We start from the raw sequence: 60,948 nt of genomic DNA, 5'->3' as shown, positions 1-60,948 counted from the left end.
TTATTTATTCTAAATATTCAGCAAGTAGACCCCTTGAGAGAAATCATTATGGTACCATTATATAACTTTTTTTTTCTTCTGTTAGATGTGTGTTCTACTCGATATTTTTTTTGTCGATGTTCGTTGAAATTGTTAATATAAATACCTCATACTTGGAGTCGCTCGCGTGACAAAACAGAGCCGAGAAGAACGATCCGTGCATGGCCGCATGGTTCTCCCTCTCTTTCTTTTTTGAATCTTATCATCCTGTTTAAGTAGGAGAGATAAAGTTAAGTGCTCCTGGTTTTATCGAAGGAGGCTTTGTCGCGCGGGCGTTCCGCGGACAAACGATTCAACGAGCGCTTCGAGTTTCAGGCTGCAGCGAAGAGATGCAGTCCGACTTCACGCTCCCACGTCGCGAGGCCAGCTGGATTCGCGCGCGAGCGTGCCAAGGTTTCACCGCCAGGCGGCGCGAACGGAACTATCTTTAGAGAGGCTGCTATCGAAAACCTGTGTTGGAGGGGCGTCGAGTGTTTTGCGACTGCGGCGAGCGTCGGCAGGAGCGAGAGCGTCGCGCTGCGAGCATGGCACAGGGTCCTGTGATCGTTATCGGCGCTGGTGTAAGCGGTAGGTACCACCAACCCTCCCCTCGCGCGCGTTCTCCTCGCCGCCCGATGGAAACTTAAAATATCAAGCACTTCTCATTCGGCGTAATAATTAACTCTTCGCTTTCCTTCAAGGTTCCCGCCTCTATTGCCCTAAGTTCGGCATTACGAACTTTAATATAGCACTATGTGTAATCTCTGAGGAAGAGAGGCGTTTTGGGTGCGCTGCATTAGAAATGTATATTACTTTCAGAAGTACGCCGAAGTTGCTGGTTTTATTGCAAGCTCACATCACACTGTAAAATCAGAAAAACGAACTAATATCCGCTTGCCTACTTCCTATAAAAAAAAAGAAAGAAAGAAGAAAGGTACAGTTTAAGTAAATAACATGAAGTCAAAATAAGTTTTATTTGCCTCAAAATGTGATCTGATCTGGAACACTTTGAAAAACCTAAGCTGTGGAGTAACAAAATAAAGGTATCTAAGTTCTGGTATAGACTTTTGTATAATTGAATTCTTTGTAACTTAGAATAAAATTTATTAAAAGTACCTTAGTTACCTCTTATGAGCAATGTATAGCTGAGTTAAAAAGGCTCCGACTTCTCAAAATTGTTTCAATAAATTCACAAATTCACGCGTTTTCTCGAGTGATATTCCGCTTCAATGGTGTCACGTGATCGCCTTCTTGGCTATAGCTAAATAAAAAAATAAAAATGTAAGAACATCAGCACTATGTTTTTGTATTTGTTCCGGGCATTGATACGGAGAAGGGATATGGAGGAAACAGTCCTTGCCAAAGTGGATAACTATAATTGTCGACTACAACAAATTACAAAAACAATATCAATAAAACAATAATAACAAGAACAAAAATGAATGCATGGTTTGCTAGCCAGCCATTACTATGACGCCCCTTATGCGTATAAGGTTTGAAATTCTTTCTAGAACAATAATGTAAACGGGGTCACTGTGCATATCTATGCGGCAAAAAACAGCCCAGCTCTATGTACGACGTAGTGTAGTGTAAGGCTGCCAAGACTGCGAGCTTTCTTCTTTAAATGCTGGAACTCTCTCTCTCTCTTTCTCACTATGGTTTCGAGTGGCGCCGGCAGGTGACTCGTCGACCCGTGGGCACGCACAAGACGGCTCGTGCCACCTCATGCTCCACAGGCGCAGAGCTCCAGGGAGGTTGTGCACGCGCAGAAAGACCACGGTGTACCGCGGTGTCATGGCAACGAGATAATTTTTTTCGCTCTCATACAGTTTCGCCGTTCACATGCAGCGGTTTTGTCCCTAGAGCGGCGCGATTTCTGCCGTCACGGCGCTCTGGCCAGCACCAGCGGTTGAGCGGCACGAGCGCCGCGACGGCAGAAATCGCGCCGCTCTATGGCCGAAATCGCTGCATGTGAAACAGGCTTCACTGCGTGTGAACCAGGCTTGAAGCCGCGGGCACGGTGGCCGCGGAATGATGCAGCCTTTCGGATGTCCGTCGAACGAACGCTATCTGATTCGTCGCGCCGCGCGTTCAGCCATGCCATGTCCTCACCTAAAGAGTGTATCTTACACCCTGGCGCATGCTCAGAACGAGCTCACATTAATAGGCTTCTAAGACCGACAATCTTGACGGTGTGCAATGCAGGTCGTAAAATAACTCTGGAAGCTTGCAATCAGCACGCACCGAGCAGTCGCGCACACAGCTATGGCCGCCAGTGAATACGCCCTATTAGCCCCGAGAGCGAACACAAGCGTCGCTGCGGTCGCCGCGCCGGGATTGGATGAGGTATACCGTGACGTCAGGGGGAGAACTCCGCTCCGCGATCTGGCATCGGCTCGCTTCCCAGCACCGGTTTCCTGGTTTGGCGTTGTGTGCCGCATGCTCTTCGAGGAGCTGGACTTCGTTTACCCGGTGTACAGGACATTGAGTTAGGCCGATATTGACGTGCTTCCGTACATTTTATAAGCCTGCTTGTCCCTTTTACCTTTAAAATTGCGTTACAAATCCCGAAAGCTATCGACGGAGGCAATTCCGCCGATGAATCTCCCCGTCCGTCCACACGACACAAGGCAATCTTGCGAGGGGTCGGTGAAGCGGTGGCGCAAGTGTTTCGGACTCTGGAATTCTGTTTCCTGCATGTTCATGATTTAAGACGATATTACATCCCGCTTTCAAAGCATTTGAAGTGGCATTGATATCATGGGCCTTTGGGTGGTCGGCAAATTAGCTCGCGAACCCGACTCTGCGCTGCCACTCTGCATGCGCTGGTTCGCAGATGTTTTAAAGGCCCTGCGTCTGATAATCTTGGAATGCTCGTGGAACAGGGTTGTTACCCATAAATGTAGCTTCTTTGTGAATTAATGATATAGTTTATACACGTATGCGGGTACATTTCTTAGAATCTGCACAATTACTGGAAATTAGTTTGTATGGTGGCAGCAAAAACACCAGAATTGCCGCCAGTTGCCTGTATGATATGTGTTGAACTGCCAAAATATGCACGGCAATAGTGCCGTAATATAGAATGTTTATACATTGTCCTGTCATTCTTTATTCCAGCCTTGAATATTCCGAAAATACACCGTTTAGTCTGAATAGTCATTTCCAATTAAAAGACACACTGCTGCAGGTCCCCAAACGCCTCCTCAGCCTCCAAAGTCCATAGAGCTGGACTCTCTGACAACAGAGGAAAACAGGAGTAAAAGCAAGCATTCGAACGTCTGTCCAGTGGTAGATGCAGCACTAGCAGCAGAAAATGTGGAACCTGTGAAGGGCGACAGTCTGCGTGAGAAAACCTTCTGGTATTTTAGCATCAGGACAATTCGATTTAAGTAAAATCTCAATTTTAGGGCTTAAGGAACAAATAACGAGCTAGACACCTTCGCTTACGTTTGTTATACATTACTTGACGGTTGATATAAACAAGACTCAAATCCACAGATACCACCCGCGTAGTCTATTGAAATACTATCCGAATCTAGCAAAGGTCAAATGCGAGCAATGTATATAATAAATGTTCCTCGATTTTTTTTTCTTTGCCCCTGCACTTGGGCTGTCTTACTTGTGATTCTCTCTCCATGGCCCAGATTGTATTTAGCATGTTGCTCGAGCAGCATGCAGCTTTTCTGCGTCGGCGATCTTGTTTAAAAACAGAGATACAAAAAACAAATAGTAGACATAACCTGCCAATTCATTCAAACCATCAGCAGCATTTATTGTGCGAGATGTAAATCTATAGTGATGCTCCTGCAATTATGGCCATATTTCTTTATTTTCATATACCAGCTGTGATTCATGCGTTGCCTGCCTTGTTAACCATGCTTAAAATGTTGGTTGAAGTTTCGCTTGTAGCTACAGGCCATACCTCAATAAAGGCACATAAAAAAATTTAAACTTCCTACGAAAAACACGCAAAAAGAAAATTAAATAGAAACGAGCGCGCCGACAGCTAGCGTCGTCACAGCCTCCACAGGGCGAGCGGGCCGAGTCGGAGAAAAATTCTCTCCTCGCCGTGACGTTACCCCGGTTCGCCGTAAGGGGGCGCCACGCGAACTTCTCGGGGCTAATAGACCGACACGCCGATCGGGCGTCATGCTGCTGCGGTGGCGCTGCTGTCGGTACGGAGCATGCGCAGACGCTTCACCTCGCGGGAATCTGTTTTCTGCGCAGGCGTTTGCCCACACCCGGTATGGGCAAACGCGGCCCTGTTTGTGAACAGAGAGTCGTCCTATGCCAACGTTATGAGATTAGCTCAGTTACGGAACTGCTCATAGACGCTGCTTGCACGAGCAATAACCCCCTCTCTCACCATGGCTCGCCTCCCGTCGTTCGACGCGCTGGACGCTTGCTATGCTAACTGTAGTGTGTTCTATGGAATACGTAGGTTTTGGAAGCACATCGTCTAAATGACATTCCACCATACCCAATGTATGGTGGAATGCCATTATGGTAGACTGCTGACACAGTCTTGAAACGAAAATTTAGATGGCGCCTAAAACGACGGGAGGCGGATTGAAGTGAGTGCGGTACTCCTCGTCGCGAGAGTTCCACAGCTAAAGTAATCTATACCCATTTTCATACATGTAGGTGAAGTTTAGATTAGAGATATGTTATCTTATCAAGACGTATACGTTCCAAACGACTAAATCATCGCTTTTAAATGCGACAAAAAACTCTCGAAAGAACTGCTTCGCGCCGCGCATGAGCCATGCTCAAAACTTGCTTTTTTCTTTAGGTGAAAACTGGTGTAGTAATGTTGGCCTTTGCGGATCGCACGTTTGTCTGCTTCTTTTGCAGGGGTTGTGATGACGTCAAACGCCGAGTTCTGATTGGTTCTGATTGAAGTATAGTGGGTAGATCTCAAGGCAGCTTGCTTTGAGGCCTACCCACTATCCTTCAATCAGAGCCAATCAGAGTTTGGCGTTTTGACGTCACCATATCCCCTGCTCAAGAAGCAGACGAACTTGCGTTCTGCATAGGCAGCGTTGCACATAACTCGTGATATGAAGCAGACGGTTTTATAGGCATCTGTTTATGAACGCGGGCGTGAAGTCTGAAACACAGGTGCGAAAAGAAAACAACAACAACGACAAGGGAGAACTGCACGGAATTCGGAATATGCAAAAATAATTCCACACTAATTCTGTTGGAAAAAAATAATTAAGGAAACATTACGCGCGGGTTATTGCAGCACAGACATCGTAAATATGATTCTAATGAAACCACATTCGCAATGATTGTGCACCAATACCCTCGATTTCGAAAGAAAAAAAAAAGGAAAAAGCGAAGAACAATTTTAGGGCGTTCCAAATTTTGTGCATTGATGGGTTTGTTTTTTACACAAATGTTTCGCCTTTACAGTTCTATTTGTTTTTCTTTTTTTCATTTTGGGCGCAATGGGTTACACAGTAGGTTACTGACGCTGTACACTGCGGAGTTTTTGTCGAATCCTTTGTAGGGCTTGTGCGAATATGCCATTGTTAGTTTTGGAGAGTCGATATCTGTTGGCGAAATAAGCAAAGCAAAACCACGACCGGAAAAACAACAACAAACAAACATTTTTTTTTTCACGAAGTTCTTGGTGTGTGAGGTTTTGTTTGTTCAATTCGGCCGTGCTGACAGCACCCTCATTTTCTGGTGACAGCAGAGGGCCAGAAATGGTGGCTCAATTCATACGCATCAGAAGGGTAAATTATTGTAAGCAGTGAGAGAGTGCAGCCGAGCTGGTAATTAATCGACATCTTGTGAACCCTCAGATGGGGAACGATAAAAGATTGAGATTTTGTTGTGTTCGTCCGTTTTTTTTATCGTTCCCCATCTCAGGGTTTACAAGATGCAAATTATTGCTTCACGCTAAAATGCAATATAATTTTTTTTACGCGCGCAGAAATGTTATAGGCACGTCGCCATTTCATAGAATTCAAACAATATTTTTGTATGGCGCTGTGAATTCTTGAGTCCACTATTTCTCATCCGTTAAGAAAATTATGAAACGAAAAATTCAAAAAAGGATAAATACACTCACAGAACCCGAGATAATTTTTAGAACCATGACTAAACATTAAAACACTAAATTAAAAAAAAAAACACGTTGATTACTGAGTTTCAGGTAAGTCGTCCCAAGTACACTTTGACCTATTTTAGCTTGTAATGCCCCCCCCCCCCCCCCTCGGTCCCAAGATATATTGAAAAGAAAAAAAAAGCATTTTCCATACATGCGATGATCCTATAGCCAAAATCACTTTCGAACTAAGCCATTTTAACAGAATCTGAACGCGCACTTCGAATCCTGTGTTTCCGGCCTTCCCTCGTATATTTTACTCGCCTACCGGGCATTTACAATTCAAGTTATTGAGGAAATATCACTTTAGATATGTTAAATAACTGGTTTGGCGGTGTGTTTTGATTCGTGCTGATTGCAACGAGTCTGTCGGCGTTCCCGCAGTTTTCCTGCGTTTTATATTTTTGTCTTGGTGTTTATATATTAAATTCTAAGTCGAATATTAATTGTTACCGAAATGATATAAATGTGAAAATACAGATTGCCAATGCACATAATGCGGGTGACTGGAATTTCATAAGCAATTGAGAGGCAGTTTGCGCGGCGGAATTTTCAAACCCGCTCTACCTCAAGTGATTGAAACTATTGCGAACTCCCCAATTAGTTGAAATATAGTTAATCACATTTGAATACTTTACATTTGTAATATGCCCCTTTAATTCATTTTTAATGTAATCAATTCAAAGTATTTGTTTATAATGCAGTAGGTATTATTATTATGATGTAATAAATTTGAATATAATGTAACTTTCAATTTATTAAAACCATGAATAAGGACATTTGTATTTTGATAAAAACCCGTTCGGGCTATCACAAAAAAAAAAAATTAAGATGAAAACAAATGGAACCTTAATACAATCCAGAAATAACCTGTTCGCTTTGTTGGCTGGTCACAGAAAGAATAAAACAAACTAGGGACAACATCTTTTCGTATTCTAATGTCGTAGCTCGCAGGTGCTACATATGTGTCAGGGTATGATCGGACACGAGTCGCAATGAAGTTTCTCATCAAGGTGTTACCAGGTGTTTGCTACCACACCTACCGAAGTACATTTCCATCGTTCTGATCTGAAGTGCATATATTGTGGCAGTTGAAAGTTTCAATGGCCAAGACAGGTTACCGGAAGTTTCAAGCGACATTAGGTGAATTAGTTATTCTGGAAGAATAAATATATATATATATATATATATATATATATATATATATAGATATAGATATATTTCCAGGATATCTAATTCGCATAATGTCGCTCGAAGGTTCCGGTAACCGTCTTGAATCTTAAAATTCCATTACCACCCATGTTTTCTGAATTTTCGTGCATAGCACATGAGCTCATTTTATCTTACAGACTTGAAAAACAAATTCATACATTCAAGCAAGAATTTGTTGAAGGCATGATTCGAGGTTTGTCACTCTAATGTCTCAATGTCGTCGTAAGGATTAATCTCAATGAGAACAATTTTGCTTCCAGTGAGCAAAAATGACGTCACTTTAACTTACCACAGAAATTAATTTAATCATGATTCATAAATGTAAATTCGAGAACAGCCAAAACCGCCAGAAAAAACAACAACAAAAAAGGCGCTAACATGAATGGAAAATCGATGAAAATCCCGACGCCAGCAGAATTGCCATATTTCCCGCTAGACTACTCAAAACCCCGGAACATTTAACTGGAAAACCACTAAAAGAACACACTGGATAACCAGCTACTTTCTTTTCTTCCTCATGAGTCACCGTCGCCGTGTGTTCGCGCCGGATCGATAACTAAACTGGCACCGCGACGAGGTCAGCATGTGTTGACTTTGGCCTGGCCGCCGGCGCGCGGGCTGTGTGTACGCGACGCGACGTGAATATTTCAGGCTCGCAGACTGCTTCGATGCCCTGAATTTTGCACGGCGACGGCGGAAGAGAGGAAAAAAAATGTTTCGACTCGTATCGGTGCCATTGTCGGCGTTCGCGCGCGTACGGTGCGTGTACTGTGTTCGTTTTCCAAAGCGGCAAACCGGCGCGTGTGGATTCGTAAACGTTGGAAAGTCCGTAACAGGAAGCCGAAGCGTTTCACCATAAAACATCCCATCAAAAGACGCGGTGGTCCCCTCAGACATGACGATAGAAATATCTGTAGAAGAATCTGGAGTTCCTTCTATTCCTTCTGTTGTCCTTTTTTTCTGGCGCTTTTGGAATCTAAGAAATATCTGATGGAACGCCTCAAGAGTGTTCGAGGCACGCTTCTTTCGTACGTATGTGTGGTTCGGACATGTCTGTGGAAAGGTGTTGTACGACTAATGTGGAAGGAGACCGTCATGGGCAAGGGACAAGCACGCCTGTTTCTGCAGACTGTCTTTTGCGCGATGTATTCACAATGTGACCACGCACTTTAATATTTCGCTAGACGCGCCTTGTTTGACCACACGGCGCATGCTCGGAACGAGTGTGCGCGCCGAGAACGCAGATCTTGGGGACATCCTTTTGGCAATATCGCTATACAAATGTATGGTTATACTATTTCAGAAGTTCATTCTGCATTTTCAAAACTGTACTGCTGCGGTACAGTGTTTCGAGAGTATTTTGATTTCTCTATCAAAGTACATTAATTGTCGGTGGTGCTCCGGTTGTAGCGACATTATCGGGCGTTTATAACTCTCTTGTTACGCATTCGAGTACTCGTTGCCCTACAAAGAAAATTTAAAGTCTAGCATATACATAAAAGAGCAAAAAAAAAAAAAAAAAAACTGAGACAAGAGGACAAACACAACTCGAAACTTCGCCGTAGATTTTATTTTACGGCAGCCTTCTTTATGTGCAACGGAACACCCCAGCCTGCCAGCGTCGGTCAAGCCCACAACCTGTGGAGTGGGCTTGACTTTCTGGTGCAGCTTCATTGAATTAGTTTGTTGTTGACGCTATCTGCGTGCTTCCATTGACGCTAAGTGTGCGTTTCAGTCGATACCTTCTTCTCATTTACGGCCATAATAAAATTTTATGTACTCTGCCTATTTACACATCTTCTATATCCCTAAGACACCGATCACTCTGATTTCACATACAGAGTCAAATAACACTGAGACTCGTGCGATGCAGGATCCCGAATCTTAGTTTTGAGTCACACGAGATTGGCTTTTCTTGGCCGTACTGCAGAACTCATGAAACTATAGAACGCTCATCTTTAATTCGCCGCGGATTGATGTGCCAGCGTCAGCGATATTGGGCATAAGTTATAACCATTGCCAGTGTTTGATATTCCCCTAACAATGCGAAATATCATTTTGTATTAAAGCAACCTCTTTTGGCCCCTCATTCGACGCCCTGCGCGGGACAGTACATCCGAGGCTGCACTGTCAGATACAAGCAATTAAATTCTGAGGTTTTTTTAGTTTAACAGAGTAACCGTTTCATGACCATATAGTTATACATCACAAATGCAACCTAGAGTTAGGTTTTTATACATATACGAGTGTTAGAAATGTCAACAGTACTTCTGCTCGGAGAGATTTGTACGTATTGAAGGGACACCGAAACGCCAGAAAGTGATGCTTCAAAGGGCCATTACAAGACATACATGTCGCAGGCTCATCTCTACCTGAGAAAGCAACAACATCTGGGTGCAATCCTTACGTCGCCAGACCAATTTGAGTGATTCCTAGATATGCTTCACAGCGTGCCTCCGCCCCCTCCCCCTTAAACGTTTTCCCCCTGCCCCCCTCCCTAAAAAAATATGAGAAATGTGTTTTTTATTGCAAAAATAAAATACTCATCGTCGGACGCTCATTCTCTTCCAAATGTACCCTTAGTAGTGTCAGCCAAATGCTAAAGTTTAGGAACTAACCGTTAACTCAATCAGAAGTCGTAGTAAGTGATTTTCTGAAAATCTCAGTGGTAAAAAGGGGCTCGTTTTCGCCCGTTCTCGGCAGCTGGATCCATCCAGCTCTACGTATCGAGAGCTCCGTCGGCCATCATTTTTGCATTAAAGATTTCAGAAACTCACTTCAAACAAATGAAAAAGATGACGGTTAGTTTTGAAACTTTAGCGTCTAGTTCGGACCGCTAGCGATATGGTTGGGCGGAAAATGTACGTTCGGCAACACGTATTTTTATTTTCGCAAAAAAAAAAAAAAAAAAAAAAAAAGCTCTAAATTTTGTTTGAGCAGTTTGTTTTCGAAATATTTCGTTGACGCAATCTGCTTACTTCCATCCACGCAGAGCGTGGGTTACTTCGTAGTTGACGTTCCGAAATAGGAGCATGTTTTAAGGTCGCTCCTAACTCAAAATGTGCTAACAATGTTGTTTTTTTGTTGGGGACAATTCATTTTGTGACCCAGGTGCCCTATTTATGTCGCATATATAACATGTCTGACACATATGTCAATGCCTCTTAGAAAGGTTTTTGATACAGGTTACGTCCCACTAGGCATACACACACAAAAAAAAAAAAGACTGTCCACAAACATCTCTAGCACAGCTTGTCAGCAACAGTCCTCTTTTATTTGTTAGGCTGAAGCGTCCCCAGCTGGCGATAGAAGAATTCTTGCTTGGGAAAGGGATGTGCTCATAAAAATCGCTAAAAAAACTAGAATTTTTTTTTTTGGTGGTTGGAGAGCAGCGTTGATAATTTATTCACAGACAAGGCCCTACAAATTTCATTCGGTGTTCCTATCGCTTAGCAGCCAATCAGATTGATGCTGTAGTTGCGAGTTACTACAGGTACGGTATATTCTTTTACAGCAATAATATAATGGTACACCGGTTTTGTGCGACGCGTGTAGTTTTGCGATTTGCACTACAAAGCTGCGTTCGACCCAAGCTGTGAGCGCCCCAGCTGCTCTGAGTCATTTCAGTGTGAGCTCTTTTACGAACTACCAGAGAGTGCCTCCATCGCACTGTTCCTAAAGCCTGTAGGTGTACTTTCATAAAACGACGCGCTCACCAAAGCCAGTGCACGATACGCCATAAAAAAGAAAAAAAAAGAATTGAATTACACTTTTTAGTGCATTCTTGCGAAACGACTAGAACGAGCCTTCAATCTCACATATGATGGAAATCCTCCCACGCAGCAAAGGAAATTACAGACACACGTACAACCACAGACACAACCACACACACAGACACACACACGCACACACACGCATACGCACACGCAGACAGACACGCACACACACGCGCGAATACACACACACAGGCAGACAGACAAACATACAGGAACACACACATACAGGCAGATAGACAAACATAAACAGGGGTATACGAAAATAGGGGTTTCGAGTTGGATTCAAATAATGATTTGCCCAAATAATTCAATTCGCGGCTTTCAGATTCCTGGTATTCGGGATTTTTGAATAATTCGATACATCAAATTCAGGGACGCTTTTTATATGGTAACATAGCCCTCACAGGCCTCTGCTTGGTCTAAATCAAGCCTGCACTAGCAAGCTTTGACTGACGAGTTATATCCACCGAAAGTAGTTCGTTTCGTGTCCTCGAACGAATCAGTCAAGCTCCCAGTTTCTTGGATGCGCTGGATGAAACCCCGCAAACCACACACCTCGGGATTTCCATTTCCATGCTCTTGTGTCCACTGCAGCCAGCTTGGTGCACTACAAACCTATTCCCGGTTGTCACTTGCATAATAATATAAATTATTCACGAAATACAAATAGCAGCAATACTTGAACCAATCGCTTCGCTAACCCGTGGCTCCGCTCTCGCACCCGGCGTCGAGCGAGTTGCAGGACTAGGTGACGCAAGACAATTAAGCGGTTCAGCCATATCCGTTCACTCATCCAGCACGCTGAGTATCCACAGGTGAATGGGTGTGCATATGCGTCAGCTCTGTATTAAGACCCTCGATAAACTAGAGTAATTAACACCGTTCTTATTCGTGCTAACCACTCTAGTTCCCGCGTCCTTAAGGAGAATAAACAAGGTTTTTTTCACACCTATCGGCTTTCTTTTTAATTTTGCGAATATTCCGAAAAAAATATTCGGTATTCGTATTCAATTCGATATTTGAACTTTTGGCAACTCTTCAACACTATTCAAGTTCGAGTTCGGTTGGAGTTTGAAATTTCAATATTTGAACACCTCTAGCGAATATATTCATGCACAGATTTATTCGGCAGGTAACAGAGGCAGATGGACAGATATGACTCCCAATTCGTAGCACCATTTAAATACTTGGAAGCATCTCTTTGCAAGTGGAAAAAAGGGGGAGGAAGACGATCTACTCAGACGCGACGCTTTCTCTTCGTGTTTTCGTTGTTCTTTCGTCTTGTTCAGTGTAGGCGTTCCTGTTGAATAAATCCACCGTGTTCAAGCGTAGCAGATGGTGCTAAGCTTATCGCCTTCAAAGTCTCTCACCAAGATTTTTTTTTTCTTTTTACACCCGAGGAATAATAACGTAAATAAAACCGAGAGGAAGTCTTGCATTCTGTAACATTTTTTTGCTTTGGTGATAATAAGGCACGCTAACGGTACATAGTTTTACTGGTAAACTGTTTCAATACGGGAGATAATAAACACGTTTTAATGTAAAGTTGGAGAGTTGTAGTACACTCACGGATTGTCTGCATTGTGGTAAATAGTTTGCGGCACTCTGAAGAGGAAGTGGCAAAGTCTCCGCGGTGCGCCAATTTTTCGGAAGTTTCGAACTTAAAAATGCTGAACGTGCGATATTACAAAAGACTAATCCTCTGACTAATCTGCGAAAGTTCTGTAATTCACTGAACTCATGTTTATGTCGAGATTAGAAGAGCCATTTCTGGACAATATAGCAATTTCTCAAAGAGTAAGTCATTCACTTTATAGCTTGTAACAGTATTTTATGTGACCCTCGGTAGGCATCGACAGATTGCTGCGGTAGAAAAATACCTTGCCGTCTAGAAAGCGGTGTGAATCCCCCAGAAAAGCTCACCGAAAAAAATCTCACTGAAGAAAAGCTCACCCACCTTTGTACGTGTTCGGAGAAAAGCGCAGCAGTCTTCTGACAGAACCGGAGAAAAGCTCTCCTTGAATAAATTATTATGTAAAATGGTCGTTGTCATTTAATAGCCATAGTGATACTAAGGATTCAGGCGTCTCTCACGCAGGCGGTACACCGTGCAACAAAGTTAGCTCTAGGCGTTTTTTTTTTTTTTTTTTTTGGGGGGGGGGGGGGGATTTTACTTAGAGGAGGGGTTGATCAGGGTCAAACTTTTATCGCATAAGTTTGTGTCCCGAATGAGCAATCTCTACAGCACCGTCCAAAGGCCGGTGAACATTTTTTTTCGGCGAGCTTATCTACGATGAGCTCTTTTCCGCTAAGCGTTTCTCCACTGAGCTCTTCTCCGCTAAGCTTTTCACCCCTGAGCTTTTCTCCGCCACACACGCGGTGTGCACTGTTACGACAATGTTTTTGAGATATGGACGGCTGTCAGTCAACCAAGGCTTCGTAGTATAAATAAAAAAAAAACGTCTTCATGTCTAGTTCTTACACTGACTTAAAAAAACAAATATTTTTTCGGCATAACCAAGACAATTAAGGCGCCAAATAACATTGCCTAAAATGTTCGTCCAACCTTTTACTCAAAACCAAAATTACTTGTACTTTTGTACGGTTGTCCGGATAGTTAAAGGCTACTTATGGCACAGCGTTAATAAATTTTGTTCATGCGCGACTGTTTTTATCGCGTGAGGTTGTGATCTATCAGAACGAACATCGTGATGAGGGATCTTAACTCGTCACAAGCAAACTCGTCACAGCCAACTCGTCATAGGTGAACCCGTCAAATCGGGCAAGTCGTCATGGGCAATCTCGTACACAAGGAGAGTCGTAACAGAGGTCAACTGGATCCACTTTGTCGTAATTTATCTTTCTCTCCAATCATGCGTATGCAATTTGACTTCGATAACTAATGATAAATAATAATTTACACTTTTTTTTTAAACACGACATGATCCTATTGTCGGCAAGGAGTTAGAAAGCGGTAGAAGTTCTGCTTCCATTACGCGCCCGCAAGCCTCCACCGTGCTTTGGTGTCACAGATGATATTACGCGACTCGTCAATCAAAGGACTCTTGAGATAACGGAAGCATCCAGTGTTGCCAGATGGTCCCACCAAGAAACCGCCGAGCGACTGGGAGGTATAGCTCAAATATGGCCAAAGCCGTAAAAAAAAATATAGCCCAAAATAGCCAAGACTAAAAACAATGGGTTTTAAACCTTATATTGATGATTTCTCACACTCATACAATACACGTTACAATCTTTGTTTCAACCCTCAGATGCACCTCCTTTTGTGTACATTATGTTACTTGTGAATTTGTCAAGAAAAGCTTCGATAGAATGAAAATCCGTACAAAACTGGACCTTCCCTCGTAGGTTTTCAGAAATACAAAACACACAGGCAGCTTTATTGTGAAGCCCGGGAGATATGATCATACAGTAAAAGAGCAAAACACAGACGCAGAACAGTCAGAGCACTGTTCTGCGTCTGTATTTTGATAAACCAGAAACCCCAATATCTGAGGTCCTTACGATATCCCACCCGTCTCTTTTTCTTTGTGAAGAAAATTGGTGTCACCCATTCATGTTCACTCTAGTTTTATTTGTGTGTCCTTTCTTGGGGTGGACAACGACTGGAAGGTAGTGAATTGTTTCGCGGTAAAACTGCGGACATCTCATTTTTACAAACTTGGGTGCCTAAAAATTCTCACAATGGGCGCCAAAGCAGCATTTGGAGAGTGCAGTCTACGTCCGGGCAGAGCCATATGCGCCCGGGTTGAAGGGACGCTACCGGGCCTGAGGTAATAGTGCAATCTGTTTGGCTTGCTCCACTGCACTGTAGAGAGACCGCATGAACTCTGCAAGCATTGCTTCACTGCGCATTGTGAAAAGACCAAAATTTGTTGAAGTTTGAAGCCTTTCTCCTTCCTATCTCTCCTCTCGACTAGTCAAAAGAGAAACAAATTTTTTTTTTTCGAAACTGTACAAAAGTTTGAAAATTAACTAGCCGAACTTCAAAGTTCGGCGTCGAACTCGAGGTTCGACAAAAGTTCGCCGCATTCTTAGAAATAGCCCAAATAGCCACATAGCCAAACACAAAATTTTGACGCCAACTAGAAAAAAATGTAGCCCAATTTGGCTATATATAGCCCAATCTGGCAACACTGGAAGCATCCCTTATTACACTGTACGAGAAAGGTACGCGTATAAGGGCACCGTCGATTGCGTTATATAAAAAAGAGATCGGAAATTTTGTATAGACTGAAGCCATTAGATGCTGTTAGCAATGTAGTGGCACGTTTAAGCTGACGCAGGTTAATTAATGTTTTATTCATAGTAAAACCAGCTGTAAACCAGCGCTTGGCTTGCCCAGTTTCTTTGACTCGGCTTTAGTTTATATTTTCGAGCTGTATTTATACACCTTGCAGAAACAAACTACTTGGAAAATGTTCGCTCTACTAGAATTGCGGAACACCTCGAACAATGAAGAACAGAGACGCCACCAAAGACGATACTTAACGACTGCTACGCTTCCACGTTTGCACATCAAAGAGTGTTCCATGTTTCCCTATTGTGCAGGAAGTGGCGACCTTGCAAAGCTTACAAAAAGGGGATAATAACAAATAAACAGCGAAACTAACGATCAGACCGAAAGGCCGTTCAAAACCGCCGCCTGCGAACAAACAAAAGGAGAGGCCAGTTGTCAAACTGCAACAAAGCCACTCAACCCCCGGGAAAAAAAAAGAGCAAAAAAAAAAGTACCACCACTTTTCCTATTATGGAATCATTCAGAGCGAGATGCCCTCTTCGACCAGTTCACCTAGGACCAGTTATCCTATGACGAGTTGGCTGTGACAGGTCGGCCTGTTCCCTATGATCGGATTCCTACGTGCACCTTTTACTTTCCATACCCTTGAAGGGTATCTATGCTGATAGTGGTCAGCGATGGCGAGACGAGCGTGTGGGCTATGACCGACAAAGGATATCGTCCACTTGAAGTGACTGGTCGCTTGCGGCGAGAGGGAAACAATAGAAAAGACTTATCCACGGTCTATTCTTGAGACGGTTCGTCACTCGAAGCGGCCGGGAGTGTCTCGGCAGCTCAGTTGTACACAAGGCGAAGAAAAACCGGCCGGAAACGCTCTCGTCGTTTGTTGAACGCTCGCCAATCAGGAAGAGGAAACGACCCGAATGACATTCGTAGAGCCATGTGATAGATGTCCTGACAGTTCCTGTTCTCCGTCATCAAGGCCTTCAAAGTTAGCGAAAAACAAACAAACAAACAAACAAAGCCAGTGAGCGTGGCCTTCTGGACTACGAATATATCGTATTTCGTCGCATGCATTGAAAACTAGTTCTTGCTTTTGCTGGCGTAGATTTTATGTAGGACCGTGTGCACCAGAGGCGTTCTTTAGATTGTGTAAATTTACCTTAAAGAATTGCCAGTAACCTTCATTTCCAAAGTCCCATAATGAAGAGAATGCAGTATGAAAGTAGCGATCGTTTGAAATTGTTCAGAAGACTTTAAACAGTCGTGTCGGGAGTGTGAAGAACACATAATTTAATAATTCCACGTCACATTGTCACGTAACGTCAATTACCTCTTCAAATTTAAATTTAATCATTGTATAACTAAACGCGAATTCAGGTGACGTCACGCGTCACTGGTCACGCAGGAAGCGTTTTCCCGCTAATTGTAGGTTTAAAATCGACATCACATGACCTTACGTCACGAAGTCAAGTCGTGGTATGTCGTATGATACCATGACATCAGGTGGCGTCAATGTTCTCGTTAAATGTTTACCCGCTGAATTGAGGAATCCCGGACAAAAGCTCACCGGACAAAAGCTCACCGGACAGAGGCTCACCGGACAAAAGCTCACCGGACAAAAGCTCACCCATTTTTTCACAGACCCGGACAAAAGCTCACCAGGAGAAAATTTCATGTTGGTCTTAACAAGTGTGCGGACAACTTAGGTGCATGCGTACGACACTAAAATACAACGATAACTTTTAAAGAAAACCCATGCATTCGTAATGAAGAGACATTGTGTCTAATCTTTATGTGCGCGTTTAGCGCGACATAAGCGCAATGAAAAAGCGACGTCAAAAAAGGGTGACTTCGTTTCTTCGGTCACTCTTCGGGTTCCAAAACTTCGGTTCACGAAGTTTCTTGGGCGTGGCACACGGGTGCTCCGACATACCTTGAGTCAAGCAAGCTTGAACTTATCAGCTCCATTCTGTTTCAATGACCTAAATGTTGGTCCCAAATCGTTGCTTCTCAGCCTGTAATGGCTTATCGTCGACACCCTTGCATGGGATGGGATGCCAGTTCTCATAAAAATGGTGGAATGTCCATCGCGTCCGTACTTTATTCCAACCCGTGTTTCACCCGGGGTAGCAAAAAAAAAAAAAATGAGGTGAGCTTCTGTCCGGGTCAGTGAAAAAACGGGTGAGCTTTTGTCCGGTGAGCTTTTGTCCGGTGAGCTTCTGTCCGGTGAGCTTTTGTCCGGTGAGCTTTTGTCCGGTTACCGAATTGAGGACGAGGGGAATGCACGGAAGGGACGACGGACAGACCGGCGCCAACTTTCTGGGTGTAAGGTATTTTCTTGTGAAGCATTTTCTGCTTTTCCAACAAAGGGCACCATCCATCACAGCAGCCATCCGGTCTAGCAGATGCGCGGGTTCACAACCTCAAAACTGGTGACCTGGTTAGAAGAGATAGCTGTTGTCGTCTCTCCGAATGACAGAGTGACACGTTTTATAGGTCACTGTTCCAACGAGCGGTGTTCTTCGAACTAGAACGGATATTTCATTAACGGAGCTATCGCCGTATAAACCACATGAGGATGTTTCGGTGAATTCTTTGTATACGTGTTGCAAACGCTCGCGGAAGGTCATTTTGCGGCTGTGGGGAGTTTCATTCATTCATTATAGATTAAGGGCCCCGGTAGGGGCATTACGTAAGATGACCACATTCCAGTTACTCCTGATACTAATAAACTCAGTATCACATATTTGAGCATGGCGAAAGCCATGTGGTGCTGGGATAATAGTGTACATGCGCCTTGGTGATTTTGCAGAGACTTTCTGTGCGCCTTACGGATTCTGTAAACGACGGCTGTTGTAGAAATGAATCTACTCCAGATCGTTCGCTTTTTCTGTTTTCCTTCTTGTAGGGGTGTGGAGCAGAAGGGAAAATTTGAGATCGTATGTGCCTCGTACGGCCGTCGTCAAAAGATTCGTCATTTCGTGTTAAAAATTCTGAGTTCGAACGAGGCAAAGACACTGCCAAGCTGCCAAGACCCCTCTGCAGCGTCAATTCGTGCGTGTTCTATGTGAACGTTTGACTATATTAATTTAAATGTCGATGGCATTTCAAAGACTTATCAATTATCTGCAAAATAGTTCATTTTATCGCAACTGCGGGCCCGTAGATTTTTTGTTTCTTGTTTTTCATTACCATTACCGCAATGGCAGCAATGACATTTTAAAGCTCGCCATTTTTTATATCTTCCGTTCGTATCAACTCTTTGCAGCTGCCTAGTTTCCGCTAGAGCTTCGATGTATTCTTATATTTCCTGTTGTGCACGTGCTTCGGGCGTGCATGGGTCGACAGTATTGATATTCAGGTATCCGCGAAGGGCTCCACATTGTATCTGAGGCTGTGTACCTGCTGTGTTACTGACCACGCATCCCGATTAGGATTAGGCGGCTTCACGTCAGAAATAGAAGATTCCGTACTATGTTCTACTTTCAGGTATAGGAAAGCAAGCTGAAGTATTTGACATTTTTATTTTGGGAAATTTTGAGACTTGCAGTGCGAAATCTAGACTTCTTTTTTCCCCCCTTATCTCGAGAAGGACACGTGTATTCTTCCGTTATCGTCGAAATATGGCGGACAGAAGAAGCTGGACGCGGGTACTCGAAAGATCTTTCTCCTTATGTCGAAAAATCCTATAAGCGCCAGCTTCGCCAAGTAACTGGGGACATTCTCACTAATGCCTTTGCCTGGACTGCTCCTAAATTCACTCGAGCTGCCGATCACTAAGTGATACCTCGCTTCAAGGATGAGGTAAAGTTCTACATGGTGCAAATGCTGCTTCGCAATTTTCGGTTTCGTAAAACTTCAACTGCTGCTCGCGGTTTTTTTTGTTTTTTTTTTTTTGTCCTGGCGACCGATGTCGCAATTGAGAATAAAAAAACTCGCAAACAAAATCTAACCATGTGAGACAGGCTTCGGTGGAAAACAACGCGTTTAACCCTTTTGCTACTGAGGCTGCCCGACCATTGGAGTGCGTTAAAACCAGACATGTGCTCGTTACTGAAATAAAGTAACCAAATGTTCAAACTCACTCGAAAAGTAACTAAGTACGTACGTTAATCGTTACTGCGATCAAAAGGATTGCGTTACCTGAGACTGAAAGTAACACATTATTTCCTAGTTACTCAGAATGTGTCTTTTTTATCAAGCAGTAGTCGCTTTCAATATTTGTCGTCGTTAATAAATTCTTGCTTTTAACGAGTTCATTCAGGGTTCATTTTGGCTATACTGACATACCTTGTGCACATCGGTTTATGGTCTGTCAGCGTTCCCTCATCAGGTAAATGACAGGCGCGAGCTAAGGTAACAACAAGGCATGGGTACTTGTGTTGTAGACGTTCCTCTCCAGAAGTAACTAAACACTGTTACTCGTTACTGCATCAAAGAGTAACAAAAATACGTTACTCATTCTTTCTCTTTCAAAAGTAACGAGGTCGTTACTTGGTTACCGAAAAAGGTAATTAGGTACAAGGGGTGGCTGGTTCATACATCCGCGACCGGCGATGAACGCCTCCGAAACAACCGGTTTTTAAGCCGCCTTTTCCCGCTTACGGCGGGCTGCGCAGCGGTAGTGGCGGTCGTAAGAGACTTAAAACCGGATTGTGTCGGGGTCGGTCGTAATCGGTCGCAAAAGTGTGAACCAGCTGTAAAGGCGCGTTCACACACTTGGTCTTGACCACGACAGACTTCGACACGACCGGTTTGTAAGCCACTTAGGCTTAAAAACCGGTTTTTAGCCATTAGGCGGCTTCACGCAAGAAATAGAATATACCGTATTATGTTCTGCTTTCAGGCATAGGAAAGCAATGCTTTCCAGCCTAAGATGTCACAAGCCTGTGACCGAACTTTTAAGGCACGCTCACACACTTGCAACTGCTTTGATCGTGCGCATTGAAACTTCTTAAACTCTGTTTGGACGAGGGAAGACACCGTCACCACTTTTTGGGTAGCCGTGGAACACTTAGCCCGTCCTGTATGTTTCCTATCTATTCGTGCATCATTCTTTTCTTTAATTTTTTGGTGATCGAAGAATTTTTGTAAATGTCTTAAACGATAATTTTTTTAATTTTTTTTATAAATAGTACGTACATTTAATCTCGCAAATACCGAAAAAACTTCGTTCTAGTGAAAAGCAGTTCCAGCAGAGTCACCGCATAGGTGGCGCCAGCGTGCCTGTCTGTCACAATTGTGTGAACGCTCTTTAACGCGTTACGGACAAGTCTGGTTATCAGTCGCCCTCATTCCTGGGTATGTTGATTAATTAACGCCATTGGCGTTTAACTCGATCGCGATGGGCACGTGTCCGCGCACGTTTTTCTGAGAGGTTCTTTATATCAAGAAACAAATGTCTGGGCTGAAAAACAGGCAATGGGTGGTTCCATATATGATTTACGGAGCGCGTACAGGGAAGTTCCGTCCCTATCAAGCAAAACTGAGCCAACACTGAAGGGGGCTGTTGCAGCAGTGACCATCTTGGGCCTTACGTCGGCGGCGTTCGTTGCGCCATCTCTCGTCTCCCGTCCGAAACGGCGCCGTGTTGTTAAGAAGACCGGTGGCTTCGCCGCGTTTCCATAGGAGCTAAGCCTTTTTTTTTCTTTACTTTTTCCTCAAGTAAGTTCGCTCTTTGCAAATTTTACAAAAACAAATGCGCCATCTGTGGGCAACGCTGCACAAAGTCGTAGCGCGATAGGTTAAGAGACCGAATTTTGCGGTCAATTTAAAGAGCCTGGCGTCTTTTTGAATCACCCTGTAGAAACTGAAGCCTCGTAGCGACGTATTGTGCGACGCAAGATATATGGTGTTTCTCTTTTTCCTTTAAGTGAGATCTTACTCCGAATATTCGGACTTGAAGCTTAGGCTACGGACCTTATTTTGCAGAAGGCAGTATGTGCAAAATACTGTTTACTTTTAAAACGCGCTCTACGCAGGTACGATGAGAAAGCAACAGCAGAAGGCAAGCCCATAAAAAAAGAGAAAGTATGTGAGTGAGTTAATATCTTTGCAGGGCGAGGAGTCAGTCAATTACGCCGTGAAAACAAGCATCCCAGTAAAAGACACAGTTCAGAAAACGATTAGATCTGAAAAAATGCGATGTGCACCGGGACTATAAAAACGTGAAATGTAAACCTCATTGTACCTACGCAAATCGTCTTTTGTTTTTTAGCCTAATCGTATTTTGATGCTTCTTCATTCGCTGGGATCTTTCTGCAACATGGTGGGAGAGACTTTTTAGTGTTGTGTCGTTTACCCGCAGTCTCGGGGTTTTTTCAACCATGTGCAATGTACACCAGCTCGTTTGCGCCCTTACTTTTTGGGATTAACTCGCTGCGTGGTCTGCATTCTTAAAAGGAAAATTAATTCTTGAAACGTTCTTTGGCGCATCAAGAGAACCTTCAGCTCATTAAGAACGGTCCGACACTTGCAGTATCGCTTTCTGGCGCACTAGAGCGGCGACTGGGCGATTAAGAACTCTTTCGCATCAAAAAAAGAGCTTAAAATAACCCCTTATAGGTTTTTCACGAAGAACCCTTTTAGGGGGTACTGAAAATAACTTTTTAGGGTGAAAAATATGAACATACCGAAGAATCTCTAATTACGTTCTTTTAAGCACCCCCTAAAAAGGGTCTTTGTGAAAAACCTGTAAGAGCTTCTTGTAACCTCCTTTTTTTATGCGAAAGAGTTCTTCATCGCTCAGTTGCCGTTCTAGTGCTCCAGGGGGCGATTGTGCTTGGCGCGAAACCGTTCTTTTAACTAGCTGAAAGAGTTCCTGGGGTGTCAACAAATACTTCAAGAACTGTGCTCTTGTTTAGCGTGTGCAAGAAAGTGAAATTCAATATTATTTTTTGAGTTCATATGTTGTAATTTAATAAATCGCTTTAGAAGAGAAAAATTATTTTTTCTTCTTCATTTGGCCTTCATCATTGGCCGTGTGAACTTCGAAAAATTGCCGTGAATGGCAGTTCGCGTCCTATATGGGGAGCTACACACGCAGGCATGCTTTAGAGCTCAGTATGCGGAAGACACACACTTCTGTTGAGGAGTCTATTCGTGGCTAGAAGTTTGGGTCCCGTCGCCTGGTGAAATTTTTTCACAACCCAGAGCGAGGATACTACAACTTCCTCTGCTGTTGCAAGCAAGTGCAAGGCCAAGCTTCTCTGCACCATGAAAATTAAAACATAACCGTGTCGGAAGCACGTGCACTTCGCATACGCGCGCTTCACACCGCGAATAAAGTATCCAATAAAAAACATAATTTCTCACGCTGCTGAGATTTAGCTTAAACATTCTAAGCTGCGAACAAAATAAAACAAAAAAAGAAATGGATTACGCATTTGCGATAGCTATAGTCACTGACAGCTTAAGAAAGGTGGGGCGTGTCTTATTATCTTTACGCATCTGATTGTTTTTTTTTACATTACTTATCGGCTAATGCCAGACTCTCATTGGTCACGAAGAGATAATGATATGCAGGAGAACCGGCACTCTCCGGATTTCTTAAGTTGATTACGGCAATAAGTGCGTCTCTGTCCAAATACCGAAAGCAAAAACGGGGTTGTATGTATGTATGTCTTGCGCTCTTGTTGCAGGGCTGGCAGCGGCCCGACTGCTTCGAAAAGAAGGCGTCGAGGTGATCGTCCTCGAAGCCCGGGATCGCGTTGGTGGACGGACCTACACGGTTCAGGTGAGCGCTTCTTTTTTTACCTCTTAGGAGGGTTTAAACGCACACGGACATCCGACACAAGCCATGTTCCAAAAAAACAAAAACAAAACAACAACAAGCAAACATAAAATTTTGTATTTTTACGTGACAAACCCGCGAAGGGCTTCTGGGCCGGCTTGCTAGATACAGCGTGCTCGAGCATTTCAAGATGCTCGGGCATTTCAGCCTTTGCAGTGAGTGCTTTCTTTTACCCAGTCTCAGCTGAGACGCTGTTCTGGCAAGCCGGCCCTGGCATACGCTCCAACGAAGGACTGAGGATTACTTTTGATCACCCGGAGTTCTTTTCACTTGTAACCGACATTTCCGTTACACGGCGGCTCTTCTCCGCAACAAGCGTCTGTAAGAATGCAGGCACCTCAGCCTAGAGAGTCGAACCCGCCACCTGGGAATCCGTGGGCCGCCGTTTTGTCTCGGAGCCACCGAGGCGAAATTCGAGATAAATTGAAATATGAGCGCCCCGCGGGGGGGCGTGTATTATGAGAAAAGGCGAAGTTGAATTAACGATTCCTCAATTGGTCAGGACCCTCTTGTATACATTGTGTAAAACTGAAACTGAACCGTACATGGAGAAAGCTAGGTTAATAAAAAAAATAAGCCGTGGTCACTGCGACGTCCACGCCGCGACCAGAAACACACATTGCCCCCGCGTTTTATTGTGGTGGCTGATGCGTTGCCTCCACTTTCAGCTGATGTGCTAGTGGCTATACACTAGGACAAAGGATTGGGCGTTTTTTTTTCCTTCTTGTTAACTACGGAGGAATTTAATAAATTCCATCGTAAGATGGAGCCTCGTGGTGAACAAGGTACAGATCGCGCTTTCATTCAAAACACGAGACTCCTGCCTTGTTTATTCAACGTAGTATACAAACTCGATTCACCCTTCAAAAGTCTCCTACTTTACTTTTCTGTAAAGCACGGAGACAGCCTATCACGGTAAGAATAAAATACCAGCGAATGACAATGCTCAAAATACTGCTCGAGAAAAAGAAATGCGATGTGCGGAGGAACAATCGATATGACGTTTCACTTACTCATTGTCCCATTTAATTCATACCTAATGGCATTCTGAACCCCATTCGCTCTGTGCTTCGAAGGAAAGTGAACTGTTGAACCTTTCCTTTTTCTTAGGGTGTTGATAAGTTAATGACAAGGCGAGATAAATACCTGCGTTGTTTGCATAAATACTGGGGATTAGGAAAATGCAACGACATTGTCGACCACTACGTGGTGTGGAAGGGAACCGACCAGAAGAGTGTGTTGTGTGTATGTACAGCCGGGAGTTAGCGCCAATGAATGTCTGGTGTCTCATTTGTAGATGAGCAATTCAGCCAATGCAGTGCAATCTCTAGCCTGCGGTATTTTACATGCACCACGCAGTAGCGAAACACGATAGCATGCTGGTACGATGTTCATCTATATTGAAACGGGCAGGGGTGGGGTTTGAACCCAGAATCCCTGGGTTGTGCAGCGCGATCTTGTTTTTCCACGTGCTCCCAGTTGGTGTGCGCTCTCGGCCATCGATCGTCCCAATCAAAAATAAGAAGAATCAAGAAAACGAAGACACCCAATGACCGCGTTCACGATTGCTGTATCATACGCGGAGAATCAGGCACTCCTTGCAACAATAAATCTTTTCGTCCCGAGGCAGATGAAGGCAAAAGTATCCAATCACCCAAAGCATCTGGTACTGGAACCAAGCTTAAATTGCTTTACTGTAGGCCGAAACACCTTGATCTATCTTTCTCCAGCGGGTGGTAAACCTAATACACCTTCAAGATGTGAGTTTACGAGTCTGATCGCCGCCCCTGACCGTTCTGGCTTGGACGAGCATCGTAACGTGCACGGTCCTGTAATCAGTCACCACCTCGTTACAGACTCCAGGTTAGCCGTCGCACCGCCCGGCCTACCTTGACCATTTTCAGCGAAGCAACCCCAAGAAATTTCAAGGCAGACAAAATTACACCCGTGCTTCTATAGGTCTTCTAACCGTCATGCAACGAACCTGACCGTTTTTTTATTTGTTTTTTCAAAACGGTACCTGGGCCATTTTTTATGATTTGCGAGCTTTTTTGACGAACCTGCATATTTTGCAACGATTCACGTGAAAGCGAAAAGAAAGTTTTGCCTCGCATTCCACATTCATTGCTTGTCTCACACTTCTTATCCAGTGCCGCCGCAATGTTACACTGGTTTTCTATTCTCGTCAAGTTATCTCCTGGCGAAAGTCCGCTCCGAGCAGTGCTCAGCGACCGCCCTCCCTCTGGGCCTTCTACACTGTTATCTTTTTACGAGACGACTGTGAGAGATTACAAAAAAAAAAAAAAAGTACCGGATAGTGTTAGGTCCCCACTCAGTTTTACTTGAAGTTCGATCGCAGCCGACGCTGTAAACTCCGATGGAGCCGATCGTGGAGCACCAAAAGTGCGTCGGCACGAAGCTCGTGCTCCTTTGTGTGTTTCTTATCCCCGACCCGGCCAATCACGCAGAGTGAATGCTCTGCAATCCTGCGATTTGTTTTTCTCTGCGTGATTTACTTAGCTGTTGATGGCAAAGCCATAACGATAACGATCGCCGTGATGATGCACTCTAAGTGCTGTTTGATTGGCTCTTCACGGGGTCTTATAGCGCCCGCTGTGGTCGTACTTAAAGTAAAACGTAGTATGGCGACGCATATCCGCGCTTTGTATTTCCCCCGTAAAACATGCGGGAATATATATCAATGGCCCTCGAGACTCCGGAACTGCTTTCCACTAGGCAATGCAGTGAAAGATATGGACGCGCATTCTTTCCTTTATGGGCACTGCTACGGAAAGTTCCCCCTTTTGAAACCGCAGTCACGCTTTATTCGTTTATGTCATACAGAAAACGCAGTGTTCGCTGCAGTCACGATGACCGAATTAGGGAGTTTTAGGGAACCGTTTTTGCGCTTATCCGATACGGTATGAAGGGTCGTCCTGGTACAAACTGCGCATGGGAGAGTTTTTTTTTTTTTTTTTTTTTCTGGCAGGGTTGGGCATTATTGCGATAAAAATGTACTGCAAGAGAATTTCAGAAATACATTTTGTATCTGTATTTTTGTCCTGTATACTTCTTGGCCTTGTCTTTTTTGCGCTATTTTATATGTTTTACTGAACATAGGTTTCGGCATCGTCATTCGCTGAGCTGCCTCATTGGCTCTCCGAGGTGTGCGGGAAAGCGGATGCACGGGCTCTTTTTTTAGAGTGTAGTTTGCTAATCGATGCTTTGGCGCAAGCACGTGTCTTCTCACGCGGAGTTGGTGAGCCCACTGTCCTGACGTCTGAAGGGTCTTTCCAGTCATCACAGGTTTAAAAATATGCCTTTGGATTTAGCAGCGAGAAGAATTGTTGAATAAAAACAAAACGAAACAACGTAATCTCGTCATTAGTGGTTTGGCAAAAGTCTTAACATTTCATTTGGTGAATGTGGGTCATGAAGAGGTTTCAAGGGTGTATGAGTCTAAACGAGTCATACTGAAACGAGCATTATTTGCTAGGTTTTGTGCATTGGCGAAAGCCCTTTGTTATGTTTGAAATAATTATTTTCCGGCAATATTGATCGAATTAAATCTTAAAAAAAGGAAATTTATTGGAACAGCGTGCCTTCACGTGACGTAACTTCAGCGTCCATGTACTCATGATGGGTTCGCTACTCTTCCGACCCTTACGTTCGTTATGTTTCGGTAACACAGGGAGAACACTTTGGCTACTTGGACATCGGAGGCGCCTACATCGGAGGAACTCAAGACCATGTCCTCCGCGTTCTCCGAGAAGTTGGCCTGGCAGACAAGCTGTACTGCGTCTACTACGAGAACAAATGCGTCTTCACGATCCTGGTATGGCATCGTGCACTCTTAAAAAATATGAAGCGTCTACCTACAAGCAATACAATTAGGAGGGTGAATAGCTGCAATCTATGAAGGAAGTTAGCTGAATGACGGGGCTGAAAATGTGTCATACTCATAACTAAACCAATAGTCATCGCGCTAGAAGTGAGCATGAGGTCTTAGTATCTTGAGTGTCATACGGCGGGCAAGTGTTCCAAAATGCGTTTTTGGCGCATCGGACCGAAAGGAGAGGCGCACCAATCAAAGGGCAGCGTAACGAACGCGAAAGGAACGCGCCGTGAAGAGGCAGCCAAGAGCGCGGCCATCATTGGCTGAGGTCGGGGGGAAACAAAAGCACAATGGCGCTTCTAGAGGGAAAAAACACGCACGAAGTGCGCAAGGAGCAGGCGAACTTGCACTCCGTCATGCGAGGACTGCATTTTTTGGGGTCTGAAAATTGATGTCAAATTGCTAGGCAATCGTGTTGCATACGTGAAACAATCAAGCATTACAAACGTTTAGCGATACCCTGAGTTTCCAGACGCCTACATTCACGGTGCCCTTTATGAGATGGTTTAACATGTACTACGTTGTTTCTAGAATAAGGCGATACTACGGCTAATCGGGCTGATACACATGGCGATCTTCCAGAGCTTTCCAAACCCTCGAGCTCCTTTCCTTCGGTGTGCTCAGATTGTCGAGCTCCTTCTCGCCTACATCACTCTTCCTCGCCTACCCTTCTGGTCACACGACCTGCCCTTTAATGAATCAGCGTCGAGCACCTCACGCCTCCTCTCCCGCCTATACACCAATGAGTTTAGAGCCCCGCGGCCACGCTTTTACTAAAGGCTTCACTTTTGGGGGCTTCACGATATGCCGAACACCTAGCCCAAGGAACAACCTCAATAATCGTCGCGCTTCCTCCTGAAGGTTGAAGCGATTGGCTACTCTCCCGAGTGCTTTGCGGTGAAGTAGACCCTCGAGATTTTGTAGAGTGTAGTGAGAACATCTGTGACGTGCACACGCTTGATTTATTTTATAAGAATTGAACTCACATTGCGAGGCTAAAAAGAAAAGGAAAAAAAATGGCGTTATTTTTCTTTTCTTCTGTCGGGTGGTTCGGGATGCTCAGAGCGTGCACAGAGAAAGTTTGGTCAATGGGAGGGGCGGGCAGTGCGAGGGCGTGCACCAGACGCAGATAAAGGGCTTGGCACGCTCTCCTGGCCAACCAGAAGCCGGAAAGTATCCCCTAGCAATGGCAGCGAGAAACAGTTTTAATAAGAGCGTAACTCATCATAGCTGAAAGTGTGGTGCCCGTGATGTTTTGATTATGATCATGCAAAAAGATGTAAGAAACGAATCTGCCGTTCGAACCCTGTTTTGCTCGGGCAGTATGTGACCGCTCGGACGGCAGATTCCCGGCCTTCGGCGCCTGGCCGAAGGCCGGGAATCGTTCCGCCAGTCGCACTCTTCCACCATGATTTCGGATGACTGTGGTTGAAACGTCACCTGCACGATATTTTCAGTTACCGGGAGCTACTCCCACCACCGGTATTGACCGGCTTCTGGTTGGTCACATTCGAGTTTGAGAAGACGCCCTGAAACGCTCCCAGCCCGTTTTTGGCCAATGGCGCCTTCTCATTTGCCTCCTATACTTCAAAATGAATTGCCAAACTCCCTTTATATACGGCTCTGGGGATGTTCTATAACTCCTTTCTGCTTCAGGTCCAATTGTAGCCGATACTACGATTCAATGTAACCAATGAAGCAACGCCAAAAAATGCATCGTCATGGCGCCGCTCGTCGTCTCTGAGCGTTTGTCATCCTCATCTAAGCCAGTCACGCAGTATAAACAATCCGCGATCCTGCGCTTTTTTTTTTCTCTGCATGATCGGTTTTGGTTTTTGTGCGTGAGCCGACGATAGGAAGCCCAGTATAGGACAACAAGCGCCGTGATTATGCTCTTTTGCCGTTGCGTGATTGATTCCATTGGATCGCCTAGCGTTGGCTGCGGTCGGGCTTGGCGTGAAACGGGTAAAAATAAGGCGTTTAGTTTCATTTCTTTGAGGGCGCCAGGTGTCGGTCATTCCAGGGAACGCGTTCGCTCACCCTGAGTCCTGACTCGCGCTTTCCTGAAGCGTAGACTTCCCTGAATATGCACTCAACGTTCGTTCGGCTTTCTCTTTCTTTTGGGCGCGTAGTCTTTACATATAGTCGGTATCGTGGGTTCTGTGTACTGGCCAGTGTCCACACCACCAGCGGCGAGGGGACCGGTTCGTGCGAGCCATTGGGGAGCTTTCGTAAATGGTTTCCACTGTCCCGCAACACCCTCTGCGATCCGCTACGATACCCGGAACTCTACAACCAAAGCCATCAGCGCGCAGGCGCAGTAGCGGACTCTTCGTAGCGGAGGGCTTAGCGGAGTGGGAAACGCGGTCTACGAAAACTCCCTATTGACGTCGTGTGCGAAGAAAGGGCGAAAAGGGGCGAGACATTGAAGCCCGAGGCGCCACACACTCGTGAAACCTAAAGTTTGGGGCCGAAGTTTACCGAGCGTGCCGATTGGACTCTCGCGACGTTGATTGCGCTTTTTCTCGTCGAAGTCCAGTTGGCCCGCTGCATGAACGTTACGCTTCAACTTGGTGCTTTACCATTCCAGAGCTCATGTACCGTAAAAAAATGATAAATAAAGAAATCGGTGCGTTTATTTTCTCACAATGCACAATAGAAGAGCCATTCTAACGAAAGTTATTTTAAGCCTAAAAACAAAAATTACGGTGACTTAGCTCGGCTATGCCAGGATATACGTCGCGTGAGCTTATGCGCACAAAATGAAAGGCGCTATCAAGCGGCTCCGGTGCAGCGTCAGACTTGGCTACTGCGCAACGGAGGCGCACAGCTGGGCGCGCGGCGGCGCCAGCGCGTCTGCCGCGGCATGACGTCACTCCTCTGGAATTCGCATACCGGCGAGGCGCGCGCGGTGGCGGCGGAGTGCGCGGCGGCCGCGGCTCCGGCGCGCCAGCTGTGCACCGTGTGACGTCACTGCTTCTCGCGCCTGCGCAGCACGGCTCTTTGGGAGCCACGCGAAACTGCTCAACCTCGGTCAGTGTAACTCACGCTACAAAAAACCACCGCAGTTTAGAAAGCTCCCGAGAATCATGTTGCGTGCACATCGTGCGAAGGTCCAAACTCTATGCGCCGAAGAGCTGAGGGAGAAGAGGAGACAAGGACGCGCGGGGGACGCCAGAACACCGAGCTCTGAATGGGATGATTATTGCGCAGACTCAGAGCTAGCTGCCTTTGTCTCTAGTCACACTTAGAACGCGTTCGATTGCCAAACTCCGGCGTTCAGTGTTCCTGCGTTGGCATTCGAACGCGTTTGAAGAGCGAGGAAAGACAGCTTGACGCCTGCCCAATAATTATTTCAGTCAGAATCGGTGTTCTCACTTCCCCCGGCCGCTCTCGTCTCGCCCTCTCCTTCAATTTCTCGGCGCATACCCAACGGGCCGACACCTCCCATGGATAGGAAAGCCAAAGTGCCAAATTTTCCCGCGTCACTAAACAAGGCCACCCTAGGCTAGGAATGGGACACGACTACGGCGTCAGCATTTGACTATGGGTCGTGTCCAATCAGTGAAAACACGACTCCATAGCCGAACGCTGACGCCGCAGTCGTGTGCAATCTCTGGCCTACAGTGGCCTTCTTTAGGGATGCAGGAAAATTCAGCGCAGGCTCTCTTATCTATAGGAGGTGTTGGCGTACCGCTATCCATCATACGATAGACCCCAGCGGACGCTACGAAACATCCCAGGCAATCCAATCTAGTACTATATGAACTAACACGCGCCTATGCGCGCCCCTCCCAAAGGTCACGTGACACTCACATGGCCCTGACGTCACGCCACTGCTTTGTGGCGCCGTTGTCGACACGGCGCATGCGCAGACGCTTCACTTTACGCGGATCTGGTTTCTGCGCACGCGCACTGCTCACGCCTTGTGAGGGCGAACGGTGACTTGTTTGTAAACAGGGGGTTCAGCTCATTGGGACTTTTAGAAAACTGTCATCGCTTACCGCGTACCCGCGTACCGCACTACCGGAGACTTTGAAGCATGCTTTTAAGTGCACTCCCCGCGGTCACGGCATCACCCTGGCGCGCGCTTAAAAGCATGCTTTAAAGGCTTCAGTACTGCGGTACGTGGAACACGGTAGCGGTTTGCTAAAAGACCCTATTGGCGAAGCCCCCAAAAGCGTTTGAACTTAAAAGTGCGGTGTTAGAAGGAACCAAGAGGGTCTGAGACGTCACGCGCTCATTATCCTAGCACATTTGGCATTTTAGTTCAAAATGTTACTTTTGCCTCTTTGTTTTCTTGATGTGTTACATATACTAGAGTGAATGGCCCACAGCGTGCATGCAAGTAGACGCGCAGCCATTCTTAAAATGCACGTCTTTGTAAAAAATCAATTTTTTTTTTGGCTTTTGATGCATTACTTGTGAGTATACCTCGTAAGCAAAGGCAGACAAAATAAGAAAGAGAGAGTAAATTATACTTTCAAAGAATGCCGCGATCTCCTAAATAACAAAATAAAAAAAAGAGAAGACAACTAAATGCGTAGAGGCAATTATGAAACAAGCGAACATTCGCAAACTAGGAACATTTGCGGTTGAACGATCACGAAAGAAATATATTTCTAGCAAACAGAAACGTGCTTGAGGAATACTCTGCACGAAACAACAAGAAGTACATGACAAAGTTCTGTACAAGCCTTGTTTGCAGTTCTTGAAAGAAACCACGTAAAGCGGATAATGACAATTGAGCGTAGTCCCGACTTCTTCTTGCAACTCTTAAAATAAAAAAAAGCACATTGCCTATTGACCGTTCAGCGCAGTTTCGGTGTGGTACAATCCTTGGAAAACGCAAATGGCACCGCGTATAAAACCGATTATTTCCTGAATGTTTCAGGGAAGGCGGTACGTGACCCGCGACGGCGATTTCCCCACATTCTGGAACCCGTTCGTGAACATGGACACCAACAACTTCTTCAGAAAGCTGGATCAGATGGGAGAAGAGGTGCGCACATCATCCAAATATCCTCCAGAAACTCTTGCACAGCGCCCGACACCGTTACCCTGAACGCGACGTCGGCCCTTTTTTAACTTTTCGTTAGAGTACTGATAAGCAGCGAACATTACTGTTTAGGATACTGCTCTGAATGACGCCTTTCCGGCTAACTGTATTTTTGTAAAAAAAAAAAAAAAGTAAAATAAAAAAAAAACTGATTTTTTTTTTTTAAGAGTGTAGCGCTGTAAACATTAAGTTGGCCCTAAATTTTTCTAAAAAACGAGCTTGCGCCAGGGTTTCTTTTTTAGCTCTGGGGCCAAGTTAGGGTCATGGCGGCCACTAGGAAAGAGGCGAAATGGGTTATTAGCTAGCTAATCAACTGAAATAAAGTTTGAGTTAACCTTCTAAGTTTTATTTTTGGGAACATATTGTATTCGGAGAATCGATGTGTTCGATGAGAATCGAACACATAAGGTTTAGTCGTGCCGTGAAATACAGGCTAAAGAAACTCGCAATGCACGTGTACCGGAAATGTCAGCGTTGTATTCACTGCTTTAAACCAAAACTAAGCGCGAAAAGAGCACCAGTGATGTCGATTCCTCAACTCTTCACATAAAAGGTGCTAAAGTGCCTACTCCTTCTGAACTTGCTAATTGATTTTTTTTCAGAAAAATGAAAAAAGAAAAAAAGGAACGGTGTCCAGACAATTCTTGTCTAAGGTACTTTTTAGAAAGAGTGCTGCAGTGCTGTGTCTGATTCTACATGAAGGTTTTTGCGAGTTCTATAAACTTCTTAAAAAATAAATAAATATATATATATACATATATACATGCAAGGTGACGGTAGAAAACAAACCAGGAGGATTTTATTCGACGTTTCGACCTGAGGCAGGTCTTCGTCAGAATAGGGTTACAAGAAAAATGTCGTTCTATTTATACAGTTTTGAGAAGGGAGAGAGTACGCATACAACGAAAGTGCATAGGGAGAACAGATAAGAAGTACACCACTTAGAATCTCACACAAAAGGAAATAAGGGATGAGCTCTAAGTCAGAAGCAACCGCACAAAGTCGAAAAAAAAAAGTTTTTTCGACTTTGTGCGGTTGCTTCCGACTTAGAGCTCATCCCTTATCTCTTTTTGACTGAGATTCTAAGTGGTGTACTTCTTATATATATATATATATATATATATATATATATATATATATATATATATATATATATATATATATATATATATATATATAGGGTGTTCTTTTATTCTGACACATTTGTTTAAAAAAAACGTGAAAGCTACACAAATGCGGTTTGTGCAGGTGAGTTATACGGCCAGGCGGACATTATTTGGGTGGCTAATCTTTGCAATAACTCGGCTAATTAATTAAAATTCGTTAATTAACTTTTTAATTATTGAAAATAAACATATGGTTCCAATTAGAAACTTGCTGAGCATCATCGAAATCCCCTAAATCAACTATTTTTAGCAGGATATAACGCCGGGGCAGCATTTTACGGCAATCTGTAAAAACGCTCCTTTTGGATGCGGTTCTAGATTTCGGTTTCTTATCGGAGCGCATCTACGCGCCCGCGATCCTGCTCCCCGGTGGTCGCGGCGCGAAGCCATCTCTTCGCCTCCCTCGTAGAATGGAGGGAAGTACGGCGCACGTCTGTTGCGCGTCTCAGCCACTGGGGAGCAGGACCGCGGGCGCGGTTATGCGCTCCGATAAGAAACCGAAATCTAGAAACGCGTCCAAATGAAACGCTTTTACAGAACGCCGTAAAATGCTTCCCCGGCGTCATATCTTTCCAGTAACAGACGATTTAGTGGTTTTCGATGATGCTCTAAAAGTTTCTAATTGAAACTATATGTCTATTTCCACTAATTAAAAAGTTAATTAACGAATTTTAATTAATTAGCCGACTTATCGCAAAGATTAGTCACCCACATGATGTCCGCCTGATTGTATAACCCACCTGCACAAACCGCGTTAGTGTAGCTTTCATGGATTTTTTTAAACAAATGTGTAAGAATAAAAAAAAAACACCCTATATATATATATATATATATATATATATATATATATATATATATATATATATAACTTATAAAATGGCAATCGCGAAACTTCCTTTTTATCGAATTTCTTTTCTTCTAAGCACGTATACCGTTAAACTATTTTTGCAGGTGCCATTAATCACTCCTAATACGCACTGTTTTTAAGATCTCGCCAGCGGCGCAGCATTTACAAACAGGGGACGTTCGTCAGATACCATTTAGTTGAGAAACGAAAATGCATCATCATTGAATATTGATATCGATCGCATTTCTAATTGGTTGAGCTGATTAAGCACCGACCACTGATTGATATTTGAAGTGCATCACAGTGCAGTATTCAAAGAATTCGAAAGTTCGATGTTCGTCAAGTGAGATATGGCCCCGTACAGTAACTTGTCATCCGGAACGGCTTCGAAGGGTGTTTTTGTATATCTTTAAAACATAATCGATTTTCTTGAACAGTTTTATCCGGAATTAGACAATTACAAAGAAGAAATATATTCTATTTTTGTTTTGCTTATATTTTAAGAATTCTCAGTCGTCGATTCGGCTGCGCTCTTCTGTATCTTTTTTTTCTTAGTTATTGGAAGCCATTGCACTGGGATGCATCTATAAGCGGCTATATTGGAACTTTGAAGCTCACCCTCAGGTAGATGTTTGCTTACGCTTCATAGGCCTGACGCTCAGGCACCTTTCGCTTTTCCAAACAAGCAAGGCGGATGTGCGAGGCCCAACTCCGAGGCGCTGAGACAACGAAAACATCATCGCACAGAAGGCATGGGTGCACATCTCGAAAGTGAGCCTTCGGTTAACCACATAGAGGATAGGTTTAAATACGAGAGTATTCGTCCCTTTCCGGTGGGTTGCTGAACAAGACTAATAAACAACAGTGCCTTTATCGGAGGGCGCCCACCATAGGAACAGTAGCAACTGGGGGGGGGGGGGGGGGGGCCTTTTTGCAAAGAGCGTTTGTACCGACTTACTACGAATATCTTGACTAAATAGAATTATAGTCACTGAGAGCTTAAGCAACGCATACTGTGGCGAATCCCCAGCTTCTTACTATTGCAACGCCGCCAATGAAATTGCGACACCAATCGATAACAACACCGAAGGACCAAGCACGAGTCAAGAAGGCTGAACATATTAGGCCATGCCCTGCGCTTCTCAAGCTGTGAGTGACTATAACCAGTATTACGTTTGTGGTGGGGCAAAGTAGCGACAAAATGTTTCATGTCACTAAAGTTTATCTGTCTTATTATTCTCAGATTCCTGCCGATGCTCCCTGGGACGCGCCTCACGCTGAGGAGTGGGACCGAATGACGTTCCAAGACTTCATTGACAAAACCTGCTGGACAAGGTGAGCTTCGTTTGGAATCATAACGTACGAAGAGCTCCCGTTCCCAGGTGTGTTCCTTAGCAATTCAATGAGCTTCATCATTGTACACTTTAAAGAAAGTCTGCGAGTTTATTATCTTTCGGAATGCGAAAACAGCCCACCATGGCGAACAACAAGAATATACAACTTAAAACGAAGCCCAGCATACGATTATATTTGAACGGTGCGATGTCTTGAGAAACAGTTAACGTTACATTCCACTTACTCAACGTCATTCGCTGGAATTCTTCTCTTGCCCGCAGTCATTTGCTGTCTCCTTGTTCTACCGAAAAGTGAACCCACATACGTTTTTAGAATATAAAGGCTCGTTCACACAGTTGCGTTGGAGTGCGACTGCAACCACTTCCATCTGGTTAAGACTGCGCTTGCGTCGAGCTGTTGCTATGGCTGCCCTTACGACGAGCCAATGAGGAGGCGCTGCATGTGCTACACGACGCAACGCAGCGGAACACGGTCAACGCTACTGTGAAAACGAGCATTAAGGGTTTGCCATTTCTTGAATTTCACAGATTGTGCAGATGTGCTTATGGTCAGAAATCAATGAGGAAAATAACCCCTGGAGTAGGGGAACAAGGGAGATAAAGGACAAACCGAGATCTCCATACACAGCTAGGTGACTGATGTGCGACGGAAAAAGTCCGCCTACTCCAGGTATCGAGCCAGGGACCTCTTCATTTCCAGTTGAGCGCTCTACCAACTGAGCTAACCAGGGGTTAGACGTCAGTAGAGCAAACGGGTTTTATCAGCTGCCACCAGTCTACACCAACACAAATAAACAGCCTGCATTTTAAGGTTATGGTTATGATGCAATTAATGCAAAGGTGCAAGCGAGCTGTATGAGAATGACGAAAATAATTCCTGGAGAGGGAGAACAAGGGAGACAAGAGAGAAACACAAATCTTCAAACACAGCTAAATGGCGGGTGCACGGTCAAAAAAAAAAAAAAAAAAAAAAGTCCGCCTGGTCCTGGTATCGAACCAGGGGCCTCTCCATTGCCAACGGAGCTCTACGGGTTTTATGAGCTGCCACCAATCTAACCTGACTGGTGGCAGCTGACAAAACCCGTTGGCTCTACTGACGTCTAAACCCTGGTTAGCTTAGTTGGTAGAGCACTCCACTGAAGAAAGAGAGGCCCCTGGTTCGATACCAGGAGAAGGTGGATCTTTTCGGTAGCGCACCAGTCACCTAGCTGTGTTTGGAGATTTGTGCTTGCCCTTTGTACCCCTTGCTCCACTTCTCCAGTGCTTATTTTGATCATACTGTCTTGCTCGCTTGCACCTTCATATTAACTGCATTATCATCAGAAATCAAAGCTTATTTTATTGACTAATTCATTTAGATTGCTATGATAATATATATATATATATATATATATATGAAAAAGTAAAATCATGAGAAAATACGCGTTCAAGACGATCCCATGTTTATGCCCTCCGAGTCAATTGTAGGTTTGGTTGACCAGCGCTGAGAATGAAATTTTTCGCGTAATGTGGGGGACGGAGGCATAGGCTGAGGAAACTTAACGGGTGCATTCACCTAACTTTTCCATGCATGCACATTGGAGACATCCACTTATAGTGATAACGAGAAAACCTAAAATTCCCATCGTTATAACTGATTATCGTTGCATCTGGATTAGAAACTGATCGTTTCTAGTTTAGTAACTCTAGAAACGGATCGCTATAAGAAATTTATCGTTATATGTGGTATCGTTATAAGTGGATTGCACGTATGCCAATGGAATATAGTCTCATACGATTTATAATAATGGCTGGAAAAAAGAACCTGCCCTGTAGGCTTTAGTAATTAGAATAATGATCAAAAAATTTACAAACATCTAACGGAAAAAAGCTTGCATTGGAACACGCGGTTTTAGCCGTATTTTCTTTGGTTGAAGAAATGTTTCTATGAAAAACTAGAAATTGTTCAAATGGTGAAACAAGGTTTCAAATACGTCTTGATTGATCGAATGCCTAAAAATCTTAGGGGATATACAAATTAGCCATTCAATTCCTAATCTTCAAGCTCAATTTCGCCTCAAACATTCTGGATTGCGAAATTCGTCTAGATATACTTGGTTAGAAAGTATTTACGGAACTATTTAGCTGACGTCATACAAAACCAAAAAACGCTATTTTGTTCCAGCCATATCTGGTTGTAGTGATTGATTAACTACATGCCTTTCTGTTTTGTGTTTTTTCAGGGTCGGCAAAGTGTTTGCCCAGTTCTTCATTGCTATCAATGTGACTTCAGAGGCCTACGAATCATCTTTACTCTGGTTCCTGTGGTACGTGAAGCAGTGCGGTGGGGTCAAGAGGATCATTTCCGTAAAGAACGGAGGCCAGGTGAGATATTAAAGTCACCATAGAAACAATATGGACGAAGACAATTCCGACACGCCCGTATTGACTATGAGATTAATGTTGAGATTCAGAAGCTATAGTGACAACCACCATTGAGCCTGTTACCTACACCGTGGTAACGAACATCACATTGGTGTCGATGTGACATGGAAATTTGGAAACCCCCTATGGTCCGTTTCATCTTACGATGGGCGACAAACAATGAAGCGCAGACCGCATGGCGCGTTTTTGCTCGCAATTCAGGCGTGTCGGCGTCAAACTGACGTAATTTCCTGCGCGCGGGCGCGCGTTTTCGCGGGAGCGTTGGTTTCTAGCCGACCCAGAACAAGACGCGCGCCGAGGCGTTGAAGCGGCTCTCGCCCAATGAGGGACGGTCAAACTATCACGTGATCCTGCACAGTACGCTGTTTCGTATACAGCATATTTCAAAGTGTTCAAAAGCATTTATATTTTCCACATAAAAATTTAAAAGGTGTTTCTTCTGACACACAAACCCGTTTTATTTACTTATTTGTTCATTGAATTCTCATTTTGTAGTATTTGCGTCAACAGTTAAATCGCGTGTTGAGAATTCTGTTATCTGGCAACGCTGATAACGCACGGCCGGCGGTGCCTGGCTTTGTCTGCATGCGGGTGCCCCCGCGTCAGCCTCCGCGAGAGCGTTCATAGCGCGTCGCGTTTTCGCGTGTAGAAAAACGCGCCATGCGGTCTGCGCTTGACAGGAGCCATCAAATCTAATACCATATGCCTTATGAGCGTCACCTGACCTTCAGGAGATGCGCAGCGACGCGCCTAGTCACATGATATTTTCAGGGCCTGTAATTGGCTTAGAAGAGCCACTCCGGACTAATTAAAATTTGACTTGGAAAAATTTGGCGGCACGCAGTCCTAGCCACGCCACGAAAGCGTTCAAACGAAATTATGGGAACAGTAATCTCGAAATTATCCCACCTTTTAATTCATTATGTTTTTTATTTCGTCACCAACCGGCTACCGTGATGTTGGTGGTTGACAGACCACGGGACGTTTTTAGCGCTTTCTTCGCTGCTGCAGGGAGGACAGAACACACACAAAAAAAAAAAAAAAATCGCGTGGACGATGCATGGAAAATGAAGGCACACTGAAAAGCTTGCGGATACCTGTAGGGAAAATAACAATTCTAGAAGGTATTTTGAAGCCCTCTTTTTTTCTGGAAACGATTTATATACTTTATTCTCAAGGTAATGGACTCAAACTGCATTAAAAAAACTATTCCTTTGTAGGAAACGCTACTCCATATTCTTGAAATTAAGAAAACTATTACCGTTCAGTTGTTGTTGGACTTCATGGGATACAATTTTCTAAGGTTTACATGCATTGCGGTGTATTTTTGTTTCTTTTCATTCCAGGAACGAAAACTCAAGGGAGGCATGATGCAAGTCAGTCTGAGGATGGCGGAAAGCTTGGGAGGTTTGTGGAACAAAGTTTACTTTAACGCTTCTGAAGCACACGAAATCGTCACGGCCTTTTAACGAGCCCGGACGATTGCTTAGGCCCTCCCAAAATAGCGAAAAAATCGAACACTTGCTCTAAACGAAGGGTATCCAGAATCGTAATACTTGGCCTCACGAATGTAACCAATGTATTTCACTAAAAACAAGAGCGAAAACAAAAGGCGAGTGAATGAGCAGGTCTGCATCCAATGGAGGGACAGCACTTTTACGTGGTGTTGAGAGAACAGCTGGAGGGCAAAAACTAGAGCGTTGACGTTTGCATGTTCCAGCTTCCCTCGCCCGAGACTGTATACGTTTGGTACCGCATTTGGATTGTTGTAGTGAGAAAATCTAAACAATGTTTCTGCACATTCGTACATTTAGGTTACCTCCAGCTAAGACATGAATGACTCGCGACCTTTACTATTAACTGCTATTTATAACCCATGGAACGCAATATTTAAAGGAGCTGTGCAACGATATTCAATTGGAATGTTTTTCTCTCTACACTAGCTTACTGGCACACCTCGGACTCAAGGATACTCACACGCAACACCATTGTCCAAGAAACTCCTTTGTTGTGGTGTAATTTCAAGGACAAAAGCGATCATTTTCATTCAATCTCTCCTTTGCAAAATTTGATGACGTAACTCGGGGATCGCAGTACACCCAAGTGACGATATTTGAATGCGGTTCACAGATTGGACCCGAGCATTGCGTGGGCACTCGACTTGGGCTCGTGACAATTGCTAGCTCGAGAAGCATTCGGGTTGTGACCCGTGTCCAATCGCTGCAACGACGACAACAGCCGAGCCATAACAATGTCTGGAACTCAGCGCGTGTCCTGCGCTTTGCCAACCCCTGCGCGTGGCTATGATCAACACTGGCGGCATATAATCGGCTCCAGATCACGTGGCCGCTTGTTCTGGCTGCGAGTTGAGGGGGTGAACGCTGCTCGTTTTTCTTAAATTTTTTTCTGGGACTTCTATTGCGTGGGGTGAAAAACGAACGCGTGTTTCATAGGTCATTAACGTTAGGGATCCGATTTAAGCGGTATTTGTGCACAGTACAAAAATTGTTGCATCGCTCCTTTAACGGTCGTTTAAGCTTGTTATGTCTAATTCCGGTGGTCATTTTCCGTCAAAATATGTATCATATTTTCGGCACGGGCGTCCGCGTGGTCAAAGGCTTTCGAGTGGGCGCCGTATGGGTGGCGCTTTCAGGTGCATGCCGGCAAATTGCCGGCACAATTTTTGCCCGCGCCCTCGAACTGGTCGGGCAGCTAGTCTGCCGGACTGGGTGTCGTCATATCCGAATCGGGAAAGGGACCCAAATGAAACCAAGTTTGCAGATGGCAGTTTCGAGCCGCAAATCTGCAAATGAAGCCATCGAGCCAGACGCCCTTTTGTCTTCGGAGAAATGACAGCAAAAATAACGAAGAAAAAAAAGAAAAAAAGAATGGATATGGTTTGAGTCAACGAGCAGAAAAAAAAATCATAAATTAGGTAGTCCTTAAAGGAGTCCGTTTTTTTTTTTCAATGTTTCTGTAAGCTTACGTAAGATCAGTGTGCACTGGGACACGGCGTGCCCTACCGCAAAAAAAAAAAAAAAAAAGCAACCGCATCTTCACGTGGTGAATGATGTTGATTGGGGCGAAGCTCTAGTGGTGCTTGTCTACGTAGACGCTGAGCCGCAGCATGCCGAGCCTTTCGTTCGTTTTCATCCATGTCACGCTGCGGTCAAATGCTCAAATGCGTATATAACCACCTTCCATACCACACATTCTCTTTCTGACATGGATGAAAACGAACGAAAGGCTCGGCATGCTGCGGCTCACGGTCTACGCAGACAAGCACCACCAGAGCTTCGCCCCAATCAACATCATTCACCACGTGGAGTTGCGGTATTTTTTTTCCCTACACGAGCACGGGAGAACGTGCTCACGTGCTCATGTGTTCGTGAGCACGAGCACCCGACGCCGGACGTCGGATGGAAATACGGACATGGCTAGACCCGCAGGAGCTTCGCCCCTAAAATATGTATGGGTGTAGTGACGGAGCGACACTTGATCATACATTCCATCAATATGGGGTTGCCCCAATAAAAAAAAATGAGGCCCCCCCCCCCCCTTCAAAGAAAAAATACTGGAAATATAATAAAAAACAAATTCTGAAAGCAGTTTTCGGAGCCTCAACAAACGACAACCGTTATGGGGAAAAATGAAAAACTAGACAAATTAAAATTTGGTAGCATGTGCTGGTGGCACCGCACATTTTTCGCAATCTGCCCTCGCATTAATTTTATATTTTAAGATCGTGTAAGCTCTCATAGTGATAATGTTGTGTGTGTGTGTTTATACAACCGGAAATTAGCTTTAGTGGTCTTCTGGTGTCTCCGCTGTAGAGGTGAAATTTAGTTAGTGCAGTTGAACTGCTAGGCCTGGGGTGTGCTCCGAGCTGGTGTGCGCTAGCGCACTCGGCCACCGATCCCCCTCTGTAAGGTGTGAGGACTGTGGTAATGTCTATATTAAAACAATACTGTGAAGCCACTTGTCTCAAAAGCTCCCATTTCACTTTGACGCATTCAGCGTAAAAACCAAAACGCTAGGTGCCGGCGTTTTGTGTTCGAGTGGAGAGGGTCACGTGGTGCTCCGCCGACGTGTTCATGGTTGCCGGTGGCGCCGGCAAGGGCTCGGTGGCAATTGACCAACAGAATTAGTCATTAGACGGCATTGAACAGTCATTTTGGGGAGTGACTACGGACATATTGTCTATTGACTTCCTCAATAAATTCAATGAGAAAATTAACTGGGCATGACCTGACGTCACCTGACGTCATGCTGTCACGTGACACCACCACTTGTTACGTCACGGTGTAACGTCGACTGTCGTCAATTTTCCTTCTAAATTTAGCAGGAAAATGCACGGCAAACGAATGAACGGATAATTTCCAGGGATTAGGGTGTTCGTTTAAAAAAAACAAAAACATCCATTGCTTAAAAATAAATTTCATTTAGGGCTGGCGACACAGCTAAAGTTCAAGCTTGGGCTAGTTAATGTGACATTCTTAAAAGGTTAAAACAGCGCAAATGACGAAGGACAAGAAGAAAAAGGACACATACGTAGCGCTGTGTTCTGTCCTGCTTCTTGTCCCTCGTCGTTTGGGCTGCTTTAACTTTTCTGAAAAGACACACCTGGCTGACGCAGCCGATGGGCGATGCAAATATTCGTCCGCTCGTTTCGTGATTGGTGTCTGTGGTTGTTCTGTTGGCAGACAGAGTGAAGCTAAGATCGCCCGTCACGGCCGTCGCACAGGAGACGGACCACGTCGTCGTAACCACTCAGGATGGCCAGCGATACAAGGTCTGTCAGCTTCGCTCCGCATATAGGCGCTGGCCAAACCCTTCGCCACGTTCAGCAAAAGCGCGCTGTTACAATATCAACTGTTGTGCATTGAGGATAATAGGTCAGAGCATATATGTTAATACCAGCGAAGTGCGCCCGTGCACGAAGCGAGTGCCCGGTGTAATGTGCCAAAGCAGGGGTCTGAACTCTTGACCACGGCTGTTGGGTTCCGGCTCCCACTCCTCTAAAAAAGGGCCTGCCAAGCGATTTTTTTTTTGAATTGAGTCATTAGTACCCACATGACAGAGAAAAGCTGATGGCGTCCGTCTGTTGACAAAACAACGAGAAAGGGAAGCGCGCCGCGTAGAGAGGAGGAGAGTACTGAAGGACAAAGGCTAGAGGGAGGCGACGTCATTGGGCGACGCCAATGCGCGCGCGGATGCTGGGGCGAGTCTGAACTTGCAGGTGTGCGGAACGCATATTTCTTGGCTTGTGTTACAAAGAGGAGTTTGAATGAATTACTAGCGCTGGTTCAAGTAGGCAGCAAAAAATTGAAGGAAGATCCATTGGTGGATTTTAGGGAATCCGTTAGCATGACCCTTGGGAAACGCCACACACGCCCCCTTTGAGAAACGCTAACGCTGACTCCATAACGAAACCAGAAAGAAGCAGAAAAAAATAGAGGTAGCAAAAGAGAAAGCTAGAACAGAAAAGTGAAGGGTTCAGCGTTAGCGTTTCCCAAGGGTCATCGATAACGCATTCCTGAAGGATTAACAGGTGGTTCTTTAGTTTTCTTTTTTGCCACGTGCAACGCGAGATTTCAAAGTTGCTGCAATAAGTAGCACTGAGCCTGGTGACGCTGACCAGTGGCCCCGGCACTTTTATGAGGATAGAGGGGCTTTAGCCCAGGTAGCTTGTGGCGAACAGGCGAGACGAGGGGGGGGGGGGGGGGGGGGGGCAGCGCGAGACTCTACATCAACGCAATAGCATTGCGTGTGTCCATCGATGAACTCAGAAAACTGGGCTGGAGTACTTTTTTATGCATTTCCTGGTGAGGCGGTAGGCCACAGTGAAGCGGCAGTGATCAAACGGCAGTGTCTGGCCAGACTTCCCTTGTTCTTACAACCGGGGGGTGCTGTGAGTTTTTCGTATTTGTACAACATTGAGGGGCAGTACTGTAATCACTGACGCTCCCCTAGTGGGGGAATGTCACACTGCATGCAGCGAGCACGATTATGGTCCCCTGTGGTCGCTGATAAGCTTAAGAAATGCAGAGAGTGCGAGTCCGATGCATCTTATGATCGCTCCGTGGTGAATAAGATTGAGGCATCAGCCAACAAAAAAACCCCCTCCCCCCCTTCCCCCCCCCCAAAAAAAAAACAAGAAAAAAAAAAACAGACAGGAAGCAAGCGTGAAGAACGAGTGCTTGCTGGAGGCCGGGCATCTGGAAGGAGACAGTAAGCGAGTCCTGTGCTGTTAGGCTCTGTAGCTGAAAAATCTATGCGGAGGAGCGCCATTTCGTCTGCTTTTTGCGCAGGGGGTTGCGATGACGTCAGAACACCGAGCGCTGATTCATTCGATTGGAAGGATAAGGGGTAGACCTATAGTCCTCTAGTACTAAGGTTTGCCCACTACCTTTACAATCAGAGCCAATCGGAACTCTTAGTTCTAACGTTACCGCAAGGCCTGCGCAAGAAGCAGACGAACTTGCGCTCCGCATAAGCTGAAAAACAGCCCTGCTGGGAAAATGGTTTTACTATGAGCAATGCGAGGGCACCAGACTCTGTTCGGTCTCGTATTGGACAACTCCCAGCTTACCTAGGATAACGCCAATCCTTACCTTTTATTTTTCTTGATAATGCGTACCAGCGCCTATAATTTCAGTTATTTTTGTAATTACTTGTTCTTTTAATTTTCCTAATCACGTTTCTATTTTTTTAGCTCACCGTAACAGGGGGCTTTGTGTCCCTTGCCGTACCCTGTTGGCTTTAAACGACTTGGCTCTGGCCTGCCCGCTCAAAATCGTAATTCGTGATCGTATATTCCCAAACGAGACATCGAAGTCTCTCGATGAAGCGTAGAGCTCGCTTGAATTGCATTTGCTGTGGAGGCTTCCGATGGTGCTTCTATCCAGCTCCATTTGCCAGAATTTAAATTTCATAACATGAAATATCAGGGAACACGCGGGGTCAGAAAATTAACCGTCTTCGTCTTTATTCCAGGGCAGCCACGTCATCATGGCTATGTCGCCTACCATCCAGATGAAGATGCACTACTCGCCGCCTCTGCCGCCTCTCCGCAACCAGCTGCTTCAACGTATGCCCTTGGGCTCTGTATGGAAGTGCCTAGTCTACTACAAGGAACCCTTTTGGAGAAAAAAAGGTACGCTCACTTCGCGGTACGCCTCGGGCATTCGACCGAGCCCCTTGTGTAAGCGAGCGCACACAGGCTGTACTGGGAGCCTGGGACACCTGTATACGAAGAGCGGTGCTCCGCCTTGGCAACTGTAAGGCAGTACCACCGGTGACACCATCCACGTTACGTCGCATGAATGAGACGGTGCCAGCTCCGACCTATGCGGAACGCAAGTTCGTCTGCTTTCTTGAGGAAAGGATGCAGTGACATCAGAACGGCGAGCTCTGATTGGTTTCGATTGGAAGGATAGTGGATAGACCTCGAGGCAGCGAGCACTGAGGTCTACTGACTATCCTTCCGTCAGAGCCAATCATAGCTTTGCGTTTTGACGTCATAAAACCCCCTTACAAGAAGCAGACCAACTTGCGATCCGCAATACCCGCTGTGCATTAGGTCGCGACTGTGCCTTTTTGCGGCCGTGTTTCTCGAACTCGCTCGGGAGTAAATGTTTGGCACCTTGAAATTAGAAAAACTACCCGCGTCGAGCATTGCTGTGTATGTGCTTTCCCGTCATTCGTGCCGCACGAGTTGTTCGGGGCTCGAATTATATCATCATGTCTCCCACGGCAACAGCGGCAAGGACTGCAACACATCACCATATTTTTCGTTTATCTATTCTCGAATATGCTGCCGCGAAGCGTTTGTGTGTTCGTCAGCCCCTAAATCAGGACGAGACGACATTCATCAGAGCCAGTAATTGATGAAATCTACATGAGAAGTATTTTTTGCTCATCTTATTATCAGATTGCACTTTGCTCGCCGGCGCATCGAGTAGACGTGCAGGATTGAGATCATCGAGGCGGCATTCGCCGACGCATGAACGGGATATCAGTGTTTTCTATTTCCATGTCTCTTGCAGAAAGAAGTTAGCGCCGAGTGTGGCCCCAAACATTTTGTATAGCGCTGTGCTCATATAAGCTGAAATGCTTTATAAACTAAGGTTGGCTGCTAAGCAGGATGTTTATTGACGGTCTGGTCGGTTTTAATGCAAATTCCTCTTCCTAGGAGCCGCACCGTGGCACCACTGTCTCGTCGCGCGCTTCCAATAGAAGTGGGCACAAAGAAAGCGACCATAAAATGTTCACATTTGGTACTGCTTACAAAAGAAATATAGAGCCGTTCCGGAAAACAAAAGCTACACTTACGCCGCGGTTACACCTGTAATTTTTGTTTGATCACTCTGTAGAAATGCAAGTTGAATTCCATACATTGCATAAAAGCACAATGCACTCAGACGTAAAACGTCCACATAAAACGTCCTCATAAAAGATAGACGTTTGTTCAGAACTCTTCAACAAAATATATGTGGTTCTCCCAAAAATCCCCTATTACGTGGTGTTCCCATAAACATTTTCCCCCCGAAAACAGGGCGTCCTTATACTTTTATTTCTTTCAAGCGTTCTTTAGACAGAAGTAGAACAACCTCATGACGGAAACTCATGCTGTCACTTTCAATTCTGATGAATTCTGAATGCCTGTTTTCGCAGCAAACCTGGGACGCACCCACCCCGAACATTCGGACCAACCTTCCAATGCCCTCCAAGATAGTCCAAATATTTATTGCTTATCTTTCAGAAATCACTTGATAGTTCTTCGGTCCCAAACGACTGGAAATTGGGTACCCTCACCACTAACTACTATTACTACTAATTCCAATTTTTAAGGAGGGTAATTCATGTTCCCCGGCAAATTATCGCTCCATTTCCTTAACATCGACATGCTGTAAAAAAAGTGAGCATATCATATGAAGCATATTCATACACTCTTAGCTAAGCTCGGCTTCCTAGACGGCTGCCAACATGGATTCCGAAAGGGGCTTTCTAATGTTACGCAACTGACAAAAATTATGCATGTTTTTTTTTTAACTTTAGATAGAAGCGGCCAGGTCAATGTTATTTTTTTTATTTTAAAAAGGCCTTCCATAAGGTGAACCACAGAAAGTTAATGTGCAAGATAAGACCTATGCTAAATACCGAAACTTTGTCAGGATGGATAGGGTCATTTCTTTCCGATTGAAAGCAGTTTGTTAGCATTGAAGATAACTACTCGGATCTTTGTGCTGTTACTTTTGGTGTGCCACAAGGCTCAGTTCTTGGGCCGTTGCTTTTTTTTATGTTTTTAGTCGATCTGGTTAAAGACATGTCGGTGCATTTGAAACTTTTTGCAGATGACTGTATTTTGTACACTAAGGTAATAACTTTGTCTGACCAAAGTAATTTAAGCGCGAACCTGCACAGGGTTAAGGATTGGTGCTCGAAGTGGCAGATGTCTCTGAATATAGGAAAAACCGTTTGTATGTCCATCACACATAAATTAAATCTCCTAGTTTATCCGTACAGCCGTGATGTGTCCTCTTAGAAAAAAGTAGACAATTATAAGAACCTCGGTGTTACTAGATCGAGCGATCTTCGATGGAACATGCATGCGACTAACATTGTTAAAAAAGAAAATACACGACTAGGATTTCTACGACGGTTCTGGAAACTAGCATCTACAGAGACTAAACTGCTCGCTTACAAAACGCTGGTTCGTCCCCTGCCTGAATACGTGTCGGAAGTATGGTACCCGCACATGAAAAGCCTAATCCTTGGCCTAGAAAGTGTACAGCGACTGGCCATGCGTTTCATTTATTTTAGATATCGCAGATCAGATTCGTCGACAGAGCTGTATGCGCTGTGTAATCTTCCGCTGCTTCAAGCTAGACGGGAGAATATACGCGTGAAGCTTTTTTTCATGATACTTTCTGGGTCATTGCTCATTGACCTATCACGTTACCTAACCCTTCATCAATCCCGTATCACTTTTAACAAACATTCGTGCCACTTACAAGAGTTTTCGTTCAATAAAGATTGTTTTAAGTCTTCCTTTTTTCCCCGTACGATGCGGGACTGGAATCTGTTCCAGAACATGTTTCTTTCACCGATCTTAAATTATTTCTTTCCCGGCTGGAGGCAACCTAACTATTGTATATTCTTGATTTGTATTGCTTTTTGGCGTTCCTTGCATTGTGCTTCGTTGCCGTGTTGCTTTACCTGTTGCTTTTACAAGTGTAACTTCTTGCCACTGCTGCCAAAGTCCTAATCAGGACTGAGAGTATGTGAAATAAAATAAGAATAAATGAATAAATTGAAAATCTTTTGCTTCCAGGTTACTCCGGCTCTATGTTGTTCACTCTGGCAGAGGACTGCCCCGTAGTCTACACCATCGATGACACCAAGCCTGACGGGAGCTATCCGGCCATCATCGGGTATGCTGATTCCATTTGCTCGCCTGGCCGGAATCATCACGCTAAGAGCCCGCTCTAAAAGGTTTAGTTTCATGACAGTACTTTCGAGAATTTTGAGTTTCTCAAACTAATGGCGATGTGCCGATATGTTCTGCTCCAGCAAAGTACTACTTCTTGAACTCCTATAAATCTTGCTTGAAAATTGACTGATGCAACAAGTCCATCAATGCCTAAAGCGCTTCATATTTCCTTTATCAATTTAAAAACTAATCCGCGCAGCGTGAAACCCTTTCGCCTTAATCGACCTTTTTTTCTGTAACTTCCTAAGCATATATTGTACTCTCCAAAACACGCCCGTGAGTGTAATATCCTGTAACCCCAGTCATCCAATCACTGACGTCTATGGAAGGATATTGGCAAGTGACCTGGCCTAGAAACTCGTTTGACATAAAAATGAAAGCCGCTATATGTCACTCAGTAAATGTAAGTATGTGTCGAGCGCCATGCTCAGTGTCTTCTGGAAATTGACGCATAAATGCATGTGTTTAATCGAACTCAGCGTCGTGGCTCAAACACTGGTTCTTCTCTTCCAGCTTTCTTCCGGCAAACAAAGCTAGAACATTGTTGAAGCTGAAGCCAGAGCAGAGAAAAGAGATGATAATCAAGAGCTACGCAGAGGCCATGAAGACCGAGGAAGCACTTCATGTAGGCACTCTCTTCTTCCTCTCATTATCGTATTTGCATCGCTGGCTGAAAGCCGTTTACTGGCTAATATGCTGTTCGATCAGCTTTGCAAAGGCTGGCAATCTTGGAACAATTTCTTGTGGACACAGAAGACTATAAAACAAAATGAGATGCCATCTTACAAAAATCAAAACTCTCTCGCAGATTTATTCTAGTAATAGTGAACTGATTGTCGCCTCTTTTTTTTTAAAGAAAAATAGTGGACAGAATTACGCAATACTGTACTTGGCCGTGTATTTTTCAGCATTACTTCGTCCTTTCTGCAACAATTTTAAGACTCCCTTTTTAAGATTTTCTCTAGAATTATTATGGTAAACACTCTGAGAAAAGACACATAAAGCTAGAAAAGGAAAAAGAGGGTCTCGGTGTGCAACCAGGGTTACATTTTTTCTGTCTAAAATCCTACCTCCTTCTTATGAGCAGTGTCTATACCCCGTGACTACTTTTCTCGGCATTTCCGGGGAGAGGGGAAGTGCCCGCGCACAGCTTTATTCAGCGCTCAAAATGGGAGAGGGAACGCGTGCCTGTACCTTGCACTGTATTGCAAAAAAAAGTTGTCGCGGACCATAGTAAGTTCATGAGCTCAAATGCGCTACTGTGAACGAGATATTTCGGTCGGGCGCAAGCGGGTAGCCTTTCTTCGTTACGTCACAGTTTACGGACCAACCAGTCCGAAACGAAGAAACAAGATTAGATAAATGTTGGCCGTACTTGATCATAAATTAGGTGAAATCACCAACATATGATCACTTTTTTTCAGCGTTTCGAAACTGTCAAATTATGAATTGAACGTTGGGAATTGTTTTTGTTTTTTGCATTATTTCAGCCTATTCATTACGAAGAGTTCAACTGGGCTGGAGAGCAATACTCTGGTGGTTGCTACACTTCCATGATGCCCCCCGGCCTGCTCACGACCTTCCGGAGGTACGCTTATATAAGAACCGGCAGCGAACTAAAGAAATATACTTCGTATCCGTTTAGAACTATGTGCAACACTAAGGTCCGCGTCGCAAAGTCAAGCGCCTTCATAACGAATTCCGCGGGACCGGCAAGAATGTTCGCTGTACAAGCCCCTTCGTTGTATAGAGGTTGAGCGAATACCACCTGGGAAGCAAAGGACTGATCATTACGTCATCGCTAGTGGGTCCTCGACCTGCACCAAGTGGCAAATGCGCTGCAGCTCGACGAGGGTAAGACGCGAAGTGGCAGACGCGAGTTTCTTGGTCTCCCCTCATGCTGTAGTATCACTTTTCTTGTGAGGTAAAGCCCCTCGATATGTTTTCGTTTGTCTTTGCAAGTAGCGCCAAATGCGCGAGCGCACGTGGCCTAAGACTCGAGCGGCCCTTGGAAGCAAATGGCGGCGCGGCACTGAAATGAGCGGCCCTTGGAAGCGAATGGCGGCGGAGCACCTGCTCGTGGCACGTGTCTTGCGCATTTCCACAACAATGGTTGGCGGTACTTGTGAAAACACCTTTATCAAGGGGCTTTATTGTGAGGCGCTGCAAAACGCCCTCTGGTGGCCACGCTGATGGAAGCTAGGTGACGCCGCTTCGATCCACTAGCTCCAGTGGTGATGATGCTGGGGAGGGGGGGGGGGGGGGGGGGGGGGGGGAGAGGGCGAAAGGCGCGCGCCATTGTGTTCGGGGTGGTATTTATTGTGTGCGTGAAAATAGATCACGCGCAATAGAATGTGAGCCATCGTGTAGAACTGCAACCTGCCCGACGTGTAGGAGCCGCTTTTTCGCGGTTCCGTTTTAGGTTTTTGTTGATTTTGGCGCTGAGTGAGGAAAATTTATAGTTCATTCAGATTCCGCTTGTTATCTACTTCTGACAGCGGGTCTACAGACTACAGACCCACAAAGAAGGTAAAGTGCCTTTCGACCGAGACTCGGAAAGAATCTCGGTGAAGATCGACGCGCTCGTCAAACAACTCTCCGTACAACAAAAAAAAAAAAAGATTGCAACTGCCCCCCCCCCCCCCCTGCAAAAAAAAGAAAAAAAATCCTACTTTTGCGCTAGTTTGGGCGATCCTGGATGGCTGACATTCACATAAATGAGGTGCCCGGCCGTTTTTCGCCCCTGGAATCACTGGCCCGTTGAGGGCATCAGTTAAGTTTACTGAAAACCTACCTCTTATTAATATTTTTTTTTTGCGGTGCACCACAATATGTAGCAACTGAGGTTTAATGAATTATTTATCACAAATACCGGAAATTCGGCTAGGTGGAATGTGACGGCTGTATCAACATGAAAAAAAAAAAAAAAAATGCAGCGACACGGAAACACCGGCAAAAATCCGTCAACTTGTCCTTGTTTTTGTTTTGTATTTCTTTTGTTTGCTTGAGTTGTTTTGATTTTCAACAGGGTGGAGAATCAAAGTCAAGATAATTGAAATCATTATTAAAATCATGATTTAAGTCGCGATTTCAAACCCGCTCCGTCTGACCCCGCACTCCCTCCTGCCGGCGCTGCGTCCCGTTCTGCTGCTCTCGGCGCCGAAGAACGTCGCGGCACCTGAGGCATCTATTGGGTGTCTCAAACAGCCGCCAGGGTCTTTAAATCGACCGCGAATTTGGTTTCTTAACCTATCGCGCTACGATTTTCTGTAGCGTTGCCCACAGGTAGTGCATTTTTTCTATAAAATTTGCAAAGAGCGAGCTTACATGAGGAAAAAGTAAAAAAAAAAAAAAAAGGCTTAACTCCCGTGGAAACGCAACGAAGTCACCGGTCTTCAACCTATAGAGCGCCCTCTTGATTGCAACTATTGGGCGCGCCGAAAAGAATTGTTTTTGTTCTTTTCAGGGGCTTTTTGAAAATGAACTCCGCTTCATTTTTGTTTTCGAGAAAAAAAAAATAGCAGCAATGCTATCTTCAGTAGCACATAGGAAGACCCCACGTCAAATATTACGACGTATAGTTCTGCCGCAAACTTTGCAACGCTCCAAGTGGCCGAAATCGGCTGGCTCTAGCGGCCGAATTGAGGCGGTGCAACCAACAGCGCAGTCAAGGCTGCGGCGTTGGCGTAGCCAACATTAAACTAAACGTCACCACTATTTTCCCTTTTTAGTTTGTTCTAACTTCTCCGAGCGAGCGTAACGGGTGACGTCAGCATCGTTTCTTCTCGGCGCTTAGCGGTGTCCACGGGATACGCGCCTGTGCAGCGCGCCTCTTGGGAGCCGTCCGGCCGTCCTGCCGTCCGCGTTGCCACCGTTCTCCGCGTCACAAACGCCGTAGTCGTCTCACTCCCACCGTTTGTGATTATTGTCTCGGAGTTTCGTTCACGTGCGCAGACTGATGCCGCAGCTGTGCAGACTCGGGGGCTCCGAGGCGAGAGCGCCGACTTTTGGATCCCCACGTGGCGGGTTCGAATCCCGGCCGAGCTGCCCGCAATCTGACGGAGTCTTATTGCTGAGAAGGCGCCGTGTAACCTAGCTTTAGGTTCCACGTCAAAAGATCCCCAGGTGGTGGAAATTAATTCTCAGTCCTCAGCTGGGACGTGGCAGATGCCCGTCGTTCGTTTGGCACGTAAAACTGCCAAATTTGGCTTTGTCAGCTGTGCAGACGTCTTCGAATGTCGTAGACACCAAAACGTGGTGATAAGTTTGGTGGAGACGCCACCTGTGTCTGGCCCACGCCTGCCCCACGCCTGCCCCAGCGATGGCCCGCCGGACCACCCGAATCCCGCCCGTCTTTGCGTAGAGGATCACGTGACATCTTGTACCACGTGATAGTCTTTTATTAGTGGTTTTTATTGTGAAATTATTCGTTCTCATAAAAGTTTCGGAATTGGGGGGTGTTGCCCTTTAAAGTGGTTCTTTACCGCGGCTCTCTGGTACCAGCTGCCGCATTTATATTTCTTTTTCGACCTCCTTGATGCTCGCGTCATTTGAGTGCGACGGTTTTGTTGAAATCGGTTACTTTTTCCCCTGAAAGTTCATTATAGCCGTCATGACGCCTTGGGGGACCTTGTGTTTGATTCGTTAGACAGGATAATTCGTAAAACAAATTCGCTGTATTGGTCATAAATCACATTGAACACATAGAAAATCGGCCAAAACTTAAGTTCAACTTCAGGAAGCAGGCATTTTCATGGTACAAGCGTTCGTTATATATCGCTATGACTGTTGATCTGTCGGAATTGAAATTGACGCGTTTCCAGATTGCGATATTTCTGGGTCCGAAATAGCGACAAGACCGCGTAAGAAATTGTCGCCATGATTGGAGCGACATGTTGACAAGACATCATAGTTCTGGCATGGCGCCAAATGGATTCGGAGAACGGACGAAAGGTCAAACTGGTATAAAAACCACGGTGTTGAACTCCTGTGGAAATGAGGTCGGTCAGGCAAGGTGCGCTATCTAATATCTCTCATGCTGATTCGAAGGAATTATTGCGACATATGCACAGTTTCGAACGCAAGAACAGGGTAAACGAGTAGAGAGAAAACGGACATATCTCGCTCTGTATTGTGGCGAAGAAAACAACGTCTGGTAATTGTGTGCGTGATTGATTGAAGTCACCGTTTATTTATTTGACTTTTTGAGGGTGTTTTTTTTTAACAGATAATGGTGTGATATAACTGTCACCTAACCATGAAAAAACAGAGAGTGCGCAGGCGAGCTGGTGGATGCTGGTCATGATGTAGAATACCCGAGACTGTGGTAAGCTTACAAAAACTTGGTCGAAGAAAAAAGACAGGGAAAAAGAGCGTCTTTTCCCCTGTTTTTTTTCCCTTTCTTTTCCCCTGTTTTTTTTTTCTTCGACTAAGTTTCCCAGCTTTTACCACAGTCTCGGGTACTGTACATCTTGACCTAATCATATCCGGTTAGGTCCCAGCAACGGAGGTTGACAGTTTTTGCGGACTCTAACCAAAGTTTTATTCAAAAACACATAAACCCGACGTTTCGGGACCCGCTCGGTCCCTTGGTCACGGGTGGGGGCGCGGTGGGGAAGGTTGCCCAGGTGGTTGGCCTTGCTGAGGCTTAACCCAGAGGGCGCGGGGGAGGGGGCGCGGTGTGAAAGGTTGCCCGGGCGTTTGACCTTGCTAAGGTTTACCCCAGAGGGCGCGAAGCCCAGACACGTACGCGCTCGGGAGAGTGCCCTTGGACCGGTTCACGTTCTTACTCGTTGTTTGGACGGGCCGACTCCCAGTCGAACGCTGACGCAGCGCTCGTCTAATCACTGATTGGGCACCAGTGCCAGCCGAACGGCAGCCCTTTGGTGTGTTTGTGCTCGTCCTACAAGTAGCGTCCAATGCTCCAATGTACGAGGCCAGAGCCAGGTGCGGCTTTTGGAAGAAAATGACAGTAGACCAATGAAATGAGCACCTATTGGTAGCGAATGGAGGCGCAGCACTTGTTCGTGCCACATGTCTATGTGTCTCGAACGTTCGTAAAATAATGATTGTCGGTTTCCTCGCAGCGTGCTGCGGGATCCTATTGGACGCCTGTTCTTTGCGGGTACGGAGACGGCGACCGAGTGGTCGGGCTACATCAACGGCGGCATCCAGGCCGGAGAGAGAGCGGCACGAGAGGTGCTGCACGCCCAGGGAAAGCTTCCCAAGGACCAGGTCTGGCAGAAGGAGCCTCCCAATGACGTGAGAATTTCGATTACTCGACTTGCTGCACGTTTTTTTGAAAAAGCATCAAGGTGCCAATGAGGAGACAAGAGACTTCTTCGTGGTAGTCGAGGCCGGTAGAAGGAACTTGAAAGTGCATGTGGCAGCCGGCGTTTTTGTCACGACACTTACCTTTTTCAAGACCATAAAGAAAGTGAAGCTGAGTGTTGTGGACGATTGGTATTTGGGTGCTGTGGAGCCGAGTTTCCGTTTACATTAGGTATTTAAGGTAGACGGACTGTAGAAAATGGAACGTTTGCGAGTTGTTTTGGGGCGACAGCGAATTTAAAACAAAGGCTTCTTGATGGAAGCTTGTGGAGAAACTCGTCAAACCTTTTCGTTGGATGTACCTCGTTGTCTCAAGCTTTTGCGTCTTACAGCGTGTTTTTTTTTTAAACAGTGATAACTGTTATCGGCTCTTCCCACCACTGGAAATGACGTTCGTTGTTGATGGTGTAGTTTCAGTTTTGTTGATTTTGTCGTTGGTGTACTTGGACGTAGGGTGTCCGACGTTGATCTTGTCAAATCTTTGGAAAAATCGCCCTCCGCCCGCGGGAGTTGAACTTGGGCTGGCTTGCTAAAAACAGTCTTGGCTAAGACTGTGTGAAAGTAAACACTGCCGAACATAGGGCACGAGCAGAATGGCACGTGGGTTCGAGTCTCAAGGGTTCTCGTGTCCCAGGTTTGGCAGGCTTTCTTTCATAGAGTCTCAGCTAACTAAACCCCCTTCACATGACTTGTAACGCAGCTCCCTTAGCAATCGGCTAATCAGCTGGTCTTGGGTCACGAGCACATTCCACGCGCGAGGGATCGCGAACGGATTCGCCACCGACCATAAAGATTCATTAGCTGAAGGGACCTTTATGATCGTGTGAATGAAGTACACTGAATCTAACAAACCGGCTTTGAATCCGCTGCGTGCGAAGCGAAGGCGTTACCACAGAGCCACGCCACAGCCTTAACAACCCGCTTTATACTTAGGTTCTTTGCAGTACCCGATGCCCAATGCACGCGCCCTCTGGAAAAATACGAAGAAATATCCGATAACAAAAATGCCGTCGTGGCACTGCAGTGCACTAAAATATGAATTAGTGTTGGGACTGGAACGGCACACGTGAAGCGTGTGGTGTAGATCGCGATAGGTGTCGACACTGGCGCATCGGCAGCATGGTCAGTATGTTGGTGATCGTGCGCCTGTACCGTTTGCGCATGCTCATGAGGCGGCACGTGCGGACTGTCGCGACTTTCTGCTGCGCTGTCAAGTGCAGCGCCGCGATTGTTGTCTGCACGCGCAGCCGGATAAGTTCGCACTATCGAGTCCCGCCGGTCCAAACACTACCCCGTATTCTAGTACACTGTAGTGGCACTGTCAATGACAAGAGCTCGTGCTCAACACGCGCTTTCACGCTCTCCGAAACACATACACAAGCGCGCGCACACACGCACGAACGAACGCACGCACAGACACGCACACACACACGGACACGCACGGACGAACAAAAAAAAAAGCGCTTGGAACAAAATTACCATATGTCTCTGTTGTTCCGAACGCTTTCCTTCAAGCATTCCTAGGTACCTGAACCCGACGCCGAGACTCAACGACTTCGCCGTGACGTGTCGCAGCTATCGATATGACTGTAGTTTTGATAACACAGGAATTCTAAAATTTTTAAACTTTACATCCTTGTCTTGAAAAAAACAAACACACACACACACACACACACACACGTGAAAGCGGTCTGTGCAGGTGAGTTACATGGCGAGGGGGACACACTATGGAGGACTAGTCGTCGCGATGAGTCAGATAAATAACTCATGTGTGTTACTTAACTAATTAATTAGGGAAAATAAGCCTATTGTTCCAATTAGAAACTTGCTGAGCGGCATAGAACCTCCAAAGCAGTAAATTTGGTAACGATTTAGAGTCTCTGAAAAGCACGGCGGTGCGCTAAAGTTACCACCTGTACAACAGGCGCAAAGATTTCGGTGTGAAAACACAAAAAAGAAGAGGCGGTATAGCTGCGCGGGCGCCTGTCTCACCTGCAGCCTTGCGCCCGTTGCACGAACAATAAGATAGGCGTTTCAATGTTTTAAAGAATTTACGGATTTAGTGGTTTTCTGTGATGCTGCCCAAGTTTCTAATTAAAGCCATGTGTTTATTTTCACCATTTTAAACAAATAATTAACAAATATTACTTTATTAACCGAGTTATCGTGACGATTAGCATTTTATAATATGTCTCCCTGACCTTATTACTAACTTCTGCAGATTGCATTAGTGAAGCGTTCACGACTTTTTTTCAAAATAAGTATGCAATGCGTAGGATGAACACCATGTATATTCAGTAACAACGTTGGGAAGGGTTTCGGCTTAATTCCATTAATTGTAAGTAATTAATACCTTTAGTTCTTTAGTTATGCGACATAGAAGACACAGTCATACTGCGTGTCTCGTTTTCCCATCTGGAGGTATGTGCACGCATAGTAGGGCAAGTGATTTTCAAAAGAGGCCATGCACTAGAGTGGAGACTGTAGGTGTTATACGTTCGTGTTCACCAACTGTCCTCTCTTGATGCCAACCAGTAAAATGTTCTTGTAGTGTCACAGTGCCCTTGTGAAGAAATGTTAAATCATTAGTTAGGGACATCCATGATCGTGCAGTACGGGGAAGAGAGTACCTTCTGAGCACTGGACTGGGATGCGGGTGACAGCAGGCTCGAGAAGAATTTGTCGTGAGCGGAACAGCTTCAGATGAAAGAGTTTTTAGACGTCGGGTGGAAGTTTTCTTTGGAGAAGTCACCTGCATCACAAAAACACGGGCTCTCGTGCTCGTCGCCGATGTCACTTTAAATACCCACTGGCAACTGGAAACGTTTTAGGGCTGATTTTTAATTCATTAATCACATAAGCCGACGATTCTTCTTCGCCGGTGTGTCAGCTTGATGTGGCAGTGCAGTTGCATTACAGCTTAAAATAACAAAAAAGTATAAAAAAAAATAAACAGTGCAAACACACACTCAGGGAGCGCTGTGTTTGTTCATTTCTTTTATGCTGTTCTTTTTTTTTTGTGTCCTTTTATTTCATTTATGTTACTATGCTTAGGACCAAACACGTGGCAACAAATTGCTCCAAGTTCACGCATTGCTGATGGAGTAAAGCGCGAAACACATGTACGACGAAACCGTCCGATCCGACGTCCGACCGCGTAATACGACGGTCGGAGGCGAGGGTTTTCGTAGCATCGGAGAGCGTTGAAAACCCTCGCCTCCGACCGTCGTATTGCGCGGTCGGACGTCGGATCGGACGGTTTCGTCGTACATGTGTTTCGCGCTTAACAACTGGTGGCTTTCTCTCTGCAGTTGATCGTGAGCCAACCCTTCGTGGACACGTTTGCGGAAAAGTACATGCCGTCCGTGCCGGCGTTCTTGACTGCGGCGAGCCTGCTGGCAGTACCAGGCCTCGCACTCAGCTGCTTCCTGCTCGTCAAAAGAGACCTGCTTAGGTTTAACTACTCAGATTTGTGATTCGACCATGGACATCAGATGTGTTGGCGGAACTTGTTGATTTTTCTTTAAACCTTTCCGTTCGTTACAATATGTTTTCTGGGTTGAATAAAAGAGTGACGGCCTTTACTCGTTTCTGCACCTTCGAAAGCACAAACTGCACCCGGCCGCACACGCCTCGCGTGCACCAAGACAATACCTCAGCGTTCCTTCCCTGACATCACGGAGTGGTGGAGGAAGTAACCCCAACGTTTACGGTGACAGCCGTTATTGGCGAAATTTCGCAGCGGATCCTGGGCTGTTTCGTGTAAGCAGTGGCATGACGTCATGGTGTCATTGACGTCATGTGACGTCAAAAAGAATTCGCTGAATGTCGAGGCAAAATGTCCACGCTGTATCCACGTGACGCCACGGGATACTGCGGCACCATGCGACAGCATGATGTCACTCGGAATTGTGACGTCACGTGGGAACACTGTAATGTCATGGGACACCATAGCGTGTATTGTGGCGTCATGGTTTGTGTGCAGTGTGGTTATGGAGGACACGACAAATATTTGTGAACATATTTTTTTTATTAACAGAAAAAGCTAAATATATGTAAGTGCTAATTCCTACGGTTTCAAATGAGGAGGAATGTGAACTTGTCATCATGAGCCTCCTAAGCAGCAGAAAATAAAACAAGTCACATTAATTTCCTTGGCATAGATAAGCTGCAATATGTAGCATATGCTTTTGTTATGACTTTCAACAAGCTTATAAGACCTGAGGGGGAGTCAACGTTCCTGAAGGTATGTTTTATTTTTATTCTGATATCCAAACAAACAAAAACTAACCACCAAAATCAATTTGACCTGAGGAAGGAACAGATCCACGATCGGGCTAATTAGTCCAGGAGGCAAGAGAAACATTGGATTTTAAAGAAACACTGCCTGCTTTTGTGTGCTATCAATACCCGGCCGACTGAGTCAAGGCAATCCGCATTCCAAGACGTTGCCATGCCGACAACTATGGCGTCCATTTACTTAGTAATAGCCAGAATCAAAAGATTATTTTAAAAAGGGCGGCGAGGTCATTGCTCATGCTTTGCGATTTAAGTGAGGTAAGGGAAAGCGAAAGTCTCCTGCACCATTCGTTGCTGACTAACGCGCCCGATATTGCAGCTACAACGACATATTAGTTCCAAAGCGAGCGGCGCTCAGTCACCGGGGCACCGCCATGTTTCCCCGCGTCCCTACCGAGCCAGTCACGTGACTTAAAAATCCCCCTCCTAGGTACTGCGGCTAACTTTAGCCGCGGTTAGCGCTTCGAGCAAACGGGCCCAGAAGTGCTGTAAGAAACACGCAAATGGTACGCCAGATAACTTAATAGATCTATAAAGGAAAAGTGTGGGTTGTCTGGACCAGCGAATAACTGTACCCAGAACTCAAAATGGTGTCCGAGTAAAAAAAAAAAAAAAAAAAAAAAGATGAGGCTCCGCAAATTTGCAACTTATTTCAATTAATTAAAACCCAGACTACGTTCACCTTTAAAGCCGACCCACCATTTTTTCTCCAATCCCTTTTCCGTTTTCCCCAATGACCAAAATATCCAATTAATGACCATAATCAAATTTGGGGAGAGTCCATTGTGTACAGTACGCGATACTGTGAGCGCGAACAATATAATTAATCATTTTGTTGGAATAGAAAAGCAAGTAATGTTATAATAACTTTTCAAAAAAGGTTACTTGTTTTCAAGTAACAAAAATGGACTTAAAATCTCATAATTTGAAAGAATAATGAACACGGAGAAAGAATATAGACCCAACTTTTTTAACAAGAGTGGTTCATGGTCGAAAAAACCACGAGACTGCGGGTAAACGACACCAACACTAAAAAGTCTCTACTAAGAGTGGTTGTTAGCCTATGTCGTTTGTGTGTTTTTATTTTTTAAATAAAGTAATAATTTACTAGGCCATCTGCATCTTGCATCACGACCTGGGGATCTCAACTTGTCAAAGACAAAGTTGGGGCCAAAGTTCACGGAGCGCAACGATTGGACTATCCGAAGCATTTTTTTCGCTGGCGTCCAATCGGCGCGCTCCGCGAACTTTCGGCATCAACTTTGTGTTTGGCGAGTTTAGGGCCCCTGTATTAGGTATTGAAGGGACTCACAAACGGTCTTTGCCCATTGTTCTTTACGGCTGAAGTAATAGGGTGGGCTAGTTATTAAACGTAAATAGTACCAAAAATATAGGACAAGAAGGAGACAGGACTAGCGTTATGCTCACAACTGCCGTTTTAACGTAGTTATTAAGAAAGAGAAGCCGAATAGTAAATATATTCAGAAGAAGAAATAGACAAAAGCGGCAGAATGAAACGGAACGAACAGGATACATCGAAGCAAATGCAATGATCAATAACTTGTAATGAATGGCAACACGGAATGACATTAAATAAGGAGGAAGGAATCTTTTTCATAAATGTTTCAATGAAAATTTAAAAAAATAAAAAAAAAAACCTTTACAAATAAACAGAGTTAGTATAGTTAACTTTCCTGGTATCTGCGAGGTCGCGCTACAAAAACAGAGCAATAAAAGTCATTGAAATGATTTCTTTGTGGAAGCATTCAATACTCTGGATATTGTTTGACTAAACTTTATGGCATTGACGTCAAGGCGCTGCTGCTTCTAAAATACAATGATGAAAAATCTGAGGGCCGCACAACAGGAGTGCGCATGCCAGGGCTCAACATGTA

At 45.1% G+C, this 60,948-nt stretch overlaps 1 protein-coding gene across 1 annotated transcript; it reads left to right on the top strand.

The window, feature by feature from the left end:
* Positions 1-345: 345 nt before the first annotated feature.
* On the top strand, positions 346-58,233 carry LOC8042310 (amine oxidase [flavin-containing]). Its single transcript, XM_029975922.4, has 14 exons — positions 346-606; positions 23,032-23,126; positions 26,875-27,018; positions 31,973-32,080; positions 35,394-35,485; positions 37,728-37,869; positions 39,276-39,336; positions 42,633-42,721; positions 44,926-45,085; positions 48,266-48,365; positions 48,938-49,049; positions 49,915-50,012; positions 54,511-54,685; positions 58,066-58,233. Exons 1-14 carry the CDS (start codon positions 564-566, stop codon positions 58,228-58,230), a joined length of 1,584 nt encoding a protein of 527 aa, XP_029831782.2. The 5' UTR covers positions 346-563; the 3' UTR covers positions 58,231-58,233.
* Positions 58,234-60,948: the final 2,715 nt, after the last annotated feature.

This window comes from Ixodes scapularis, unplaced genomic scaffold (genome assembly GCF_016920785.2).
Source record: "Ixodes scapularis isolate PalLabHiFi unplaced genomic scaffold, ASM1692078v2 PGA_scaffold0__279_contigs__length_252992795, whole genome shotgun sequence".
Classification (NCBI taxonomy): Eukaryota; Metazoa; Arthropoda; class Arachnida; order Ixodida; family Ixodidae; genus Ixodes; species Ixodes scapularis.
Note: the sequence above shows the minus strand (reverse complement) of the source record. Positions and strands in the feature narration are given on the sequence as shown.

What these genes read in the sequence shown, in the direction of transcription:
- LOC8042310 (XM_029975922.4), top strand. Translation starts at nt 564, where the DNA reads ATGGCACAGGGTCCTGTGATCGTTATCGGCGCTGGTGTAAGCG. An exon ending in AGGATGGCCAGCGATACAAG is followed by an intron (nt 42,722 to 44,925) that starts GTCTGTCAGCTT and finishes TCTTTATTCCAG; the next exon opens with GGCAGCCACGTCATCATGGC. An exon ending in AGCTATCCGGCCATCATCGG is followed by an intron (nt 48,366 to 48,937) that starts GTATGCTGATTC and finishes CTTCTCTTCCAG; the next exon opens with CTTTCTTCCGGCAAACAAAG.